Consider the following 72,089-nt stretch of genomic DNA (forward strand, 5'->3'; position numbering starts at 1 on the left):
TGTCGGCCGGACACGACCCCGTGTAGACAATCTGCAATGGTGAAAAACAGGTTTCTGGCTTCGGTTTTCTTGTCCCGGCTTTAGTAGTACTAATATTTAGTACTCTAAGCCTCATATGTACCTGTTTTTATCAATAAACACCACACCAAACCATAGCAAACATCCTAGATTACCAAGTTCAACATCCAAACCACAAAGTTAAAAATAAAAACAAAAGCAGAAAATAAAAAGAGTTAAAGGGAAAGTAAATTGTTTAACACTCGGCACGCAGGCCGGAAATTGTTCGATAGAAAAAGGGGGTTAACCTGTGGGATCTTCTACCAGCTGCTCCTGCTCCTACTCCACCCGCCTAGTCCATGTCCTCATCCTTATCATCACCTCCTCCTCCGTGCCCCGCCATGTACTTCCGGATGCTTCCGATGTCATCTTGAATATCGAAGATGTTTTTCTCAATGGCTCCGACCCGGTTGTATGTGTTGCTGGCCAAGTTATAGGTGTTCCTGGTGCACATGAGGTTCTCCTTGAGTTGAACACAAATGTGCTATAGAATTCCAAAGTGTATTCGGGAACCGAACGAAGGCGAGTAGTGAGGGCGACTCTCAGCGGCCCGGTGACTAGATTGTTGAAGCGGTCCCATTGGTTTACTAATCCCAAAAGATCCGAACACACTTGTCTTGCGTATTCTTCCGGTCTTGTTCGAAGTGAATCATATCTTGCCTTGGCATCGAGCTCACTTGCGTTGAACCTTGTGAATTTCTTCGACATCTGAAAGAATACACCAAAAAGTTAGCATGAAACGGTGAAATTTTCGGAGAAAACTGAAAACAGTAGGCTGGACACGGCCCCGTGCTCAGCGGGCACGACCCCGTGTCCAGGCGTCTGTTACTCAAAATTTTCATTTTTCGACCCGGTCCCGAAAAGTTGAAAATTTTTGGTCAAGTAGGTGCGGTTTCCCCCGAAAATGAAACCCCAAGTGCCGTTTTTCTCAAAACAAACCGTTTACCCTTTCAATTTTATCTTTTTCGGTTCAAAAACAAGGGTTTGGGGTTTTTGTGAGTAATCGGGCAAATCTATGAACAATATAAGTGGGTTTACTTCCCATAACCCTAATCTAAACTATTGCTAACAGATTTATGCAAAAATTTGAGGTTCGATCCGGATGAACTTTAAGAAACCCTAGATTTTTCCCCAAATTTTTGATGTTTTAACTACATGCAAGTAACTAATCTAACTACTAATGGTGATAGAATCATACCTTGATGTTGTTAGAGTGAGAGGAGACATCGAATTTATTCGGAAAATCGCTTGAACCAGAGCGTTTTGTGGGGAAATGAGGCGTGTTGAAATGAAGAAACTGTTTTGAAAAGGGGTTTTATCCTGACAGTTGCGTGGACACGGCCCCGTGCCGAGCAAAGTTTTTTTTAGTGCTCGTGTGAGTGCCCTGTTTTCCCAAAACTTGGTTAGAAGACTTACCGGTTTCGATGTTTATCCGCTTGTTCTTAACTTACCAGGTATGATGTTGATGCTTTTACTCTTCGACCGTTTGAAGCGAGATTTATTCTTCCTCATCCTCAATGAATCCTTGGTAGAGTTTCAGCCGTTGGCCATTGACTTTGAATGGAATTCCATTTCGAGATTTAATTTCTACTGCACCGTGTGGGAAAATATGGGTGATAGAAAAAGGTCCTGACCACCTAGACTTTAATTTTCCAGGAAATAATCGAAGTCGTGAATTAAACAAAAGAACTTGATCCCCTACTCGAAATTCATTAGGTTTAATATGTTTATCATGCAAATTTTTCATTCTTTCCTTATAAATTTCAGAGTTAGAGTATGCAAAATTCCTTAATTCGTCTAATTCATTTAATTGACAAAATCGATTTTTACCTGCGAATTCTAAATCTAAGTTTACATTTTTAATTGCCCAGTAGGCTTTGTGAGCTATTTCTACCGGCAAGTGACAACTTTTTCCATAGACAAGCTTATATGGGGTTGTACCTATTGTTGTTTTATAAGAGGTTCGAAAAGCCCATAAAGCGTCATCTAATTTATCAGCCAATTCCTTTTTATTTAACCCTGCGGTTTTTCAAGTATTCGTTTTAAACCTCTATTAGTCACTTCGGCTTGTCCATTTGTTTGAGGGTGATATGCTGTTGAGACCCGGTGATAGACCCCATATCTTGTTAAGATTTTTTCAAGTTGATGATTACAACAATGGGTACCTCTATCACTTATTAATGCTTTAGGTGTTCCAAAACGAGAGAAAATTTTTTCAGAAATCTTACCATAACTCTTCCATCATTTGTTGGAAGTGCCTCAGCCTCGGCCCATTTAGACAAGTAATCGACCGCCACAAGTATATATTTGTTTCCTTTCGACGGTGGGAAAGGTCCCATGAAGTCGAGTCCCCACACATCAAAAATTTCACAAACAAGAATGCCATTTTGTGGCATTTCGTTTTTGGAAGAAATATTACCTGATCTTTGGCAGGCGTCACATGTCTTGACAAGACTTTGGGCGTCTTTGTAAATGGAAGGCCACTAGAATCCTGAATTAAATACCTTTCGTGCGGTACTAGCGGCACCATGATGTCCTCCGTATGGACCTTCATGACAATGGCGGAGAATTCTTCTTGCTTCACTACCATGTAAGCACCGTCGGATGAGTTGGTCGGCACACATCTTGAAAAGATAAGGATCTTCCCAAAAGTAATGCTTTGCATCAGCAAAGAATTTTTTTCTTTGGTGATGTGGCCATCCTTTGGCGACTATACCGCTAGCTAAGTAGTTAGCATAGTCGGCATACCATGGTTCTTGTCTATATTCCACCATTTCCAGGGACTCCGTTGGAAATTTTTCGTTGATTTGCTCGTCCTTGGTTGCCTCCAAAGCTGGGTCCTCTAGGCGTGAAAGATGATCTGCTGCGGTGTTTTCTGCTCCTCTTTTGTCTTTGATTTCAATATCAAATTCTTGGAGGAGTAGAATCCACCGAACCAAACGGGGTTTAGCATCCTGTTTCTTGAAAAGGTATCGAATGGCTGCATGATCTGTATAGACTATTGTTTTAGAAAGAACAAGATAAGAACGAAATTTATCAAAAGCAAATACCACAGCTAGTAACTCTTTTTCAGTTGTGTAATTTTCTTGTGCATCATTAAGTGTTTTACTAGCATAATAAATTGGGTGAAAATGCTTTTCTTTTCTTTGTCCCAAGACTGCTCCAACTGCAAAGTCACTTGCATCACACATGATTTCGAAAGGTAGTATCTAATCAGGCGCTATCATGATAGGTGCATTGACTAGCATTTCCTTGAGGGTCAGAAATGCTTGATTGCAATCCTTGTCAAAGATGAAAGGAGCATCTTTTTCAAGTAATTTTGTTAGAGGTCTTGAAATTTTTGCAAAGTCCTTGATAAACCGTCTATAGAATCCGGCATGCCCTAAGAAATTTCTGATTGCTCTAACGGAGGATGGTGGAGGAATCGAGAAATAGTGTCTATTTTGGCTCGATCAACTTCCATTCCTTCGCTTGAGATCCTGTGACCGAGTACTATTCCCTCCGTTACCATGAAATGGCATTTTTCCCAATTAAGGGCGAGGTTAGTTTCCTCACATCGGGATAGCATTCGTTCGAGGTTATCGAGGCATTGGTCGTATGAATCTCCAAAGATAGAAAAGTCGTCCATGAAGACTTCCATTGTCTTTTCTATCATGTCATGGAAGATGGCCACCATGCAACGTTGGAATGTTGCGGGGGCATTACATAGACCGAATGGCATGCATCGATAAGCAAAAGTTCCATAGGGACATGTGAATGTTGTCTTTTCTTGGTCTTCGGGTGCTATCGGGATTTGAAAGTAATCTGAAAAACCATCCAAGAAACAATATAATTTATGACCGGATAATCTTTCTAACATTTGGTCAATAAAGGGAAAAGGAAAGTGATCTTTCCTTGTTGCTTCATTTAACCGTCTATAGTCTATACATACTCTCCATCCTGTGACGGTTCTCGTTGGTATTAATTCATTTTTTTCATTAGCTATTACCGTCATACCTCCTTTCTTTGGAACTAGTTGAACGGGACTTACCCAAGGACTATCAGAGATAGGATAAATAAGTCCGGCGTCAAGTAATTTGGTGTCTTCCTTTTTAACCACTTCTTGGACATTTGGATTTACTCTTCGTTGTGGTTGAATTACCGATTTGTAGTCATCATTCATTAAAATTTTGTGCGTGCACATGGAAGGATGATGTGCGTGAAGTGTGTTATATTTTTGATGTATATTTAAGCCCCTTTTACACTTTTATCCAAGTTTTAAATTTATAAAACACGATATTTACTAACACTAAACACACATATGGGCAAGTGCACCCATCGTGGACGTAGTATAGTGTTGGTAAGATACCGAGGTCGTCCAAGGACACAAGAGCTTTTAATACCGGTTTATCCTCAACGTCTAATCATATCAAAAAAATGAGAAAAATGTTTTTAACTAAGAAAATAAAAACTAACTAAATGCTGAAAAATAAAATAAAAACAGATAGACAAGATGAATCACTTGGATCCGACACGTGTATTAGTATAACCTTTGATTATGTTCGCACTTTTGCACTTGCTTAAGAGATTATCTTAGTTATTGTAGTAGGCCCCTCTTTTGAGGGCGACGTTACCCTCAACCCAGTAGTTTGAGTCAGCAAGGATACAATCCTAAAGGGTCGGATTATTGAAAGATAATGAATTAAGTTATTAATGCAAATTGTGGTAGGCCCCGCTTTCGGCGGTGACATTACGCTCGGCTAAGTAGTCTGAGTCAGCAGGGATACAGTCCTAAATAGCCGGGTTATAGTATTAATAGTAGTTAACTTATGAGGGGGTCAAAGAGTTTGGATCCCCGCCATCCAATACCTATGGGCATTGAAGGAGATCCTACTAAATTTGACCCAGGTCCCAAGCAGGACCTCTAAACGCTGAACAAGGGCAAGACCTTTACCAAACCGTTCCCTTAACCCCCGACCAGGTAGCCAACATACCTCCATATAGACCGTGGAGATATGAATGGTGAAAATCTTTTATTTTATATAGACAGTAAAATAATGCCAAGACACCACGGACAAACGATAAGGAAAGATCACCTTCAACATAAGCAACTAGTTATTAAAGTCATTAATACAAAACCAAATAAAAAGTGCAAAAGATTAAAAATAAAAAGTATTATACTAAACACTTGTCTTCACCAAGTGATGTAAGAGACTTAGGCAAACATGGCCTTGATTGTCAAGAACTCTTACGATCAATCTTGGATCCCGAGACGACTCACACACTCTACGATGGACAATGGATGATGGTGGTGGATGATGGTGTTATGGTGGTGGTGGGTGGTGGATGAAGTGTGAGAGAGGTGGTGTGCCAAGGGATGAGATGGAATGAAACCAACCACTCCTATTTATAGGCTGAACAGAAGGCTGGGCACGGCCCCGTGTCCGCTGGACACGCCCCCGTGCCCGTCTGACACTCTCTCTCCTCATTAATTGTAATTCGCAATTACAATTAATGCGCCTGCTGTACTTTCGCCACGCCCCCGTGCCCGCTGGACACGGCCCCGTGGTGGGCGATGGAAGCTTCTATAAGTTTGTCTTTTATGCTGCTTCTTGGGCACGGCCCCGTGCTGGCTGAGCACGGGGCGTGTTCAGACTTCTTCTTTCTCTTCTTTGCCTTGGAGGATGCCGTTGAGGGTCCGGGCAGTCTACTTTTATTCCTTTTCTTGTATTTATGCTAGAATTAGTTGTCTTTTTGCTTCTTTTGTGAATTTGAGCTCATTTCATCCTGAAAATACAAAAGAAAGACAAAAACACTCTTTTTCCAACATTAGTACTTAAAAAGGGTTAGTTTTATGCCTTAATTGATGTGATTTATATGTTGTATTTTACACACATCAAATACCCCTACACTTGAACTTTTGCTTGTCCTCAAGCAAAACTCTTTAAATGTGGCTTACACTCCGAAATGGAATAGGTAGAAGAGAAAGTTTTTTTGGCTTGTCATAGAGTGTCGGGAATCCAAGATCTTTGTAAGTTTTATTTTTATTTATTTACAATCCTATTCGTTATGATTTATTTAGAACGTTTCACAAGATAAATTACTTATTCGGGCATAGCATGCCTTATTAAAATTCCATTTATATACAAGTTCACATACCTCACGGGAGATCACTCAACACTCGGCCGAAGGTGTAATTTTTTTAGTGAATCACTCGAGAGCGGCATGGAACTTACGCCTTCCATAGGCTTGCCAAGCAATCAATCCTCCTCTTTTTTAACTTTTTACCTTTGTAAATATCAAGAGGACTTTTTGGGTGAAGGGTTAGGCTTGGGTTAAAGGTGGGTGGTTGGGTTAGTGGTTAGTAAAAGGGCGAAAATCGTAAAAAGCGTCGGTTTTCGTGACACACCTTGTTTTTAGTGACTTTTTATTTTGAAGTATTTCTCCAAACAAGCTTTTTATATAGCTTTTGTTTGTTCTTGACTTCATCATATATATATATATATATATATATATATATATATTTTAAGTCACATAAAATAGCGAGCTTACGAAAAAACCGAGCTTGTTACTAAAATAAAGGGTGAAAAATAAAAAAGGGTTTTTTTTTTGTGGGTAAAAAGGGTTTTAGGGTAATGAAATGAAAGGTTTAGGCTCAAAGGGGCTAACTAGGGGGATTTTGGGTAGGTGGTAAAAAAATGAAAAATAATGGTGTAGAAAGAAAAATATGGTTAGTCCTAATGCCTCCATCACTTACTTACTTGGGTTTAAGTTGGTAAGGACCGGGAATGTATCGTCGTGGCAAGTTCTAGAGTTGTAAGAACCAAGCGGCTATTCACACAAGAAACGAAAAATGAGCATTTAGTCTAAAGATGTATATTTGTATGCTCAATAAAGGCTCAAAACTCACTTTTGTGGGAATGGGTTTTTAATGCGATCAAGTATATATAATCGAATTTTTAACTAGACTTGTTATGTCGTTTCGTAATTTTCTTATGTTGGTTCTTTGTTATCACGACGCTATCGGTTGTAAATTTGTAAAAATATAACCTTTTTAGAACTTGTTATTCCCAAATTAAACCAAGACAAATAAAAAAAACGAAAAGTTTTTGAAAAAAAAAATGGGGTGTTTAGCGGTTCCAATAGAGTTTTGTGTAAGGCTTGTAATTAGGATTTGCAAAATTCAAGGTTTTAGCATCCCCCCCACACTTAAATTACACATTGTCCTCAATGTATCCCAAAAATAAGATTTTCGGTTGATTAGAATGTGTAAAAGTGGGTTAAAAAGCAAAGATTTATGTTACTGGCATCCTGGACACGGCCCCGTGGTGACCGGGCACGGCCCCGTGGTCAGGTGCCAGTAACAGAAATTAAAGAAATAAGACAGAAGCCTGGACACGGGGGTGTGTCCGCTGAACACGGCCCGTGTCCAGTTACCTGAACTGGGCGTTTTTCTGCAGGTGGCTCAGCACGGGGCCGTGTTGGTTGGGCACGGCCCGTGTTGAGCCTTCTGTGATGGAGATTTGTGTCGGGTTGCTCTGTTCTTTGTGCATGGGGCCATTTTTCTCGTTTCCTTTTTCATCCATTACCACCATGAGCGTGTTTTATTTATTAATAACCATCAATCTTAGAAACCATCATATCATTGCAAACATAGAGAGACATTACGTAAAACTAAAGATGAAAATACATAAATATTAAACCATGGAGTTCTAGCCCTATGTTTTATTTTAATTAGCAAAATTTCCAAGAAGCTACTAATCTTGGTTAGATAAGGCTTTTAGAAACTCCTTCTTCCGGGCGTGGTCCTCCTCATATGTCGGCGAGCCACTCCTCCACCTCCCTTGGAAGGAGAAAAGAGGGCTCATTTGCATTAGTTTGAGGAGTTTCGATTTCCGCTGGAATTTCTTGTGGGTGTTCCATGGGAGGTTCCGCGGGAAAGTCTTCCCACCCGGTAGGGTTGTTAACCCCGAGTGCCAAGTTCCAGTCATGTTGTGGAAGGACTGGTTCCATTGGATGTGCTACAAGAATGTTTAACCTTTGGTGCAAAAGGTTAATCTCTTGGAAGCTACTTTCGAGTCCCACCGTAAGATCGTTAATACGGTCAATTAGGACCTCCTCTACTGACGTCATTTCGTCGAGAGCTTCCCTCAATGCTATCACATAGTGCACAAGCGTAGCTTCAACGGAGGGCCTTCTTCCCCTTCGGCTGTTTGAGGAATGAACGGATGATGTTTCGCTGTTTTCACTCGCCATTCTACGAAAAATAAACCAAAAAACGGTTTATGTGATGAAACAGTTTCTGGACATGGCCCCGTGCTCATTGAGCACGGCCCCGTGTTCATCTTTCTGCAGAATTTTGAAGCAAGGAATCTTGGGCTTTTAAGTTATTTTCTGAATTTATGTAGGCTTTTTGGTCATAAATAACTTTAAACAATGTTACACAACATGTTTTTACCAAGATTCCATGAACAAAACTCATTGTTTCCTACCACAAAGGTTGAAGAATTCAAACTTTTGATGGTAGTTCTTGGAGAAAGATGAAAAAAAAGAAGGAAATGTCTAGAAGAGGAAAGGACAAGATGGGTTGTTGGAACCTTCTTTTAGACTTACCTAGGATTGTTTGAGAGAAGATTCCTTCAAATCTCTATCCCAAGTTGGTCCAAATGTGCAGAATTCTTGGCTGCATTTATAGAAAACGACAGCCTTCTGGACACGGCCCCGTGTTTGCTGGACACGGCCCCGTGTGCAGATGAAATTCTGACACAGTTTGTCCGTATTCTGACGTTCTGATCAGAAGGGAATCTTTTGGTGAACACGGGGGCGTGTTGGCCGGGCACGGCCCCGCGTCGAGTGGACTTTATTTTTTTATGAAGTTGTCTAGTCTCTTTTATGGGACTTATCTGTTATCGGGTGGCTCTTGATTTGTTGGAACAACCCCAAAGTGCCTAAGATACCTTAATTGTCCTATACTAAGGCGAGAACGCAAGAGGTTATCGGTGAGGGTAATTCCTATTTTCACTCTAGGTGGACAAGTCCAACCCTTTTCCGGGCTCTCGTTAAAGAAGGTGTATGCCGAATCGCTCAGGTCTATGTATGCATCGAACGAAGTCGATGGGGAGTCCTTCACGGCACAATCGGCACAGGGACGACTATCGTCCAAGTCTTTTCTAGGTATGAAGGTATTTTCGGGAGCAACGAGGTTGTCGGAATGCGGTTCCAACATTTCCTCATGGTCATCATCTTGGGGCGGATCAATAAAATCCTTCCTAAGTTCTTTTGACCAATTGAGAATTAGTTCTTCTAGTTGAAATAACTCGTCAAGTAGCATTACCCCTAGAATATCTGGCTGGGCGCATTCGAGGGAGAGATAGTGCTTATTTTTACTTTCGCCCCTCTTAAGGTTATAAGGAATCGGTGGGTCTATATAGTGGGGCCTATAATTTAGAAAATAACATTTTAATTCTTCATGTTCGCCTCCACATAATCGACACCACATACCATAAGAGTGCCGAAAGTAAAAAGAATTACTATCACCCATGTTTGTGTCAGAAATTACCAACCGCCGGGATCTAACGGTTCTGTTTTCAGTAAGAGAATCTTGGGCACGGGGGCGTGTTGAGTGGACACGGCCCCGTGTTCAGCTTACTGTCTGACTTAAAACAGGATTGCCAGTTCCAATGATTGAGCACGGGGGCGTGTTCAGCAGGCACGGCCCCGTGCTGAGCTCTGCAGAAGCTGAAAAACTAAGAAAAATCCTAAAAATTAAAAAGAAAAATAAAAATATGATTAGGCCGTTGATTCCTAACTTTCTTAAAATCCTTGTGTCCCCGGCAGCGGCGCCAAAAACTTGATGTGCGTGAAGTGTGTTATATTTTTGATGTATATTTAAGCCCATTTTACAGTTTTAGCCAAGTTTTAAATTTATAAAACACGATATTTACTAACACTAAACACACATATGGGCAAGTGCACCCATCGTGGACGTAGTATAGTGTTGGTAAGATACCGAGGTCGTCCAAGGACACAAGAGCTTTTAATACCGGTTAACGTCTAATCAAATCAAAAAAATGAGAAAAATGTTTTTAACTAAGAAAATAAAAACTAACTAAATGCTGAAAAATAAAATAAAAACAGATAGACAAGATAAATCACTTGGATCCGACACGTGTATTAGTATAACCTTTGATTATGTTCGCACTTTTGCACTTGTTTAAGAGATTATCTTAGTTATTGTAGTAGGCCCCTCTTTTGAAGGCGACGTTACCCTCAACCCAGTAGTTTGAGTCAGCAAGGATACAATCCTAAAGGGTCGGATTATTGAAAGATAATGAATTAAGTTATTAATGCAAATTGTGGTAGGCCCCGCTTTCGGCGGTGACGTTACCCTCGGCTAAGTAGTCTGAGTCAGCAGGGATACAGTCCTAAATAGCCGGGTTATAGTATTAATAGTAGTTAACTTATGAGGGGGTCAAAGAGTTTGGATCCCCGCCATCCAATACCTATGGGCATTGAAGGAGATCCTACTAAATTTGACCCAGGTCCCAAGCAGGACCTCTAAACGCTGAACAAGGGCAAGACCTTTACCAAACCGTTCCCTTAACCCCCGACCAGGTAGCCAACATACCTCCATATAGACCGTGGAGATATGAATGGTGAAAATCTTTTATTTTATATAGACAGTAAAATAATGCCAAGACACCACGGACAAACGATAAGGAAAGATCACCTTCAACATAAGCAACTAGTTATTAAAGTCATTAATACAAAACCAAATAAAAAGTGCAAAAGATTAAAAATAAAAAGTATTATACTAAACACTTGTCTTCACCAAGTGATGTAAGAGACTTAGGCAAACAAGGCCTTGATTGTCAAGAACTCTAACGATCAATCTTGGATCCCGAGACGACTCACACACTCTACGATGGACAATGGATGATGGTGGTGGATGATGGTGTTATGGTGGTGGTGGGTGGTGGATGAAGTGTGAGAGAGGTGGTGTGCCAAGGGATGAGATGGAATGAAACCAACCACTCCTATTTATAGGCTGAACAGAAGGCTGGGCACGGCCCCGTGTCCGCTGGACACGCCCCCGTGCCCGTCTGACACTCTCTCTCCTCATTAATTGTAATTCGCAATTACAATTAGTACGCCTGCTGTACTTTCACCACGCCCCCGTGCCCGCTGGACACGGCCCCGTGGTGGGCAATGGAAGCTTCTATAAGTTTGTCTTTTATGCTGCTTCTTGGGCACGGCCCCGTGCTGGCTGAGCACGGGGCGTGTTCAGACTTCTGCTTTCTCTTCTTTGCCTTGGAGGATGCCGTTGAGGGTCCGGGCAGTCTACTTTTATTCCTTTTCTTGTATTTATGCTAGAATTAGTTGTCTTTTTGCTTCTTTTGTGAATTTGAGCTCATTTCATCCTGAAAATACAAAAGAAAGACAAAAACACTCTTTTTCCAACATTAGTACTTAAAAAGGGTTAGTTTTATGCCTTAATTGATGTGATTTATATGTTGTATTTTACACACATCAAAGGACTTATTCCTTTAATATCTTCAAGCTTCCAAGCGATCGTATTTTTGTGTTTTTTCAAAAGTTTAATCAATTTTTCTTTTTCTATACTACTTAAGTTAGACGAAATAATTACAGGTGATTTACCATCATTGTCTAGAAAAGCATATTCCAAACCTTTCGGAAGTTCTTTGAGCTCAAGAGGTGGGTCTTTAGGAGACTCCTTATTTGGTTGCTCATTTTGATCAAGAACTTTAAAAGTTTGTTCTATGGCGACCTCTTCTTCAACAAAGTGGTCCATCTTTTCACTTGTATCGGGTGGTTCATCTTCATCTTCAATTAGGGGGTCATTATTGCCAAAAGGATATTTCATTGAGCTCTCAAGATCTATGCTCATTTTGAATGCCCCTAATAGGTAGGTTGTTGTACTTCAGGTTTTTCAAAGCTTCATGAGTTTTTAAAAAAGGTCGTCCCAATACTAGAGGAGCGTCATCAAGGATGACAAAATCGGTTGGGATTACCTATTGATTTGTTTGAACCAAGACATCCTCAACTATACCGATTGATTTTATTATTTTCCGATTGAATAGAAAAATGGGTATTTGAAGTGGAGAAAAATCACTAATACTTAATTTTTCAAAAATATAGTTAGGCATTATGTTAACACAAAGATCTTTATCAATTGTGACATTACTAATAAATGAATTTTGAAAAAAACATGGAACCGGTGTAATGTTGATTTCAAAAGGGTCTTCTTTTATTAGTGAAGTTTGATCATTAGTTAACTTAATACTTACCATTTCGTCAATTTTGGTGCTAGTGCTTAACTCTTTTAAAAACTTAGCATGAGTGGGTACTAAACAATGATTTTCAAAAGAAGGTGACAAGAGATTAATTTCTTTAAAATTAGACTCTTCTTGGATGTTAACGTTGACGGACTCACCTTTTTCGTTGTTTAACTCATGTGTCGGTTTCTCACTTATTTGTTCTTCCATTTTTACCTCTTCAACTATTTCTTCGTTATTATTACAAGTTAATTCTTCTCTTGCGCGGGACTCCTCTTCCCTTGCGCGAGACTCTTTTATGTAACGTTCAATAGTTTTAAGGTGTCCTAGTATCTTTTCGGTTACTTCGGTGATAGATAAAGGATCGGGATCCTCAAAGCTTGAATCCGGTTGTTCGATCCTTGGTTCCTCATAGTACTCATATGAAGTAGATGGTTCGCACCATTGTTCTTCATTGTAAGTATATGATGGATAAGGGTCATAATTTTGTTCTTCATAGTACTCATATGAGGTGGTTTGTTCACGCCATGGTTCCTCATAATAAGAGTATGAAGGTGGTGGCTCATATCTTGGTTCCTCAAAGTATGAGTACGAAGGCTCATACCTTGGTTCATCAAAATATGAATATGATGGAGAAGGTTCATGCCTTTGGTCTTCATAGGATGTGTATGAAGTCAATGGCTCGTACCTGGACTCCTCATAATAGGTGTACGAAGTGGATGGTTGAGATGAGTTGTAATATTGAACCGAGTGCGGGTTACCACAATTAGTGCAATAGTCTCTCCTATAATCATCCTCCTCATAGGTGTAGTTGTAGCCTCCTGAGTATTGATCCATAAGAATCCCTCAGCAGACCACAACAGAGTTTCAGGACCAGAAAACAAAAATAAAAACGGAAACAGAGGCTGGACACGGCCCCGTGTTCAGGATCTGTATCTGGGCGTTTGAATAAAAGTTACTGGTCTTGTTGAGCACGGGGGCGTGTTCAGTGAGCACGACCCCGTGTTCAGACTCTGTATCTGGGTGTTTTAAGAAAAATATGTAGCACGGCCCCGTGTTCAGTGAACACGGCCCCGTGTTCAGGCTACTGTAAATGTAAACTAAACTAAAATGCAGAAAAATGTGCGAGCGTTTTGAAAAAGTTTTGAAAAACTGATTAGGCCGTCGATTTTAAGCTTTCTTAAAATCCTTTTGCCCCCGGCGACGGCGCAAAAAACTTGATGTGCGTAGGTGTAATATAATTTAGGTGTATATTTTAAGCCCTATTACACTTTTTAGCCAACTTTTAAATTTATAAAACATGATATTTACTAACACTAAACACAAATATGGGCAAGTGCACCCATCGTGGACGTAGTATAGTGTTGGTAAGATACCGAGGTTGTCCAAGGACACAAGAGCTTTTAGTACCGGTTATTCTCAACGTCTAATCAAATCAAAAAGTTAGAAAAAGGTTTTTAAACTAGAAAAATAAAACTAACTAAAATGCTGAAAAATAAAATAAAAATAAAACAGATAGACAAGATGAATCACTTGGATCCGACTCGTGTGTTAGTGTAACCTTTGATTATTACCGCACTTTTGCACATTTTAAGAGATTATCTTAGTTATTGTAGTAGGCCCCTCTTTTGAAGGTGACGTTACCCTCAACCCAGTAGTTTGAGTCAGCAAGGATACAATCCTAAAGGGTCGGATTATTGAAAGATAATTAATTAAGTTATTAATGCATAATGTGGTAGGCTCCTCTTTTGAAGGTGACGTTACCCTCGGCTAAGTAGTCTGAGTCAGCAGGGATACAGTCCTAAGTAGCCGGGTTAAAGTTTTAATAGTAGTTTAACTTATGAGGGGATCAGAGAGTTTGGACCCCCGCCATCCAATACCGGTGGGTATTGAAGGAGGTCCTAGTAAATTTGACCCAGGTTCTTTGCAGGATCTATACACTGAACAATGGCAAGACTCTTACTAAACCGTTCCCTTAACCCCCGACCAGGTAGCCAACATATCTCCATATAGACCGTGGAGATATGAATGGTGAAAATCTTTTATTTTATGTGGACAGTAAAATAATGCCAAGACACCACAGACAAACGATAAGGAAGAATCACCTTCAACATAGAAAACTAGTTATTAAAGTCATTAATACATAACCAAATAAAAAGTGCGAAAAGATTAGAAATAAAAAGTATTACACTAAAAACTTGTCTTCACCAAGTGATGTAAGAGACTTAGGCAAACATGGCCTTTGATTGTCAAGAACTCTTATGATCAATCTTGGATCCCGAGACGACTCACACACTCTATGATGGACAATGGATGATGGTGGTGGATGATAGTTTTGTGATGGTGGTGGGTGGTGGGTGAAGTGTGAGAGAGGTGGTGTGCCAAGGGATGAGTTGCAAGTGATCCAAGCACTCCTATTTATAGGCTGAATAGAAGCTCGGGCACGGCCCCGTGTCCATTGGGCACGGCCCCGTGTCCATCCTTCTCTCTTTCTTCATTAATTGCAGTTTGTCTGCATTTGTTGACCACGCCCCCGTGTCCGCTGAGCACGACCCCGTGTGCAGAAGAGTATCTGTACTATCAAGATTTGCCTAGATTCTGCGAATCTTACAGTTGACCACGGCCCCGTGTCCGCTGAGCACGGCCCCATGGTGGGCGATAGAAGCTTCTACAACTTTGTCTTTTCTGCTGACACTTGGGCACGCCCTCGTGCTCACTGAGCACGGGGCGTGTTCAGCCTTCTGTTTTCTTTGTTTTGCTTAGGAAGATGTTGTCGGGGGGTCGGGCTTGCCACGTTTGTTCCTTTTCTTGTATTGATGTTAGATTTAGCTGCCTTTTTGCTTCTTTTGTTTATTTGAGCTCATTTAATCCTGAAAATACAAAAGGAAGACAAAAACACACCTTTTCCAACATTAGTACTAAAAAGGGTTAGTTTTATGCCACAATTGATGTAATTTATATGTTGCATTTTGTGCACATCAGTTATGCATTGTGGATTTGCTTGTTGTTAGCAAACTAGTTTTTTGAAATTTGAAAGGGATTATATTTGCTATAGAATTGATCCTGGATGCCCAACCATTTGTGTTTTTGATATTGCGGGTTTGAGAATTGATCTTGTTTTCCGTTGTTTTATGTAAATTGTCGTTAGTTGGAAGAAAAGGTTCTGTAAACTTTTTAACTTAAAACGTGAAACGTAAAGTTTTTAACGTAAAACGTAAAAAGTTTAACGTAAAGCGTAAAACGTAAAAAGTTTAACGTAAAACGAAAAAACGTAAAAAGTTTAACGTAAAACGTGAAAAGTAAAACGTAAAAAGTTTAACGTAAAATGTAAAAAGTTTTACGTAAAACATAAAAATTTGAACGTAAAACGTAAAAAGTTTAATTTTTTTAAAAAAAAAATCTGCATTTAAAAATGCTTTTAATAAAAAAAATTATGTTTAAAAAATAAAAACTAATATAATAATACAAAAAAGTTTAACGTAAAACGTAAAACGTAAAGTTTTTCACGTAAAATGTAAAACGTAAACTTTTTCACGTAAAACGTAAACTTTTTAACGTAAAACGTAAACTTTTATGTAAAAACTTTTTAATGTAAAACGTAAAACTTTTTCTACGTAAATTGTAAAACGTATAAAACCGTGTGATAAAACCGTGCCTAAACACGGGACGTGAATACTCGGCAAAAAACGCCGCCAAAAAAGGGTCATAAAAAACGGCACGTTAAAAAAACGACGTTTGAAAAAGCCGAGTGTAAAAAACGGTGTGCAAAAACGACGCGTTAAAAAACGATGCGTGAAAAAGCCGGGCGTAAAAACGGCACGCAAAAACCGGCGTGCAAAAAAAATTGTTTTGTTAAAAATGTCTGAATTTAAAAATGCTTTTAATAAAAAATTTTGTTTAAAAAATAAAAACTAATTTAATAATACAAAAAAGTAATAAAAAAATAATAAAGACAAAAAGACAAAAAAAAATTGTTTTTGATTAAAATATTTAAGACATAATAAGACAAAATGTATTTAATATTAATTTTAGTTATTTTTAATTTCATCCATCCATCTTGTTGATCTAATGGCTAGAAAGTGGTTTTCTCTGTTCTTACAACTGGAGGTGGTTTTTATTTTAGCGTTCCCATATATATATATATATATATATATATATATATATATATATATATATATATAGAGTTAGGATCCTGTAAAAAAGACTAAAACTGTGAGAAGGGTAAGAAAGAATCTACACCATTAGATCTTTGATCTAATGGTTGAGATTAATAGGGACCAAATTGTAAAATTTGGTTTATTTTTTAGACTGAATTGTAAATTCTAGGGGCAATAAAGTCTTTATACACATTCAAAAATAGAAACTGTCAATCAAAATCCCTACAATATCTCTCTCTCTCCACAAATTCCACTTTTCGTTTTCATCATGGAGATTGCCGCTGCACTAGCCTGTCAGAATCGTTGACGCTGTGCAAGGAAGGAACCGGCGAGCAAGGAAGGAACCGGCGAGCAAGGAAGGAATCGGCGAGCATCTCGTTTTTGACGCTGTGCTCGTTGACGCTGTCAGAATCGTTGACGCTGTGCTCGTTGACGCTGTCAGAATCGCTGTGCAAGTAAGGAACCGGCGAGCAAGGAAACAATCGTCACTAACTATCAGAATCGTTGATGCTGTGCAAGGAAGGAACCGGCGAGCATCTCGTTTTTGATCGGTTTGTTTCGGATCAGAGAGATATAGGTGAGTTGTTAATGCGTTTTATGTCCCGGCGATTCAACGTAGGATGGGTTGTCTTTCGATTTCCACGACGACACGATGTATGGGTTCCATTACAACATATGTTTACCGTGTGTATGTGAATGGTGTTTTTTTGTACCGAATGGTGTTATTTTTGTATCGAATTGTGTTATTTTGTACTGAATGGTGTTATACTGAATGGTGTTATTCTTGTACTGAATGGTGTTATTTTTTACTGAATGGTGTTATATTCTTGTACTGAATGGTGTTATTTTTTACTAAATGGTGTTATTTTTGTACTGAATTGTGTTATTTTTGTACTGAATAGTGTTTTTTTTATTTTACTGCTGAATGGTGTTATATTCTTGTACTGAATGGTGTTTTTTTATTTACTGCTGAATGGTGTTATTTTTGTGCTGAATGGTGTTATTTTTGTGCTGAATGGTGTTATATTTTCTGAATGGTGTTATATTTTAAAACACCATGTATGAACATACTCTGAATGGTGTTATTTTTATGGACGGTTATAAGTCCTTAAATCCAGGATTTTCTCTCTCCAAATCCTTAAATCAAGGATTACCATATTTAAATTTGTTAATGCATTTACAATCCTACCCTTTTCAATTAATTTTAATCTAATGGTTGAGATTCTTTCTTACCTTTCTCACACTTTTGGTCTTTTTTACAATAACTCCACCCTATATATATATATATATACTAGCCATTTACCCGCGCGATGCGGCGGGAGTTGTAATTTGCAATAGGATACTCGTTTACAAAGCCTTGAACAACAAATTATCTTGTACTTTCATCGTTGGTGGGGTGCTTGCGTGATGTGGAGGGAAGCACAACATTTAAGTATTTAGGGATGTGCACAGATCGGTTTCGTTGTGAGCCATAATCAAAACCATGACCGGACATTTGGTTAGCCTTTTTGTATTACCATTTGGTTTCAGTTAACCATAAGTTTGGTTTTCATTTTTTTTTCAAAGGTCGGTTTCGTTTTTGGTTAAAAAGCGAAAATAAAATTAGACTAAAAATTCATTTGAAATTTTCGGTTTGTATAGGTTTAATTGGTTTTGGACTAATTGATGTGGGATTGAAAACTTCATTTGAATTTTCCCTACACTATCAGTATAAAAGCTATATAATTACAATAATAATAGATCTAGGGATGGGTCTGCGACTCGAGGTCAGTCGCAAAATGGGCTTAAGTAGGCTCGTTAATGAGGTTGTAAACAATATAAGGATTAAATTCTACACCAAGAGCGTGAGGCTTCAAATCGGGTTGTTTTTTATATTGTAGACATGTTGTAATTTGCCTTTCAGTATTTGTTTTCGATCTACTTAACTTTAAAAAACCAACCCATTTGACTCATTAGAGAATAAACATTGCCCAAGTTGACCCATTCACCATAAACCAGTCAAAGTTTACCCAAAAGGTACGAAAATAGAGTTAAAAATGTGAAAAATATTTTTTTTTCAAATAAATCACCTAAAAAGTAAAAACATTAAGAACATCAGGTAACCCATTTAGTGCCTTAGTGGCAATGCAAGATACCATATCAACCAAGAAACAACATGAAGCCACCTACTGTGCAACTCAAGGGGCAACTGGTTGGCCAACTATTGCTCGATATAGTTGAACGAATTAACATCGATATTGATATTAACGATCAATGCAATGCTTTTGCCAAGTATAAATCAACATTTTGGAACTGATGGTGATAGGCATGCTGCCATCTTACTCGATTTGTTATATATTTAAAATCAAAACATGTTTAAATATTCAATTCTGTTGTAATATGTGTTCCTCTTTTTCTTGATCATGTCGGTGTTTGGATTCCTCGGTCATTATCCGGGGACCAAATAAAAGAAGACATTTTGATAATCTGGAAGTGAGGACCAACCAAAATTCTATATTACAGTCCAGAACCTGCATATCAGTAATAAATAATGATTATCATAAAAACTAAAACAAAAATATGTGTACTTAAGCAAATATTATTCGGAAAAACTTATAAATCAACATTAAGAAGAGGCTTGATTGTTTTTTTAATCAAAAAACTTTACTATGTTTGGGAATTTTGATATTTCTAGTTGTGTGGTTCTGTGTTGCAATATCAGACTTTTGTTTTTACAACTATGCAGGATTAATCCCCTTGATTCATAGAAACTAACACCTAAACCATTTAGGTCCAATTATGACACCATATTTTCTTATGTCTAAATCTTTCATGACCACATTTGTAACACCATCTTCTAGCGCCTTCTTTCCAGCAGATAGCAAGTAAAGTATAAACTTATCTACCCGAACACGACCCGTTCAACTCGAATACATATGAACCCAAACACGACCCGATATTCACGGGTTGACACGAACACGGCCCGTTCAACTCGATTTTTTTTACTTTCTAAATTTTTTTCCGCAAATTAATATATTAAAATTTACTAAAAAACACAAATGTATATAATAAAATTACATTTAAATTAAGAAATCTTATTTTAATATCTCATTTTACAAATGGGTTAAACGGGTCAACCCACCAACCCGACCGAGTTGACCCAAACCTGACCCATTTAGCTAAACGGGTTCGTGGGTTCAACTCAAAACTGACCCGACCCCCTTTAGACTAAACCCAAACCCGCAAATTCCGTATTAGCCCCAATTAACGTTTGCATTTTTCATCACTTTACACCCTTCTGTCAGTTGACCGATTGTTTGACCTGTATGTTGTTAACACCCATGAGGGTATTATTGGACGGAAGCGTGTACAGTGACGAACTATGCAAACGTTAATGGGGTGGGTGCAAATTGACATTTACTCAAAAAGAAACTTCATAATATAAAGCGTCACCTGTAAATAATAAACACTTGTTGTTGCTGGCCCGTTTGAAGCATTTGTTGAGCGAGATCATGCAACAACAGGACAACTTTAGCCGGTACAAGAGTTGGTGGACGATAAACAACGGGCCCCTAATTCAGGCCACTGTGTGCTTTTGGCTTTCGGTTATATAAGAAACTATTGAAAAATAAGTAAACTGTTGCAAGAAAGTAATACCACGCGTGTCTCGGGAGTTTCATGCGATATGTGCAGTTGTAGATTAGAGAAACCAAACCGAAATCCACCATATTCAGCAATCGTATCACCCAAGTCAGCAAACAAACACTAATTGAACATGCAGAGGAAATTGCAGGCATACGCCATTGGCTTCACATCGGGATGTGGCTGAACATAGGAATAAGATAGTTAAAAAGAGTTCAAATAATATTAATAGAGATAGAAAATGCAAAAAAAGGACTTACCACTGCTGAAAATGTGAAAATTTTGGGCTCCATTGTGGGGGCCTCAAATCGGATGAAAGCACCCTTGTTGCCCATCTGCAACAACCATAATTTTTTATATAAATAATGTGAAATCAAACCCTAAAAGTTATAAGGGGTGCAAACGAGCCGAGCCCGAGCTTCACCAGGCTGATTAACTTATGAGAGCTCAAGCTTGAGCTCTGGCTCGTTTACTAAACAAGCTTATTTTTAGGTTCGGGCTAGGCGAGCTTTTTCTCGGACTCATTTCGAGCTTTTTCTCAAGCAGCTAGCGAACTGCTTGGCTCGTGTGCACCCCACTTATAACAGAACTCCACAAAACATAAAAACCAACATCAAATTACCTGGTCATAGTAGTTTGGAGCAGAGAATATGGTGATGAGTTTACCATCACGTTTGATTTCATAGCCTTCATCTTTGACCTCACGAGATCGCACAACTAAATCTGAAAAAACAAATCACAGATAACAATGAGAACGTGTGAGGTATATGAATTCATATCATCAAAGCACCTAGCTTATTCATTAAACCGTTTTGTTACATCTCCACTAAAAGAGAGCCCTACACCATGCTTGTCCCTCTTCTGTTGCAGTATAGCGAAACAGGGCCTCTGCGAATTCTGCACTATTACCCTGAGCAATAGCTCGCCGTCCAACAACGGCTCCAACTGATCCATGTGGTTCAGATGTTTGATTATTTGATGATGCATCATTTCCGCACCATCAAGCCTGTTTTTCAAACCATAGGCCATGAACTGAACCGTACAATCTGAAACCGGCTAACCCAGTTGATTTGTTTCGGTTTGGGCAGGCCCCTATTTAAACTAATAAGCTCCTACAACCTATATTAACACTAAAAAACATGAAAATGAAACCATAACAGTAAATATGGAAATGCAAATTTCCAACTTACATAATTTCGATAAAGGTAGACATCTGAAGTCGAAACAAATGCTAACTTGGGAGCAACTGCCATGACTTTTTCAACCAAACATTGTAAATATCATCCGCAAAAGCACAAAATGAACCTGAAAAAAAAAGCATAACCACATAGTCCAGAACCTCTTGACTGTTAACTAATATGATAAACGATGATCATAAATACCTCTTTAATGGCATTGCAATGCTCTTTGATTGTGGATATGGCCACGGTTGCAGCTTCTTCATACGGGTATCTGAAATGGTTGTGAAATGCATAACTAATAAAACTGATATCCAACAAAAAATTTAAGATGTGCATTGTGGGTTATTATACATCAACAGCTAATCACTAATTTGGTGCAACTTAATGGACTCACCCAAAAACACCACAAGATATGACAGTAAATGAAATATATTGAATATTGTTCTCTATTGCAACACGCAAGTTGTTCGTGAAAAAAATCAGTAGAGGGTTAGGTAAGACTCTAATGGTGGGTCGGCTAATGGGTCGTTATAAAATTTTGTCCGAGTAAAAATGGGTTCTAACCAAAACAGGCATGGGTTGAAATGGCTCGTTTTTGGAAACCAAATGCATAAATATGGGTCCGCCTGCTACATTGATTTTTATGGTGGCTAGTTGGGTGGCGGACGTGTCGTTGGTGTCGACCAGGGTGCCAACAAAAGTGGTCATGTGTGATGCTATTTGGACACATTTTAAGTTAACAAGATTGCTCATTTTCACTTACTGTATAATTTGAGTATACCCAAATAAACACATAAGCAAACATATCAACCCAAATCAGCCCATTTGTTGAAGAATGGGTCATGATGGTCAGACTATGACTCTCATACTGTTACTAATTTAAATATAACAGGAATGGGAATTTTATGATAAAAAAGATACCTGTCAGTTTTGAAGGAGTAATGGTTTACCTCCTTTACCATATGAGGTTTTAACTTGTATGTATCAAGTCTTTTAACAGCAATGATTAGTCCATTATCAGACGTTGAAGGGGAAACAGTCTTCTTATCAAGCCAACCTCTATATACCTCTCCATAATGTCCGCGACCCAACAACATGTGACTGCTGAAATTTCTAGTGGCATGTTCCATATCTCTGTATGAAAACATTCTAAACGAATGCTCGATACGCCCTTTATGGGTGGATGACAGTGTGTCAGGGTCCCCTACCATAGGAAAAACAACAAAATATATCATATTCAACATGATGTAACAACCAAAAAAAGGTGAGACTATAGTACTCTTAAATCTTGAGTTGACTTCAATGTTGGATGAATGTTTATGCGTATCATTGTTACAATCAGTGCAAACTGCAACATTTAGTAGGAGACTTCTCAATCTCAATGATTGCAATTCTTTTAGTAATTGAAAAAAAAAACTTTTTGATCTTTGAACTGCCACTCACATAAATGATTGTTGGTCATCCATGTACTGACAGAAAAGGTTATTTTGTAAGATAAATGTGTCTTGCACTTCATGCTCATCTTCGTTAACTTCCTATGCTTCTTAAATGGACTATCATATACCACTACTCTACTAATGCAAAATAAGTATATTTATAAGATACCGGTTATGAAAGAGCACATGCAAATAATTAAACCCAACCAAATATATCACACAACACTTATGAAGGAATTTGGCTATACCAGAGTTATATCTAGGCCCGAAAAGTAGATACTGCATTTTAACGGTGAACCCCGTTGAACCTGCAGCATGCGCAGAACTGTCAAATTGCTCCTGCAATGCCAATGATTGCTGAAGAGTAACCACAACATCAACCATTGTGGGGCGCTTTTTTCTGGAGCTGTATAAACATCTGATTTCCTAGTTAAGTGCCCGGTCATGGAGTACTCTGGATCTAGATGCCCAAAAGTGCCTTTAAGATCACAGATAGTTGAAATCACTTAATAAATCGAAACAAAACACCTTAAAGAATACCCATAAAGATTAATACGAATAAAAAGTCCAAATCGGCATGATCAACGAGCACTGATTGTGACATGGTTAGGGCTTGGGAATCCATCTTCAACCATCTTAGGGAAAACCTGTACAAGAAACCCAAAGAAGATCTATGGTGAAAACCTGTTCAAATCAACAAATCTTTAAAATAGATAAAAAATAACCACCACCGTCTTCACCAGATGTGAAGGCTAGGGATACATCTTCAACCATCTGCACACAACACCTTCACAGGATGGGGTCATGGATTTGAAATCGAATGAAAGTAACACCCTAGATCTGGTGAAATCCTCACAGATCTGTTCATGAGTCGCTGAGAGAGAGAAGGTTGATGAAGTTTTGTGAGATGTGTGAGTTGTGAGAGAGAAGGGAATGGGCCAGATGTAAGATCCTTCTGAGTAGCAGGCTTGAATCGCCTTGGAGGAAAACCCTAATCCAGATCCAGATCTGGAATCGCGAGAGAGAGGAGCTTCAGCAGGGAATTGGGCGATTTTGAAATGTTTTAAAATGGTGAAACCCTAATGCATCCGGTGTTTTTTTAGTAGAAGGGTACAAGTGGAAAGTGAAGTTTTCTGGTGCTTAAAAGACTTGTACATCATGCTTTAGAGGTGTTTTAAGGAAATTTTAATGACCTTAAGAAATCCTTTGGATATGTATATTATATATAGTATAGATATAGATATATATATATATATATATATATATATATATTATATAGGGGGCTGCTAGAATGAAAACCACCCCGAGTTGTAAGAACCGCGAGAACTACACCCCACGGAGCGCCGTTCGCCATGATTTTTTTACAAGTAGATGTGTGTATTATAAACACAGCCGTAAAAAATCATGGCGAACGGCGCTCCGTGGGGTGTAGTTTTTTACACCACAAGTTTGGTGTTTTTTAATTTTTTTTCTTTTTTCTTTTTTTTTTCACCAAACTTGTGGTGTAAAAAACTACACCCCACGGAGCGCCGTTCGCAATGATTTTTTACGGCTGTATTTTTAATATACGCATCTACTTGTAAAAAAAAATCATGGCGAACGGCGCTCCGTGGGGTGTAGTTCTCGCGGTTCTTACAACTCGAGGTGGTTTTCATTCTAGCGGCTCCCTATATATATATATATATATATATATATATATATATATATATATAGGATTAGGTTCAAAATCCTAACATATTTAAATCATCATCAGTTACCAACATTTTCGACATCTACAAAACAATTACTTATTTTAAATATGTTAGGATAATCTTAACTTATTTTAATATTGTCATTGTTTTTGGTCATAGTAGCAAGATTCGAATTATAGTTTTAGTCTTTTTTTGGTTGAACTAGAGTTTTCAGTCATCTTTTTTATTATGTATAACTCTTAGCTCCGTAGTACACATGTGTACTACTGTGTTCTATACATTCCAACACGATAGTACACATGTGTATAATACATGGTATAGTACACATATGACCCGCAACGTTGTTGTCTTAGCTCCGTCGTACACATGTGTATAATACATGGTATATTTACAGGATTTACTCTCTTATTATTGGAAATAATTTTCTTTCCTAGTTTTAAATAAGCAAAATAATATAATTACACTTCTATCCTTTTAATTTTAATAAAACAATAAAATATAACCTACTAATTACAATCATGCCACCCCTTTAAATAATCAAGATCATATTAATCAGCGGTCAAGATTTGTTCACGCAGTTCACTCTTGGGAGTTTGTTCACGCAACCTTACGTGAACAAAATCCCAAGAGTGAACTGGGTGAACTGATCTGGGCCATTGATTTTTATGATCTTGAGATTAAATGAGTGGCATGATGGTAATTATTTGATTAATTTTTTCCATTTAATTAAATACAAAAAAGGTATATGTATAATTTCAATCTTAAATTGATTGCATAAATCTCTCACAAATCAAGTAATCAATTATCCTCTTAAATTGATTGCATAAATCTCTCACAAATCAAATCAAGGATTAGGAAAGATGTAACTTAATTCAATTATTAAAATAATTATTTGTTTAAATACGATGTACACATGTGTATTCTAATTTTGCCATCTTTTTAGTGCGATGTACACATGTGTATATCGTCTGTTTTTGTGATATCTCAGAATTTTTTTTGTATTGAATATTGATGTGCACCTGTGAATTACTGTACAAATATGTACGATGCTGAGTACACATGTGTACTGTTCTATTTATATCCAAGTAAACATGTGTATACCGTTGAAATATGAAGGTTACGTGGATCTTAAAAATCAAAATTTGAATTCTGGTGATGAAATCTGAAATAAAAATTAAAATTGAAATCTGGTGATTTGTTGTTTGTTTTGATAATTATCTTATTAATAAATAAACATAATGTGGATAATGAATTTAAATTAGGAAAGATGTAACTTAATTCAATTATTAAAATAGTGATTTAAATCTAATTTTTTATGTAATTACAATCCTACCCTTAACAACTAAAAAGGAAATCAAGGGTCCATATCTGTTCACGCAGTTCACTCTTGGGAGGTTGTTCACGCTGGAACCCTACCCTATATATATATGTATATATATATATAGAAAAAGTATATCGTACATTACGGCTTAACGTACTTCACGTACGAGAACGTGCGTGATTTGCTCTATAACATGCGTGATTAATGTTTTCAATATGCGTGATTATTTTGTTTCAACATGCGTAATTTTGGATTTTTGAGTTATAACGTGCGTGATTTTAAAATGAACGTGCGTAATTACCTGTCGTACGTGATGTACGTTAAGCCGTAATGTATGTTAACCTCCTCTCTCTCTCTCTATATATATATAAATGCGAGATTTTTTTTAGAGTTGAAGTCTTATATGAGAAGGGTCTTGCACTTTCCTCGGATGCAAACAATAAATCGAAGTATGTTCAATTATTCCACAATTGAAACACATCTTCTTATCAAACCATCGTAGTCTAATATTGTATCCTTCATAATGATTAAACTTATACACAGAAAGATTTTCATATTCGATAAACCATCATCTTCTATCATTGTATCCTTCATAATCATTAACTTGTACATCGAAGGATTTTAACATCTAACTATTTAATAATCATTCTCAAAAACATGTGAGTTACAATGATTTGATGCTTGTGTTGCTCATGATGACTTAATGTAATTAAAATTTTGTTTTTCATATTTTGATTATCTTTTACATTTTGATGTTGTTTTTCACAATGTTTTTGTTTTTTAGCTTTAGAAGTTTGGCCTTGAAAAAGATTATTTTGTAATTTCTTTTCAGAAACAATCTTTTCTTTTTGTTTTTCAAAAACTTTAAAAGTATCATCATCAACTTCACTAGCATCATTGCTTATACAACCAGAAAATTTTTCTTCACTAACAACAAGGTCTATCTAGTAGTCTCGTTTTTAGTGGCGGACCTAGGAATTTTTCTAAGGGGGTGCGGAACATTTTTAAAAATTTTAGGCCCCAAGGTATATAAGTAAAAACATCGTTCGTATCGGGTCGGGTCATGTAAAACAAAAGAACATCAAACTAAATTTATATAATCATCAAAACATGTCAAACATTGTTACAAATATAATTAAAACGTCGCATTACGGGTTTTCATTTTTTGAAATCTATCCAAAACTATCATCTAAGCCTACTTTCTTAAGCAACTATTTCTCTATATAACACAGCGGCGGAACTAGCCCAAAAATTTAGGGGTATTCCAATTTTTTATTTTTTAGACAAGGGGTATCCTTTGTATACTGAAAACGAAGTTGCGGGATATTTTTACACTACGGAAACGGAGTTAAGGGATATTTTTACACTACGGAAACGGAGTTAAGGGGTATTTTTACATTACCAGGTCTGATCGTTGTGGTGTATGCGGCTATAAAAAAAAGGAAAAATATCATCACTAAAAAAATATAAGTATATAACCCACCACAAAAAAAAATATCATCACTAACAAATCATCAAAACGAAGCACATGTCTCCTGTCATCAAAAAATCACTTTCGGTGGGCTACCGGTTCCATCCCACCAAAAATCAACCAAAAAATCATCAAAAAATCAACAAAAAATCATTAAAAAAATAACCAAAAATCATCAAAAATAACAAAGAAACTTACCCATGTTCGATCGGTGGTGGTATGGTGGCTGGCTGATTACGGTGGTATGCAGCTGCTGATTGTTCACTGTTGTTCTGATCGCTGGCGTGCGTGCAAGGACGATACAGAGAGCGGAAAGAATATGTAAGGGTTTTTGGCTTGTTTATTTTATTTTAGTTTGAAATATTGTTGATTTGTTGGGTTTGTTTATTGGACTAAGACTTAGTAGTGAGTTAGTTAAATGTATTGGGTATTTGAGTTTAGTTATTTAGGTATTAAAAGTTATATAATTTAGGTAGTATTTTTAAAAAATAAGAGTTTACTAAAAAAATTTAAAATATAAATTGATAACACTTTTTACATAAGGGGTGCGGACGAAAAATTCCAGGGGGTGCGCACGAAAAATTTTAAGGGGTGCAGACGAGATTTTCGACGGAACTTAGCACTAATTTTTTTTTCTAGGGGTGCGCCCGCCCACCTTAGGCCACCCTTATGTCCGCCCCTGCTCGTTTTCCTTAGGCACCGATGTGTATGTAGAGGTAATTTATTATACCATACACTTTTTGCCATTCTAATCAGATGATGGATCGTCACCTCAATCGACAAAATCAAGGGAGAAGGCACGAAAACGCATATATCAACACATTCTGAGGGTTCAAAATGGCACATCCAGAAGCACAAGACAACACTAAAGTGTTGAGATAACCATTTCCCTTACTACATGTCTCGCACACAATTTGGTCCAGGAAAATATGAAGATCGGTGGGCAAAAATCACTACATCTTTGTAGCTTTGATGGGTTCCATCGTTAGGATTTTCCCAACTAATGGTAGAAGAAAGAAATTGAACAAAAATAGTGGGAAGAGAATAAAGGAGAAGCCTCATGATTAAGGATATACATGAGAGACAAACCATTTATGCTTTTATTTGCTTTGCTTTATTTTGTTTATTTTATTATATGACGGGTGTTTCCAAGTCTTTTGTTTTAGGTTTCTGCTCCATGATTTTATTGCTTGTATGGATAGAGTCGGATAGCGTGCCTAATAATGGTGAGTGTTGGATTTTACAGAATGTATGCGAAAATCAGGCGAGTTTCAGTTTTCTATTCCCTACTTATTTTTGTGCTTATATGTTTCTATTTGTTTATTTCAAACATTAGGGACAATATTTGGTTTAAGCGAGGTATGAGGGACTTTGAAAAAAAAAAACTTAAAAAAGAAAAAAATAAAATAATTTTTTTAATATTTAGCCTTCTGTGAGTCCCAATCCTTTTTAATTTGAATTTTATAAAAGAATTCTTCTGTTTTCTGAATTCTAAAAAAAAAGAATAAAGAAAAAATACAAAATTTTTTATTGATTTTATTTTTAGTATATTTTCACTCAAATTTTGGTGGTGGGGAGTCTTCTTTTCCCCATCAACCTTTGCAAATAGAAAACACAAGCCTTTCTAATGCGTCTGTTAAAAGTGGGTCAATTGTCGAGTTTATGAGTCTTAGCATATGTTACTTTAAGTTGCGGGAAATTAGGCTTGGCCAAGTCGTTTTTCAGGAATAAAGTATTTTGGGATGCCTAGGAAAAGATTGAGCTAGAGAGTTAATTAATTGTGCATCTATTAGCATTTGTAGCCCATATTTCCACATGATAGTGAATTTAGCCTAGATGTTCTGGATTCCTAAAAGTGGTGGTTAACACCAGCAGTTTTAGGGAATCCGACTATCTTCTCTATATTACACTATAAACAGGAGTTCAATATTACAGTGTAACTATCCAGCAGTTTTACTAATTGTTGGCAGTTGCATCATTTAATGAGTTGTTAGGGGTCGCTTTCATGGTGACGGCACCAACAGTTCTTTCCTCCTATATATTGATATTTGTATTCAATGTAACAACAACACTAAGAGCCATAGAGCAGAAGAACTTAGTGAGAGAGAGTGCACCTGATGAGGGGGAGTACTTTGCCTTGTGATTGTAGCATTCGAATACAATGAAATCATTCTCAAATCCAGTAGTGTTGATGTTGATGTGTTTGTATAAACTGTTTTGGTTGAGTTTTTATATTTGTTTAATTGTTTAATAAAAACGTACACACACTACACACTCTCTTAGATCTAATAGTGTGAATATTAAGAAAAACGTTTGTACTTTCTAAAAGTGGAATCTTTTTTATCAAATTCAATTCTTGTGGATTTAACGTGAAATAAGAATACTAGAAAACGAGACATTTGATTATTTGGATTTTTTTAATGAACAACAATTGGGTAAGTGAATCTAGGGAAAAGATCAAATAAATAGGAAGTTAATTTTTGCTAGAAAGGATAGGAAGCCATAGAATTATGACATGTGGCAAATTTTAAAATAAAGAGAAAGGGTATTTTAGTCAATCAAACTCCTTCTTCTTCATTTTTCAAAACCCAGTAACTTCAAAACCCACTATTTTCAAAACTCACAATCTTCAACTATTTCTTCACTTTCTATCTCAATAATCACTACATTATAGTGCGATTTTCATCACCAATCAATGATTCAAAACCCGATCAACGTGTTCTTCAGTTTTTTTTTAAGAAAACCCAGTTTAATTTCATAAAAAAATCTCGTTTTTTTCCGGTGATTTTGGAGATAATCACTCGATTCGTTCGATTCGAGCGTTGATAAGTGTTTCTATCATTCAAATTTCGTCAATTGATGAAGAAATCGGCTTCGATCCATGTAAGAAATTCTTTAATTTCATTTTCACGATCTGGGTTTTTGATTTAGTCATTGCGTTTTACGATCTTTGCGGGGGTCCGGGGGCGGCAGCCCCTGGCGGGGTCCAAGGGGCAGAGCCCCTGGCTGGGGTTGAATTGTTGTACTAAAAATGCATCAGAAAAATTAATTTTCCAGAAATTGGCTCATTTCGAAGACAGTAATTCGTAGACAATTCAGACAGTTCACAGTGACAGACAGTTTTATGTGTCCATTGCGTTTTAGAAATAAGAGAGTTTTATGTGGTTTCTGGCTATTGCGTTTTAGAAAAAAAACACATTTTAAGTGTTTTTAGTCATTGCGTTTTAGGTAAAACACATTTTTTAGGTGTTTTCAGTCCATTGCGTTTTAGAATGAGTCATTTTTAAGTGTTTTCTGGCCACTGCGTTTTACAAATAAGACATTTGTTTGTGTTTTTGGTGCATTGCGTTTTAGGTAAAACATCTTTTTATGTGTTTTTGGTGCATTGCGTTTTAGGTAAAACACATTTTTATGTGTTTTCTGGCCATTGCGTTTTACAAATAAGACATTTCTTTGTGTTTTTGGTGCATTGCGTTTTAGGTAAAACATCTTTTTATGTGTTTTTGGTGCATTGCGTTTTAGGTAAAACACATTTTTATGTGTTTTCTGGCCATTGCGTTTTACAAATAAGTCATTTCTTTGTGTTTTTTGTGCATTGCGTTTTAGAAAAATGTCATTTTTTAGGTTTTTTTTTTCATTGTGTTTTACGTAACTGGTGGTTTTTCTATTCCGTTTTACGCAACTGGGTTTTAATTTTTTTTTAAAAATATAGCAATAGTATACTCGTTTTAAAGATAAAAAAACGCTCGTTTTTTTGTTGCAATTTTTATAAAAAATAATGTCGTATGAAAGAGTTATTAACGTTTAAAAAATGGGGGGGGGGAATTGGAGGAGAGAGAAACTATTGGCTTGGATTGACTAGAATGCACTTGAACAAACTCACGCGCCTCTTTTCTTCCTTTCAATTTCCCTGATTTAATCTTAGCCCTTGATTAACTTAATGGATGGTCAAGATCACTTCCTAGCCTTCCTAGCCAAATAAACTTCCTATTGTATATTCACCCAGTGAATCTATACATAATAAATAAGTAACTTAGTGTTCCATCTATCACGAAATAAGTAATTGACTGTGCCATCTATCACAACTTTGTAAGCCAAAGATTCTTTTTCCGGCATCTTTTACTTCAAATTCGTATTATATCTCTTATTTTTTTTTAAATATATGCTAACTCAAAATATTATTTTATAATCATTACTAACTATTAAATATTTCATTTATTAAGCATACGTCCTTAGTAATACATGAGTTTCTAACCAAGTATTCTAATACACGCATACACACATAAACGTATACACATATATTGCTTATAAACCACCAACATAGTAAAATTTCATAGGTTCTTCCATACAAATTATTTAGTATTGTTCCAACAGTAAAATTATTGGATTCTAACTTGAAGAAAAATCAGCAAAAAGCAAAAGCTCAGGATCCCTTTCAAGAATATCCATGTCTTGTTTTCGTAGACAAACAAGTGCTTCAATACCCTCCTCTTTGGATGCATCCATCAGAATAAAGCTATTCTTCCTTAGATTTCCAGGAAGTGTTGCTTTTATTGGCGCTCCCCACCCAAAATCAATCCCATATGCTGGATATCCGCATAGGCTTGAACAAATATAAGCATTGTCGAGTCTTCCTTGATTCTCTTCTTGCTTAGAATTGGAAGATGTGTTCAAAAGTGGAGCGATTGCAGCTTCGATATTTTTTATACCATGCATTTTCATCTTTTGGTTCCTTAGTTCACCGATTAACAACTCCGGCTTTAATTCCATTTCATTCGAAGTTTGAACCTCCAACCTACAAAGAAAATTTCCAATGGAAGTTTTGGGCAATGGCTCCATCATTTTGTCTCTTAAGTTGACCGCAAGACAAATGCTTGTTGGCTTAAAAGAACCCAAGTTATTTTTGGTAGCTGCTGCCACTGCACATTTATAAAGTAACCAAGTCACAACTTCTACGCGAGTAGGGTTGTTGATGTGTTGTCCAGATCCTCCTGCAGTCATGGCTTTGAGCTTAAGCTCGTTAATCTTTGTCTTGGGGAATATGAAACTCCTGGTAACACAATCATTTGATTGTTGTAGTGAAGTTTCAGAGAAATTTATCTTTGTGTTTTCAAAAGAAATAAAGTGTGGATCAAACTCAAAGGGAACTTCACATGTCTCCCTTTTGGAGCAGACTCGTGCCCAATGGCTTACAAAATGGATCAGACTATACGCATCTGCTATCTTGTGGGATAACGACACTGCGAGTGCTACTCCTCCACATTCAAAATGGTTTACTTTAATTGCAAGTGGGATCACAGTGTCGCTTTGAAGATCCTGATCACCATGGTTTGAGTGCCTCCAAGTTCTTTCATATGGAAATAACTGGTCAAGATCTTCATGCTGTGAGGTTCGAAGGAAATCTGAGAGGGTACTATCAATGGATGCTTCAAGGACCACAGCGCCTTGATCGTTGCAATCTACATAGGTTGGTTTAGTTTTGGCATGTCTACCAGCAAAAGGGTAATATTTTGTTAATGTGTAGGATAACGAAGTCTTGAGGTCATGCATTTGATCATGTGAACTTTGATAAACGCCTGTGTTCGGGTAGAATGTAATCAGCGGAGAAAATGAGCTTGGAATGGATTGATCAAAAACCGAAAGATTGTATTTTTTGAGGTGAGAAGGGGTAGGAAAAGAAGGTTTGATGATTTCTGTTGAGACAATTGTGTGAAGTTGTCTTCTACCGAATCTTAATAGACTACTTATCATCGTCATATATTTATTCACAACTAAATGAAAGAGCTTTTGGTAATATTTTCCGTTTAGTTGTTTGTGCTAAGATGATCATAAATGCATGCGTATGTTGAACATATATATATAGTTGTAGCCGTTCAAAAAAAAAAAAAAAAAAAAAAAAAAAAAAAAAAAAAAAAAAAAAAAATATATATAGTTGTAGTCTTATTCAAACCTTTTAAAATCGTCCTATAATTACTCTGTGAAGTTCTTAGTTTATTACACATGGTATCCGTGCATTGGTCATGTGTGATTTCTTTTGGTAAAAGTTAAAATATTATATGTGGTCTGTGGTAATGAACTTGATTATTTAAAACAAACTATTATACGTGTAAATTATAAAAAAAGAAGCCTCCCAGTATCAAACTAATACAATGAAAAAGAAGACAGACAACAAAATGCATCTCTTTTTTTTTAATAGCAAAATTAATTCTTTTAAAAACTACATACATAATCTTTAAGTTATAACATTACTACTATGTTTGACCCATTGAACTCGACTAAGTTGTCCCATAGCCTCATGAACAAAGAAACTAAAAGTATAAAATGCGAATGATATAAACACGAATTGGTTGTCGAGACACGTTTTCTCGTGTTTGGTCACTTTACATTAAGCATCTTTTAAAGTAGAATGACCCACCATTAAAACATTGGTCTCCAAACCCATAATAGAGGAGAACCCCTGTTAGATCAACACACGCGTTTTTCCTACCCATCTATCCAAGCACCAAAATGTGAGTTGGTTTGAGTGTTGACATTCCTTTGTACAGATCGGTCAAGAAGTTCACAGGTGTTTCTTTCATAACAGATATCTCGGCATGCCAAAATATTTTAAAAAGAATGTTTTAACTAAATCGTGTTGGTACTTGAACCCATATAATATATAAAAAAGAACGTCCCTTATAACAAAATCGTATCGGTAGATGCAATTCTTATTTTAAAAGGTTACATCATTAAAAGATAAATACAATTTTTATTTTAAAAGGTTACAATGTTAAAATTTAAATGCAAGTGTTATATTAAAAGGTTTACATTAGGAGAGGTATTTATAGACCCTACATTTACACGATACCACAAATTATATAACCTTACAAAAAGCAACTTGGGGTACGTCGAAAGGGCACAACCGTTTGGATAAAGTTATATAACCTTACAAAAAGCAACTTGGGGTACGTCGAAAGGACACAACCGTTTGGATAAAGAGGTAACGTGTTTTAGGGTATGTCGAAAGGACACAACTGTTTGGATAAAGGGGTAACATGTTTTATAAAAATCAACATTGCCTTTTCAATTCCCGTATGACGCCGGTTCGAGTCTCATCTACCTTTTCTATTTTCGGTTTTTTACCATCCATTTTCTTTTACAGTTCCCCTTTTCTTTTATATATCAAATTGAATGTTACGCACCGATTATGAATCGCCACTTCCATCCATATCTTCAACGCCCTTTCATAATCCTCTTCAATTCTCCATGCATCAATTCAAAGAAACCCATTAATGACAACCGCCATCCCAGGTACACTTTAAATTTTTTGTCAATTGATTAAGTTATATGATTTTTCCATTATTTGTGTATTTCTTTCGTGAATCCGATTGCCTTTTACCAGTGTGATTTCGTCGATTATTGAAACCGCTTGATTTTCTAGATGGAGAATCATATTAAATGGTTACGCTGACACCGTGTTATTTGCCGGAATTGGAATCTTGGAACGGAGTGGAGACACGGTTGTCAACGTGAGTCGGTTACGACAGTTTGTGACGGTGGATGTGCCTGATGCAAGCAGTTGGGTCACGGTTAGATGACACTAGCAATTTTTATGGTGTATATTAAGAAATAGAGTTTTTTTTTTTTTTTTTGGTCTTTGGAATATTTGATATTTTGATGGAGATGTAAATACAGTTATACCAATGGTTTCTTTGATTGTGATGGTTTATGGCATCAATCTGATGACCATTAATGTTTCTTTTGATTTCAGTTATGAAACTTGATTTTCATTGTGAATTTTAATATAATAGACATTGAATTATAGATTCGTCTTCTTTTTTAAAAAGTTAGCCATCGGGGTTTATTCTCCAAAGACTATGAATGTTGTGAGTTAATCAAGGACCTTTTGTAAATTGTTTATTTTGGCCTCTCTCCTAAGTGCGTCTCTATCCACCACCACCGTCGATATGAATACGTTCCTTGCTTTTTTATATGTTCTTTATCCTCTCTGCTTTCTGGTAATATGATCTATTTTCATAATTTGTTTTCGTAAGTAGTTTCGAAATGTATGTGTGTTTCTGTTAGTTGTTCAGTCCATATCGTATGTTCATGTATGAATTTCTTATCTAAATATTTTGGAATCTGCTGTATCTCAATATATAGGACAATTAGATGTTGAAAAAGTGGATTTGTATCTGTTTGTGATTGCTTATTGGATTTACTTGATGAAACAACAGTTATATTGATTATATTGTTGTTATTAGTAGATTTTAAGTAACTGGATGAATAGTGGAAGTATTCTGGTGTTCTGGTCTTAACTTCATTGTTTTAGTTTCAAAATGTATGTCTTTTGTGATTTTGATGTTCAAGTTTAGTAGGTATCATATGTCTGTGTTGAAACTCCTGATCTGATTATATAAGAATCTATTGTTCTTAATGTTTTGTGTAACTTTGTTCCCGCCGCAACGTGCGGGTCAACGTCCACTTGTAATATTTACATAATTAACCTCTAACTATTCATAATTACTTTGATGTCTAATAAACGTCATAACGTTATTACTTATTTGTCCACAATTAACTCTCACAGCCAATATGTTTTATGTTGATAAATTAAAAAATGACAAAAATTTTGGAAGTCTTGCTTTGTAAATACTATAGTGATATTTAATATTTAACTTTTTTTTTTTTAACACAAATTCGTTTATTAATATAACCAGAAAACTTGTTAAGTTACATCAAAATAGAAGGTAGACGGACAACAAGCTGCGCCGCCAACCCTTTCTGAATTGCAATCCCCAACCTCCCGAACACAAACCCATGCCCCCTTGGGGTCGAACAATTGCATCACATTATCGATAGAAAAAGGTTAGAGACTTGCTCAAATTGAAAACAAAACATGAAACAAGGTGTGTTATAACAAAGAAAGGGCTAGGAACATATCTGAAAGCTCTGTTGGAGGGGTACATAAAGTGGTTGTACCGGCATAAGGAGTTCGGGTTTTATTTGGATCAATTTTACTAATGAATTTGTGAAGGAAATGGAGCCTAGGTTTTTGAACGGACAATTTGGAATCCTGACCAAGGGAGAATAGTGGGGTAATATTGTCTTAGAAACCATAAATTGTCGCCTAGTTCGTTCTTGGGGTTGCAGATCGAGAATACAATTGAAGTTTTTTGTGTCTTTGAAGATATCATCGGTGATTATCAACTTGAGCTTTGATTTAGGACTGTTTATTATACAATTAGATATACATTATGATCTTAGTGATCAACTGCTTCATCCTTACAATCCAAAATGAGTCTAGGCTCTATGTATATACAGTTGTCTTACTTTGATTTCAGATTTCAAACAAAGTTGTTTTTAGTATTTTACTCCATTAATTCATGTAGGTTGTCATAAATTGACTACAATATATCAAACAAACTAACAAGTACCGTGCGCCCATTCATTTTTACATTAGGGTGTAAGGGGTGCTCACCTAAGAGGTGAGTCCCCTCTCTTACGCCCAACCAATCCTCGTGTGCCACGTCAACTCCCCTCTTAAACTCCCCTAACACCCTAAATTGATGGCGGCACTCCCCTCTTAGGTGAATTGGTTTTTTTTTTTTTTTTTTTTTTTAAAAAAAAAAAAAAGAAAAGCATTGATTGGTCAAGCTCTTCCTCTCTCCTCTCTCTCTCCTCCCCTCTCTTCGGTGAACCCCCACCCATTTCACTCCCCTCACCCACTCACCTAAGGGATGGCGGCGGTGTTCCCCTTAGATGAATGGGGTCACCGAATGCATTCCACTCTTACACCCCGTACACCCTTAGACCCCTTCAAGGCCTATTGGAAAAATCAAATCCATAGCGAACATCCCAAAATCATAATCCCCTAGGCAGTGGCGGACCCATGATTTTTTTTTTCAATGGGGTCTACTTTTTTCGGTGTTCAAATTTTTGACAAACAAAAGTTAAAATTTTCGGGTCGTCGTCGTTTGGGTCGGGTCGGGATGAGGAACATAATAAAATACAATACCATAACAAAATTATATAATCGTTACTCATTGGAAAACACACAATAAACATACGATGTCTTTCGAAACGAAAAAAAAGCATTACAAACTTCTAGAGTTGTTCCCGACGAGTTTTCACCTTTTGAAAACGATCTATTACATCGTCGACCGAAACATTTGCAAGAAGGTCTCTTTCGATATAACAAATGCGACAATCGTTCTTATAATCATCACCCATTCGATTACGGAAATCCGTCTTCACATGTTTCATTGACGAAAAACACCTCTCATCACTTGCCATTGCAACCAGTAGAATTAATGCTAACTTCAATAAACGATAGACCAACGTATACCTCAAATGTTTCTTTGTTTCCACCATCCTCTTTACAAGATTAGATATCATATTCATGTTAGCAAACATTCCATCTTTTCTCATAATAATAATAATAATAATAATAATAATAATAATAATAATAATAATAATAATGTAGTTGCCTAGCTCAATCATAAAAGATTCCCTTTCTTCATAACTAAAATCAAACGGATAAAACTCGGCCAACCTTAAAATCTTTTGAACATTAAATGCACTAAATTTATCATCCGGACTCAAACTACCAATACATGTAAGTAATTCGGTGGTTACCTCACTAAAACGGTTGTCAAGCTCTTGTAATTGCATATCTAACACCGTGTTGAAATTTTCAACCTCATAATAATGGCGATTGGTAATGATAGTCTTTTTTCTTTTATATTTTGGATTAATGTATTCATCTTCCATGTCACTTCTATCTCAGTTTTTCACAAAAAGATGCCACATCTTTCAAAAGTGAATCAAATCCTTCAAGTCTATATGTTTGAAGTTGTTGCTTCGTTGCATTAACCATTTGAATTGCATTCACTATATCTTGGTCCTTTCTTTGAAGAGATTGAGACAACAAATTAGTAATCCCCAAAATGTGCTTCATCAAATGTAAATAATATGCAAAATTATATGCTTTCATGTACGTCCAAATACCATTTGCTTGTCTTTGGTGAACATTATTGAAACCGGAATTCCGAATATATTGAGCACTTCAATAATTGTTGGATATAACTGAACCAAACGCACAAGTGTCTTATGATGAGAGCTCCCTAAACCCTAAATTCAAGTTACAGAAGAATTCTGTAGATATATACAAAGATTCATAGTAAAAAAGTCCTTAAACAACTAGATATATACCAAAATTCATGTTACAGAAGTAAAAAAATTTCTTACCAATGGAGGCGGATAGGGCGGCAGAGAAGGCAGAGGAAGGGGGAGCCGGCGGTGGGAGGCCGGAGGTAGAGCCGCGGAGGAGGAGGGAGGCCGGAGGAAGGAGGAAGGTGGAGGGTTTCTTGAATATTGATAGTGCGCGGGAGAAAGGAGAAAACATAGCGTCCTTTTGATATCGTTGTGCGATCTGGTTGTTTTGAAAGGCTATTAGAATACCCAATTTTAAAATCAAATTAAAAAAAACACAAAAAAAAAAAACGAAACAAACTGGTATCGAACCAGGAGCTTTTGTGTGTAAACAAGGGGTTTTACCAATGCACCAGACTCACTCTCATTGTTATGGGGTCCAACTAAATTATTTTATGTGGTCCGTAGAAAATTTATATACCGCTTTTACTACTTTTTAAAAAAAGAATGGAGTCCGGGGACCCCGTTCCGCTTAACGTGGGTCCGTCCCTGCCCCTAGGGCCCCACATCGCAAAACTTAAATTTATATCACAACTCACAAGCACTTGTTTTTATTGAGTTGTTCTACTAACAGCCTCTTGTTCATAAGTTTTGAAATCACAGATGTCGGTTGTCATAAATTGACTACAATATATCAAATATACTAATAAGTACCGTGCGCCCATTCATTTCTACATTAGACCCCTTCAAGGCCCATTAGAAAAATCAAATCCATAGCGAACATCGCAAAATCATAATCCCCTAGGGCCCCACATCGCAAAACTTAAATTTTTGTCACAACTCACAAGCACTTGTTTTTATTGACTTGTTCTACTAAAAGCCTTTTAATAGCCTCTTGTTCATAAGTTTTGAAATCATAGATGTAAACCCCCCCTTCTCTTTATGAGAATCATTAATATGTAAAAATGTTAATTATATTATAAAAACATCAGTAAAAGGTCAAACTAGCTCAATAACACACAATCGACAAGTACACCGGTTGTTATGTAGTCAAGTCTGTAAGACAGAGTATCAATCCATGGACACAATGGCGCGACTCTCGATACAAACTTTTGTCGAGTCCTAGTCTAATGAATTTGGATGGATTTTCAGATTTTATCAACTAAGAAAGTAAGTAAGAAGCACCAAAACGAAATCACGAGATTAAGTCGAAAACACCAAGTTAATGAAATCACCTAATCCTTGCTTTAATCAACACACAATCAATTTTCAACCAAGACAAGGTGGAATACATATAAACTTTCAGATATTAAACACGTATTTACATAAGAACCTTGATTAGAACATTTTACCCAAAAAACACATACAAACTCTCTCCCGTATACTATCTCTCTCTAATATCAAGCTATACGTTCCGGATTTTCACAAGAGGTTAGTAACACCCGTCATCTTTCTTGTGCTTCTTTTTGTTTTTTTAGTAATTTTGGTCGGTGGTGATGTTGATGGTGTTAGGGTTGGTCGGTGGTGAGTTTGATGGTGGTAGTGTTTGACGGTGATTGGGTTGACGGCGGTTAGGTGTTTGACAGTGGTGGGGTTTGACAGTGGTTAGGGTTTGACGGTGTTTGTGTTTGACGGTGGTTGTGTCGACGTTGGTTAGGTGTTTGACGGTGGTAGGGTTTGACGTTGGTTAGGGTTTGAAGGTGGTTAGTGTTTGACTATGGTGGGGTTTGACGGTGGTTAGGGTTTGACGGTGGGTGGTGGTGGTTATGGTGGGTGGTGGGTCGACTATGGTGATGGTGGTGGTGGGTCGGCTATGGTGAAGATGGATAAGGATTATTACAACTTCTCATATGTATTACAAGTTTGAAAAAACGTCTATACGCCGCTCATAGGGCAATGAGAGGCGTATAGATATACGAATTCTGCCACCTTTTTAGGTTATATGTTGCGTATAGGGTAATGAGGGTCGTATATACTTATTTTTCCTGAAAAGTTGGCAGAAAGTGTATTTCTATACGCCTATCATTGACCTATGAGCGGCATATAGAAGTTTGCTTGCCTTTTATAGCTACAAACACTTTACATATCCGGAAGTACATACGAAAAGGGGTTGGACCACACGAGAGGAACTCTGGACCACACGATGACGATCAGGAAGTGCAAAAACACACACGGATTCTTTGTCTCTCGTATAGTTCTCGCTCTCGTATCTCTCTATATGGTCGGAATATTCAAGGTTTGTAATCTTCAATCTTGCATGTTTTTTTGGCCGTTTGTGGTTGTGTTGGGATTGTGGTTGTTGTTTTCGATGGTGTTGGGGTTGTGGTTGTTGTTTGCGGTGGTGGGTTTTGATGGTTGACAGTGGTGAGGTGGTGGCTGTCGTGGTGTTGGGTTGTGGTTGGTGGCTTTCGTGGTGGTGGGTGGTGGTTATGGTGGTAGTGGGTAGTGGTTGTGGTGTTGGTGGGTCTGTTGGGGTGGTGGTGGTGGTGTTGGTGGGTCGGCTAGGGTAGTGGTTATGGTGTTGGTGGGTTGGTATTGGTGGAAGGGGGGGGGTTGGCTGAGGTGGTGGTGGTGGTGGGTCGGCTGTGGTGGTGGTATAACAACCCTCCTAAAAATATTTTTGGACACCCTAAATGTCCCTAAATATACCCCGTACAGGAAAACCGGACACAGAAGAGCCCAATACTTAGAAAAAATCAACAAAACCAAGTTTTTGGTGTCGCTCGCGGGCCGCAACGAAGACCACTTGGTCTGTCGCGGGGCGCGATGTCCTTGTTCTGATCCGGAAACGTGGCAAGCCACGTGGCAAGTGACTCAGCCAAGCTACCCCTTAACTCGACATAGCTACAACCGCCCTAGAGGCTCTCGCGGGCCGCGTAGGCCTAAGCCTCGGCTTTCGCGTGGCGCGACGGACCCCTCGAACAGCCTATATAGGGGGGGGGGTGTTAGGGTTCATTTGTTTCCGTTCAGTTTTCTTTTCTCTCTTAAATTCTCTGATAGTAAAAGTTCTGCTCGAGGTTAATACCCAATATATAACGAAGCTCTGCCTCATTGTAAGTACTATAACCCTGCTATTACCCTATACGATTGATTTAGGATTCCGTAATGCATGTCGGCTCTGCCCGACTCAGTCATTGGAATTCTGTCTCGCGTGTACACCCGATTGATTTAGAAATTCCGTAATGCATGTCGGCTCCGCCCGACTCAGTCATTGGAAGTTCTGTCTCGAGTGTACGGTTAATTTGAATTGGGTTATTTTACTAACACGTGTGCATTATTTGATTTATTAGATAATAATCAGGAAATACACAGGAAGCCTTAGAGTTATCTAAACTTGCAATGTGAGTAATCCTTCTATTATAAACTGTTTTTACAAAACCTCAAATATTTTAAAATTATATTTCATTGTGATTGAGTATTTGTATTTCTACAATTATCGTCGGTATGTTGGGGTTTTGAATACAAAATTTGTTAATACACTGTGAGTAGTAACATGACCACCAGTCATGGATTGACAGTACCGTGGGTGGTAATTAAGGTAGAATGGTAAGCAAATGTAGTTGCGAGATCTCCCTCAATGCTTTAAAATGATAAAACTTGTTTTGATTAAATTGGGATTCACTCACCAGTATTTCCCATTTCCCGCTGATAAAATGTTTTTAAAACGCGTTTCAGGTAACATAATATGAAAGCCCAATAGAAGCCATCTGGAGAGCACTACCGGCATGGGATAGTGGCTATTAAAGTTACCTAAAATAAACAAGACATTTTATTTTCAATTATTAGGGTTTATCCCTATCAAATGTATTGTCAAATGAACTTGGATTTATTCCCAAAAATTATTATTATAAAAGTTGGTGTTTTACTCTGATAAAAGTATTTCCTAACTACGGTCCTGATGTATTCCGCTGTCAAACTAATAAACACCGATACCACTCGCTCTGAGTAGCTCGCGGTCGCCCGCTCCTGGGCAGGGGTCGGGGGTTGCGACAGAAGGTGGTATTAGAGATACAGCCACTAATTCAAGCCAGAGAAGTGTTCCGCTGACACTGAAACTTCAAATTATGTGTTAGGAAATAAATTACGTGATTATATGTTATATGTTATTTGACTATTTGATAGTTTACAGTATGAGTGATCAAGAAACAGCAGACGCTTATCGTCGTTTAGATAGTCCATAGAAAAATGAGGGAACATCATCTAGCCTGATCCCTCAGGTTATTCAGCGGATACAGAAGAGGGAATATTTATTTTTAAGGCACACTCGGAGGAACCTTTTACTACTAAGAAAAGAGGTTGGTTTAGTAGAGGAGCCCATGAAAGGAGAAAAAGAATGAAAAAGTTACAACAACAGAGAGCGATAGCTAGGGCCAATAAAGAGGCAAATGCACAAATCTAGGAAATAACTAGTAGACCACCTTGGGAGGAAGAATTAGATAGACAGTTGGCCAATTTCCATTTGTTAGCCACTACAGTTGTAGACAATGACCAAAACCAAGTAGTTGAACCTCCAGACCAATCGTTGCTTGAATCCCACTCCGAAAACCAATTCCCGATACCTGCATTTAACCCAGACGTATCACCTAGAATCCCAACTCCACGTCCCCCAGATTATGATCTATGGTTTGATGACAATAGGTCATATTCGGCCTTATACCCTCCTAAAGAAGAACTAAAACCTTTAGAACCTGATCCGTGGAAGGATATAGCTAGGACATTTTTCGAAATGAATAGCGGAGACCCTTACGAGGAACCCATACCTCCGCCTAAACCCTTAGATCCACCAATGAGTAGACAACAGGTGCAGGAACTCCATCAGTATGGAGAAGATTTAGTGAATGAGGGAAATAGAATCCAATAGATAGGGGAACGATTAATTCAGAAATATGATGAGAATGAAATGCAGTATTGGATAAACGGAACTTAGAAAGTAACTAGATATACGTGTACTATACATATATAAGTAGTGATGCATAAGTATTTTTCCTTTCCAGTTGTAAATTGTAATAGATGCATATATATATATATATATATATATATATATATATATATATATATATATATATATATAGATAGTGGAGAGTTCAAATGAGAAGAAACTTTTTGTAAGAAGAAAAAAGAATAAATTTCTCAACCAATAAGAATGCTTCATTTTACTTCATTTAATATAAGTATTTAATGTTACTATAAGGGTAATATGGTAAACCTATAAAGATCATTAATTAGTAATATTCCTCTTTAATAGCTAACTACATTAAAATTTGTAACTTATCTTCAAAATATATATTTTTTCAAAAAATAAAATAAAATAATTTAGAGTGTAGGATAAATTACAATGTGTATATGATAAATTACGGGTTGTATAGGATAAATTTCAACATGTGTAGGGTAAATTTCGAAAGATGTAGGGTAACTTTTGATGTGTGTAGTCAAAAAACATTAGTGTGAAGGATGATAGTTTTTCTGACTAATTAATTAGTCAAAGATAATAATAAATGAGATCAGTGAAAAAGTATTTAATGTTTTACAATTATGCCCTTTGTTCTTTTTATTCTCAATTAAATTTTCTTCTCAAATGAACCTTCCCATATATATATATATGTGTATATATATATATATATATATATATATATATATATATATATGAAAAAGAGTAAAAAGTCGCAATGATCGACGTTTTTGACCAACCTGTTCATGTAATTATGTGTAGATAATTGTAATCAATTCTATTCTGTAATAATAATTAATATCTGGTAAATGTCTACGATCCAGATGAACAACGAAGTAAATCAAGAAAATCAGAATAATGAGAATAACGGAAACCAAATAGATAACAGTGCCATTCAACATATAGTGGCACAAGGAATTATAGATGCTATGCCTTATATTATCAAGACTGTTAGGGAAGCAGATAAATCTGCAAATGGCAGTAAACGTCAACACACTGAACCAAGTCACAGTGTGAATAATGACAATGGACCTATTATCCAAATTCCAATCCGTAAAAGAAGAAGAACCGCTCCACACGATTGTTCTTTTAAAGAATTCTTGGCTTGCAAACCAATAGAATTCTTAGGCAATGAAGGAGCCATTGCAACCCTACGTTGGATAAAAAAGATAGTAGCAGTTATAAAAATAAGTAAATGTGCAGACGAAGATAAGATTATGTTTGCTTATAATCTTTTCAAAAATGCAGCCTTAGAATGATGGAATACTATTCTCCAGTCTAGAGGAAGTGACAAAGTTTATAAACTGGAATGGATCAACTTTAAGGAAAAAGTTGAAAGAAAATTTTGTCCTCCTAATGAGAAGAAACAAATAGCCAATAAGTTCCTAAATCATAGAATGCTAGGAAAGTGCCATCCTTAGCCTCACCCGAACCAGTACTAATCTCCTGTTATATTTGGGGATTAATTGGTGAGATTAGACATATAGTTAAGGCAACTAGACCGCGAACCATAGAAGAGGCAGTAGAACTAGCTAATACCTTGACTGACAAACTGGTACGTACGCAAGAAGAAAACCAGAGGAAGAACCTAGCTCAAAATCTTACACAGGAATTCTGTTCTAGTAATTCCTACCGTGGAAAAGGGACAGGTTCTTCTGTACCCTAGTGTAAGAATTGCAAAAGAAAGCATTTTGGAAAATGCCCCACTTATTGCAACTTTTGCAAAATCTCAGGGCACAAGGAAGAAGATTGTAGGAAGAAACCCAGCAATGGGATATGCTACAATTGTGGTGAAAAAGGACACATTAGACCAAACTGTCCGAAACTAGCTCTAGCCATGCCCAACAATACTAAAACGGCAGAAGAACCCAAGAAGAATGCCAGGGCCTTTGTTCTAACAGCTGAGGAAGCCAAGATGATTCCGGATGTGATCGCCGGTACGTTTTTAGTTAATGACATTTTTGCAAAGGTATTGTTTGACTTTAGTGCAAACCAAAGTTTTATCAATACTTCTTTCTACCAATCTCTTGATCAACCCTTAGTGAAACTTTAACAAGAGTGTTTGGTGGAAACGGCTAATGGAGAATCTGTTAAGATAAGTGAAATCTTGCAGGGAGCAAGAATAGAAATCCTAAACCATCGTTTCTTTGCTAACCTTTACCCAATGAATTTGGCTGGTTTCGATGTTGTATTAGGAATGGATTGGTTGGTAGCCAATCGTGCCAATATTTTATGTGATCAAAAGTTAATACAAGTAAGTACACCAAGTGGTGAAAAGATCACAATTAAAGGAGATAAGCCAACTAGATCAAAGAAATTCATCTCTGTGATGAAAGCTGCAAGTTATGAAAGAAAAGTAGGAATAGTATTTATGATTTCTGCAATCATTAATACTAAAGGAAAAGAATTAAAAGATATTCCTGTAATATCTAAATTCGCAGACGTTTTTCCAGAAGAGTTACCTGGATTACCGCTTGATCGAGAGGTTGAATTTAGAATTCACAAATACCAGGGACGACACCAATTGCCAAAGCACCATATCGACTAGCACCAACGGAAATGCAGGAGCTGAAGAAGCAATTGGACGAACTTCTTAACAAAGGTTTTATACAACCAAGTTCATCCCCTTGGGGTGCACCGGTGTTGTTCGTTAAGAAGAAAGATGGATCGATGCGTATGTGCATTGACTATCGGGAATTGAACAAAGTCACGATTAAGAATCGGTACCCACTACTGAGAATCGATGATCTGTTCGATCAACTTCATGGAGCTCGATTCTTTTCTAAGATCGATTTACGCTCTGGATATCATCAACTGAAAGTACAGGAACAGGATATTCCTAAAACTGCTTTCAGAACGAGATACGGTCATTATGAATTTACTGTCATGCAATTTGGTTTAACCAATGCCCCAGCCGCATTTATGAACATGATGAACCGAATATGTAAACTGATGTGTGCGAGGTGTTATATATATTAGGTATATATTTTAAGCCCTTTTTACACTTTTTAGCCAAGTTTTAAATTTATAAAACACGATATTTACTAACACTAAACACACATATGGGCAAGTGCACCCATCGTGGACGTAGTATAGTGTTGGTAAGATACCGAGGTCGTCCAAGGACACAAGAGCTTTTAGTACCGGTTTATCCTCAACGTCTAACCAAATCAAAATGTTAGAGAAAAGGTTTTAAACTAAGAAAATAAAACTAACTAAAATGCTGAAAAATAAAATAAAAATAAAAACAGATAGACAAGATGAATCACTTGGTTCCGACTCGTGTGTTAGTGCAACCTTTGATTATTTTCGCATTGTTGCACTTGTTTAAGAGATTATCTTAGTTATTGTAGTAGGCCCCTCTTTTGAAGGCGACGTTACCCTCAACCCAGTAGTTTGAGTCAGCAAGGATACAATCCTAAAGGGTCGGATTATTGAAAGATAATTAATTAAGTTATTAACGCATAATGTGGTAGGCCCCTCTTTTGAAGGCAACGTTACCCTCAGCTAAGTAGTCTGAGTCAGCAGGGATACAGTCCTAAGTAGCTGGGTTAAAGTTTTAATAGTAGTTTAACTTATGAGGGGATCAAAGAGTTTGGACCCCCGCCATCCAATACCTTTGGATATTGAAGGAGGTCCTACTAAATTTGACCCAGGTCCTTTGCAGGATCTATACACTGAACAATGGCAAGACTCTTACCAAACCGTTCCCTTAACCCCCGACCAGGTAGCCAACATACCTCCATATAGACCGTGGAGATATGAATGGTGAAAATATTTTATTTTATATAGACAGTAAAATAATGCCAAGACACCACGTACAAAAGATAAGGAAGAATCACCTTCAACATAAGAAACTAGTAATTAAAGTACATAATACAAAACCAATTAAAAAGTGCAAAAGATTAAAAATAAAAAGTATTACACTAAACACTTGTCTTCACCAAGTGATGTAAGAGACTTAGGCAAACATGGCCTTTGATTGTCAAGAACTCTTACGATCAATCTTGGATCCCGAGACGACTCACACACTCTATGGTGGACAATGGATGATGGTGGTGGATGATGGTGTTATGGTGGTGGTGGGTGGTGGGTGAAGTGTGAGAGAGGTAGTGTGCCAAGGGATGAGTTGAAATGGCACGGCCCCGTGCCCATCTGACACTCTCTCTCCTCATTAATTGTAATTTGCAATTACAATAAATGCGCCTGCAGCAAGTTGACCACGCCCCCGTGTCCGCTGGGCACGGCCCCGTGCTCGCTGAGCATGGGGCGTGTTCAGTCTTCTGTTTTCTTAGTTTTGCTTGGGAAGATGCTGTCAAGGGGTCGAGCATTCCACCTTTGTTCCTTTTCTTGTATTTATGTTAGATTTTGCTGTCTTTTTGCTTCTTTTGTTAATTTGAGCTCATTTAATCCTGAAAATACAAAAGGAAGACAAAAGCACACTTTTTCCAACATTAGTACTAAAAAAGGGTTAGTTTTATGCCACAATTGATATAATTTATATGTTGCATTTTGCGGATATCATAAACCATATTTGAATAAATTCATAATTGTCTTTATAGATGATATTCTCATTTACTCTAAGAGTAAAGAAGACCATACAGCCCATCTGCATACTCTTCTCACATTATTGAGAAAAGAGAAGCTTTATGCTAAATTCTCAAAATGTGAATTTTGGTTACAAGAAGTGCAATTCCTTGGACATCTGGTTAATCATGAAGGAATTCATGTGGATCCCACAAAAATGGAGGCGATTACTAAGTGGAAAGTCCCTGAGTCACCAACGGAAGTACAAAGCTTTCTTGGACTGGCAGGATATTATAGGCGGTTTATCCGTGATTTCTCTAGAATAGCCATTCCATTAACTAAACTGACCTGTAAAAAGGATGATGGTGCTGGATGATGGTGTAATGGATGATGGTGTTATGGTGGTGGTGGGTGGTGGGTGAAGTGTGAGAGAGGTGGTGTGCCAAGGGATGAGTTGAAATGGCTCCAAGCACTCCTATTTATAGGCTGAACAGAAGCCTGGGCACGGCCCCGTGTCCATCTGACACTCTCTCTCCTCATTAATTGTAATTCGCAATTACAATAAATGCGCCTGCAGTAAGTTGACCACGCCCCCGTGTCCGCTGGGCACGGCCCCGTGGTGGGCAGTAGAAGCTTCTATAGGTTTGTCTTTTCTGCTGCTTCTTGGGCACGGCCCCGTGCTCGCTGAGCATGGGGCGTGTTTAGTCTTCTGTTTTCTTAGTTTTGCTTGGGAAGATGCTGTCGAGGGGTCGGACATTCCACCTTTGTTCCTTTTCTTGTATTTACGTTAGATTTTGCTGTCTTTTTGCTTCTTTTGTTAATATGGACTCATTTAATCCTGAAAATACAAAAGGAAGACAAAAGCACACTTTTTCCAACATTAGTACTAAAAAGGGTTAGTTTTATGCCACAATGGATATAATTTATATGTTGCATTTTGCGCATATCAAATACCCCAACACTTGAATCTTTGCTTGTCCTCAAGCAAAACTCTTTATAATGTGGCTTTATTCACTCCCAAATGGAATGGGTAGAAGAGAAGGTTTTTGGGTTTGTCATAGAGTGTCGGGATTTCCAAGATTCTTTATTGAGGTTTTATTTTTATTTATTTACAATCCTATTCGGCATGATTTATTAAGAACGTTTCTTAAGATAAATTACTTATTAGGGCATAACATACCTTTTTAAAATTCTATTTATATACAAGTTCACAAACCTCACGGGGGATCACTCAACATTCGGCCGAAGGTGTATTTTTAGTGAATCACTCGAGAGCGGCATGGAACTTACTCCTACCATAGCTTGCCAAGCAATCAATCCTCCTCCTTTTTAACTATATACCTTTGTAAATATCAAGAGGACTTTATGGGTGAAGGGTTAGGCTTGGGCTAAAGGTGGGTGGTTGGGTTAGTGGTTAGTAAGAAGGGCGAAAAGCGTAACAAACGTCGGTTTAAAAGACTTTTATTATATTTTTATTTTATTTTGATGAATTGTTCAAACAAAGTTATTTTTGATAAACTTTGTTTGTTTATTTGGTTTCATCAAAATATAGATTTTTTTTTTTGAAGAAGTCATAAGAGAACCGAACGTTGTTACTAAAAAAAGGGTTAAAAATAAAAAAAAGGTTTAGGTGGGTAAAAAAGGTTGTTTTGGGTTAAGAAATGAAAAGGTTTAGGATCAAAGGGGTTAACTAGGGGGATTTTGGGTAGGTGGTAAAAAAAATGGAAAATAATGGTGTAGAATAAAAAAAGGGTTAGTCCTAATGCCTCCATCATTTACTTACTTGAGTTTAAGTTGGTAAGGACCGGGAATGTATTGTTGTGGAAAGTTCTAGAGTCGTACGAACCAAGCGGCTATTCACACAAGAAACGAAAAATGAGCATTTAGTGTAAAGGTATATATTTATATGCTCGTTAAAGGCTCAAAACTCACTTTTGTGGGAAAAGGGTTTTTTATGTGATCAAGTATATATAATCAAATTTTAACTAAGTTCGTCATGCCTTTTCATAATTTTCTTATGTTGGTTCTTTTTATCACGACGCTATCGGTTGTAAACTTGTAAAAATATAACCTTGTTAAGACTTGAATTCCCAACTTAAACTTAGACAAGTAAAAAAATGAAAATTTTTGGAAAAAATTTGGGCTGATTAGCGGTTTCAATAGAGTTTTGTGTAAGGCTTGTTATTAGGACTTGCAAAATTCAAGGTTTTAGCATCCCCCCCCCACACACACACACTTAAATTACACATTGTCCTCAATGTGTCCCAAAAATAAGTTTTTAGGTTGATTGAATGTGTAAAAAGGTGTTAAAAGCAAAATTTTATGTTACTGGCAGTCTGGACACGGCCCGTGTTGGTTGGACACGGCCCCGTGTTCAGGTGCCAGTAATGAAAACTTACAGATGTTGAACACGGGGGCGTGTTGGCTGGGCACGACCCCGTGTTTGGTAAAAATCTGCAGAAAACTTAAACAAACAGCAGGTCTGGGAGGTGGGCACGGGGGCGTGTCGGCCGGACACGACCCCGTGTGGACATTCTACAAGGCTGAAAAACAGGTTTCTTACTCCGGTTTTCCTGTCCTGGCTTTAGTAGTACTAATGTTTAGCACTCTAAGCCTTGTTTGTACCTGTTTTATCAGTAAATACCACACCAAACAATACCAAACGTCCTAAATTACCAAATCAAACATCCAAACCATCAAGTTAAAAACAAAATCAGAAAATAAAAATAAGTTAGGAAAAGTAAATTGTTCAACACTTCGGCACGCAGGCCGGAAATTGTTTGATAGAAACGAAAATTAACCTGTGGGCTCACCAACCATCCACTCGTACTCCTCCTTCACCCTCCTAGTCCATGTCTTCATCACTGTCATCACCTCCTCCCCCATGACCCGCCATATACTCCCGGATGCTCCCGATGTCGTCTTGAATATCGGTGATGTTTCTTTCAATGGCTCCGACCCGGTGGTATGTGTTGTTGGCAAGGTTGTAGGTGTTCCTGGTGCACATAAGGTTTTCCTGCAAAAGATCATGTAAACTTTGAAGGTTAGGAAAACCACCTCCTTGTGAGGAGGACTGGCCCGGATCACCATGGGGTTGGTACTGGTATTGGGGAGGTGGAGCGTGAAGGACTAGCGCCTCTTGTGGGTTCCATGCATGGCCTTGCATCCTCTGAAAGCTCACTGATCCGTCTTCCGCCTCATAGATTAGGTTCATGGCACGACAAATGTGTACATCGACCCGTCCTGACCATGGGCTCCTTTCAAAAGACCTAGGAATGCGCGTGAAGTGCTTGAAGAGGCGGTACACCCATCCCCCGAAGAAAATAGGGGTTGATGCATGAGCAAGCCGGTTCAGATGCATGTTTCAGAGTAGGAGGAATGGAACATCGAGGGGTCTGCGGGTGTGAATGCAGTGGAAGACTACCAAATCCTTCAACCCAACAACGCCGCTGTTGTCATGTCTCTGACTAAGAGAATAAGTAAGGAGCCTGTGAATGTAGCGATAGAGCGGATCCCTTAGCTTAGTGCTCTTAGTACTGCTCGGATTGTAAAACCCATCACCAATTTGAGCCCATGCGGCTTGGCGTTCATTTTCATCCTATTCTCGCAATCCCCCGGTGTTTTCTTCATTTCCCGAATCTTCCTCCGTATACAGTCCCACTATTGCCCCGAATTGCGCCATAGAGATCGAGTATCTCGTCCCACCACATCGAATGCAACCCCCTCATTGTCAAACGGGTCACACCTTGAAGTGAAGGTGAAAGTACTGTAGAACTCCAAAGTGCATTGATGTACCGATCGAAGTCGAGTGGTTAGGGCAACCCTTAGTGGTCCGGTAACGAGGTTGTTGAACCGGTCAAGTTGGTTCACCATGGCTAAGAGTTCCGTGCATGCTTGCCTTGGGTATTCCTCGGGTCTTGTCTGAAGTATGTCATATCTAGCCCTAGCATCGAGCTCATTTGCGTTGAATCTTGTGAACTTCTGCGACATCTGAAAGAATACACCAAAAGTTAGCACGAAACAATGAGATTTTCGAAAGAAATTGCAAACAGTGAGCTGGACACGGCCCCGTGCTCGGTGGGCACGACCTCGTGTCCAGGCGTCTGTTACTCAGAAACTTCATTTTTCGACCCGGTCCCGAAAATCTGAAATTTTTTGGCCAAGTAGGTGCGGTTTCCCCCGAAAATGAAACCCCAAGTGCCGTTTTTCCCAAAACAAACCATTCACCCCTTCAATTTTATCTTGTTCGGTTCAAAAACAAGGGTTTGAGGTTTTTGTGAGAAATCGGGCAAATCTATCAACAATACAAGTGTATTTACTTCCCATTACACTAATCTAAACTAATGCTAACAAATTATAACAAAGATTTGAGGTTTGATCCGGATGAACTTCAAGAACCCTATATTTTTCCCCAAATTTTTGATGTTTTAACTACATGCAAGTAACTAATCTAACTACTAATGATGATAGAATCATACCTTGATGTTGTTAGAATGAGAGGAGACGTCGAAAATCTGCGGAAAATCGCCTGGACTAGAGCGTTTTTCGGGGAAACAGGGCGTGTGGAATGATGAAACTGTTGTGAAAAGAGGGTTTTGTCCCGACAGTTGCGCGGACACGGCCCCGTGCCGAGCAAAGTTTAAAAAAAAAATTTTTTTTAGTGCTCGTGTGAGTGCCCCGGTTTTCCCAAAAACATGGTTAGAAGACTTACCGGTTTCGATGTTTACCCACTTGTTCGTAACATACCAGGTATGATGTGGATGCCTTTTATTCGTCGACTGTTTGGAGCGAGATCTCTTCCTCTTCATCCTCAATGGACCCTCGATAGAGCTTTAGCCGTTGGCCAGTGACTTTGAATGGAATCCCATTTCGAGATTTAATTTCTACTGCACCCTGAGGAAAAATATGGGTGATGGAAAAAGGTCCTGACCACCTAGATTTTAGTTTACCCGGAAATAATCGAAGTCGTGAATTAAACAATAGAACTTGGTCTCCTACTCGAAATTCATTAGGTTTAATGTATTTGTCGTGTAAATTTTTCATTCTTTCCTTATAAATTTCTAAGTTAGAGTATGCATAATTCCTTAGCTCGTCTAATTCATTTATTTGACAAAATCGATTTTTACCTGCAGTATCTAAATCTAAGTTTACATTTTTTATTGCCCAGTAGGCTTTGTGGGCTATTTCTACTGGCAAATGACAACTTTTTCCATAGACGAGCTTATATGGGGTTGTACCTATAGTGGTCTTATGAGCAATATGAAAAGCCCATAAAGCATCATCTAATTTATCAGCCCATTCATTTTTATTTAAACCTACGGTTTTTTCAAGTATTCGTTTTAAACCTCTATTAGTCACTTCGGCTTGTCTGTTTGTTTAAGGGTGATACGTTGTTGAGACCCGATGATAGACCCCATATCTTGTTAAGATTTTTTCGAGTTGATGGCTACAAAAATGGGTACCTCTATCACTTATTAATGCTTTAGGTGTTCCAAAACGAGAGAATAATTTTTTTAGAAATCTTACCACTACTCTTCCATCGTTTGTTTGAAGTGCTTCGGCCTCGGCCCATTTAGACAAGTAATCGACTGCCACAAGTATATATTTGTTTCCTTTTGACGGTGGGAAAGGTCCCATGAAATCGAGTCCCCACACATCAAAAATTTCACAAACGAGAATGCCATTTTGTGTCATTTCATTTTTGGAAGAAATATTACCTGATCTTTGGCAAGCATCACATGTCTTGACAAGATTTTGCGCATCTTTGTAAATGGTCGGCCAATAAAATCCTGAATCAAATACCTTTCGTGCGGTACTAGCGGCACCATGATATCCTCCATATGGACCTTCATGACAATGGCGGAGAATTCTTCGTGCTTCGTTGCCATGTATGCACTTGCGGATGAGTTGGTCGGCACACATTTTGAAAAGATATGGGTCTTCCCAAAAGTAATGCTTTACATCAGCAAAGAACTTCTTTCTTTGGTGATGTGGCCATCCTTTGGTGATTATCCGCTAGCTAAGTAGTTAGCATAGTCGGCATACCATGGTTATTGTCTACATTCCAACATTTCCAGGGACTCTGTTGGAAATTTTTCGTTTTGCTCGTCCCTGGTTACCTCAAAAGCTGGGTCTTCTAGGCGCGAAAGATGATCTGCTACTGTGTTTTCTGCTCCTCTTTTGTCTTTGATTTCAATATCAAATTCTTGGAGGAGTAGAATCCACCTGATCAAACGGGGTTTGGCGTCTTGTTTCTTGAAGAGGTATCGGATAGCTGCATGATCTGTATAGACTATAGTTTTAGAAAGAACAAGGTAAGAACGAAATTTATTAAAAGCAAATACCACAGCTAGTAATTCTTTTTCAGTAGTTATGTAATTTTCTTGTGCATCATTAAGTGTTTTACTAGCATAATAAATTGGGTGGAAATGCTTTTCTTTTCTTTGTCCCAAGACAGCTCCAATGGCAAAGTCACTTACATCACCCATGATTTCGAAAGGTAGTTTCCAATCGGGCGCTATCATGATAAGTGCATTGACTAGCATTTCCTTGAGGGTTAGAAATGCTTGATTGCAATCCTTGTCAAAGATGAAGGGCGCATCTTTTTCAAGTAATTTTGTTAGAGGTCTTAAGATTTTTGAAAAATCTTTGATAAACCGTCTGTAAAATCCGGCATGCCCTAAGAAACTTCTGATTGTTCTAATGGAGGATGATGGAGGTAATCGAGAAATTGTGTCAATTTTTGCTCGATCAACTTCCATTCCTTCACTCGAGATCTTGTGACCGAGTACTATTCCCTCTGTTACCATGAAATGGCATTTTTCCCAGTTAAGGGCGAGGTTAGTTTCCTCACATCGGGATAGCATTCGTTAGAGGTTATCGAGGCATTGGTCGTATGAATCTCCAAAGATAGAAAAGTCGTCCATGAAGACTTCCATTATCTTTTCTATCATATCATGGAAAATGGCCACCATGCAACGTTGGAATGTAGCAGGGGCATTACATAGACCAAATGGCATGCGTCGATAAGCAAAAGTTCCGTAGGGGCATGTGAATGTTGTCTTTTATTGGTCTTCAGGTGCTATTGGAATTTGAAAGTAACCTGAAAATCCATCCAAGAAATAGTAAAATTTATGACCGGATAGTCGTTCTAACATTTGATCAATGAAGGGCAAAGGAAAGTGGTATTTCCTTGTTGCTTCATTTAATCGTCTATAGTCTATACAAACTCTCCATCCTGTGACGATTCTTGTTGGTATTAATTCATTCTTTTCATTAGTTATTACTGTCATACCTCCTTTCTTTGGGACTACTTGGACGCGGCTTACCCATGGACTATCGGAGATAGGATAAATAAGTCCGGCATCAAGTAGTTTGATGACCTCATTTTTAACCACTTCTTGCACATTTGGATTTACTCTCCTTTGTGGTTGTATCACTGATTTGTAGTCATCATTCATTAAAATTTTGTGCGTGCACATGGAAGGGTTTATTCCTTTTATATCTACAAGCTTCCAAGCGATCGCATTTTTGTGTTTTTTCAAAAGTCTAATTAATTTTTCTTTTTCTATACTATTTAATTTAGACGAAATAATTACAGGAGAGCCACAATCTTTGTCTAGAAAAGCATATTCCAAACCTTTTGGAAGTTCTTTGAGCTCAAGGGGTGGGTCTTTAGGAGACTCCTTATTTTGGGGCTCATCTAAATTAAGAACTTTAAAGGTTTGTTCTATGGCGACCTCTTCTTCAACAAAGTGGTCAGTTTTTTCTTTTATATCGGGTGGTTCATCTTCATCTTCAATTAGGGGGTCATTATTGCCAAAAGGATATTTCATTGAACGCTCAAGATCTATGCTCCTTTTGAATGCCCCTAATTGAAGAGGTAAATTATTAAACTTCCGGTTTTTCAAAGCTTCATGAGTTTTTACAAATGGTCTTCCCAACACTAGAGGAGCGTCATCGAGGATGACAAAGTCGGTTGGAATAACCATTTGATTTGTTTGAACTAAGACGTCCTCCACTACACCGATTGACTTAATTATTCTCCGATTGGATAGAAAAATGGGTATTCGAAAATGTAATTATGCATTATGTTAACACAAAGATCTTTATCAATGGTGACGTTACTAATAAATGAATTTTGAAAAAAAACATGGAACCGGTGTAATGTTAATTTCAAAAGGGTCTTCTTTTACTAGTAAAGTTTGATCATTAGTTAACTTAACACTGATTATTTCTTCAATTTTAGTGTTAGTGTTTAGCTCCTTTAAAAACTTAGCATGAGTTGACACTAAACAATGATTTTCAAAAGAATGTGACAAGAGATTAATTTCTTCAAAATTAGACTCTTCTTGAATTTTAACGTTATCGGCCTCACCTCTTTCGTTGTTTAACTCATGTGTCGGTTTTTCACTTATTTGTTCTTCCATTTTTGACTCTTCAACTATCGTTTCTTTATTTAATTCTTCTCTAGCGCGGGACTCCTCTTCCCTTGCGCGAGATTCTTTTATGTATCTTTCGATAGTTTTAAGTTTTTCTATTATCCTATCGGCTATGTCGGTGATAGAGTAAGGATCGGGATCCTCAAAGCTTGAATCCGGTTGTTCGATCCTTGGTTCCTCATAGTACCCATATGAAGTAGATGGTTCACACCATTGTCCTTCATCGTAAGCATATGATGGATAAGGGTCGAAATTTTGTTCTTCATAGTACCCATATGAGGTGGGTTGTTCACGCCATGGTTCCTCATAATAAGTATATGAAGGTGGTGGTTCATATATTGACTCCTCAAAGTATGAATATAAAGGTTCATACCTTGGTTCATCAAAATATGAGTATGAGGGGTAAGGTTCATACCTTTGGTCTTCATAGGATGTGTATGAAGTCGATGGCTCGTACCTGGGCTCCTCATAATAGTTGTATGAATTGGATGGTTGAAATAAGTTACAATATTGTACCGAGTGCGGGTCACCACAATTTGTGCAATAGTCTCTCATATAATCATCCTCCTCATAGGTGTAGTTGTAGCCTCCTGAGTATTGATCCATAGGAATCACTCAACAGACCACAACTGGGTCCCGGGACCAGAAAACAGAAACAAAGACGAAAACAGAAGCTGGGCACGACCCCGTGTTTGGTGAACACGGCCCCGTGTTCAGGGTCTGTATCTGGGCGTTTTAATTAAATTTACTGGTCTCGTTGAGCACGGGGGCGTGTTTAGTGAGCACGGCCCCGTGTTCAGACTCTGTATCTGGGTATCTAACTAAAAATATGCAGCACGGCCTCGTGTTCAGTGAACACGGCCCCGTGTTCAGGCTACTGTAAATGCAAACTAAACTAAAATGCAAAAAAATGTGCGCGCGTTTTAAAAAGGTTTTGAAAAACTGATTAGGCCGTCGATTTTAAGCTTTCTTAAAATCCTTGTGTCCCCCGCAATGGCGCCAAAAACTTGATGCGTGTCAGTGTATATATAATTTAGGTATATATTTTAAGCCCTTTTTTACACTTTCTTAGCCAAGTTTTAAATTTATAAAACACGATATTTACTAACACTAAACACACATATGGGAAAGTGCACCCATCCTGGACGTAGTATAGTGTTGGTAAGATACCGAGGTCGTCCAAGGACACAAGAGCTTTTAGTACCGGTTTATCCTCAACGTCTAACCAAATCAAAATGTTCGAAAAAAGGTTTTAAACTAAGAAAATAAACTAACTAAAATGCTGAAAAATAAAATAAAAATAAAAACAGATAGACAAGATGAATCACTTGGATCCGACTCGTGTGTTAGTGTAACCTTTGATTATTTTCGCACTTTTGCACTTGTTTAAGAGATTATCTTAGTTATTGTAGTAGGCCTCTCTTTTGAAGACGACGTTACCCTCAACCCAGTAGTTTGAGTCAGCAAGGATACAATCCTAAAGGGTCGGATTATTGAAAGATAATTAATTAAGTTATTAATGCATAATGTGGTAGGCTCCTCTTTTGAAGGCGACATTACCCTCAGCTAAGTAGTCTGAGTCAGCAGGGATACAGTCCTAAGTAGCTGGGTTAAAGTTTTAATAGTAGTTTAACTTATGAGGGGATCAAAGAGTTTGGACCCCCGCCATCCAATACCTTTGGGTATTGAAGGAGGTCCTACTAAATTTGACCCTGGTCCTTTGCAGGATCTATACACTGAACAATGGCAAGACTCTTACCAAACCGTTCCCTTAACCCCCGACCAGGTAGCCAACATACCTCCATATAGACCGTGGAGATATGAATGGTGAAAATCTTTTATTTTATATAGACAGTAAAATAATGCCAAGACACCACGGACAAACGATAAGGAAGAATCACCTTCAACATAAGAAACTTGTAATTAAAGTACATAATACAAAACCAATTAAAAAGTGCAAAAGATTAAAAATAAAAAGTATTACACTAAACACTTGTCTTCACCAAGTGATGTAAGAGACTTAGGCAAACATGGCCTTTGATTGTCAAGAACTCTTACGATCAATCTTGGATCCCGAGACGACTCACACACTCTATGATGGACAATGGATGATGGTGGTGGATGATGGTGTTATGGTGGTGGTGGGTGGTGGGTGAAGTGTGAGAGAGGTGGTGTGCCAAGGGATGAGTTGAAATGGCTCCAAGCACTCCTATTTATAGGGTGAACAGAAGCCCGGGCACGGCCCCGTGTCCATCTGACACTCTCTCTCCTCATTAATTGTAATTCGCAATTACAATAAATGCGCCTGCAGCAAGTTGACCACGCCCCCGTGTACGCTGGGCACGGCCCCGTGCTCGCTGAGCACGGGGCGTGTTTAGTCTTCTGTTTTCTTAGTTTTGCTTGGGAAGATGCTGTCAAGGGGTCGAGCATTCCACCTTTGTTCCTTTCTTGTATTTATGTTAGATTTTGCTGTCTTTTTGCTTCTTTTGTTAATTTGAGCTCATTTAATCCTGAAAATACAAAAGGAAGACAAAAGCACACTTTTTCCAACATTAGTACTAAAAAAGGGTTAGTTTTATGCCACAATTGATATAATTTATATGTTGCATTTTGCGGATATCATAAACCATATTTGGATAAATTCATAATTGTCTTTATAGATGATATTCTCATTTACTCTAAGAGTAAAGAAGACCATGCAGCCCATCTGCATACTCTTCTCACATTATTGAGAAAAGAGAAGCTTTATGCTAAATTCTCAAAATGTGAATTTTGGTTACAAGAAGTGCAATTCCTTGGACATCTGGTTAATCATGAAGGAATTCATGTGGATCCCACAAAAATGGAGGCGATTACTAAGTGGAAAGTCCCTGAGTCACCAACAGAAGTACGAAGCTTTCTTGGACTGGCAGGATATTATAGGCGGTTTATCTGTGATTTCTCTAGAATAGCCATTCCATTAACTAAACTGACCTGTAAATCAGTTAAGTTTGAATGGGGACCAAAACAGGAAGAAGCTTTTAAGATTCTTAAGCAAAAATTAACCAACGCACCCATACTTGCATTACCAGAAGGATATGTATGTGTGTTGATACAACGCCAAAAGGTTATAGCCTATGCCTCTAGACAACTTAAGAAACACGAAGAGAATTACACAACCCATGATTTAGAATTATGAGCCATAGTTTTTGCCCTTAATATTTGGAGACACTATTTATATGGAAATAAATTTGTTGTCTTCACTGATCATAAGAGTTTAAGATATATTTTCGGGCAAAAAGAAATAAATATGAGACAGAGACGTTGAATGGAAGTTCTAAGTGATTATGATTGTGATATCCAATATCACGCAGGAAAAGCCAATATAGTAGCTGATGCTTTAAGTCGAAAGTATCATGAAAAACCCAAGCGAGTACGTTCTCTTAGATTAAATCCACAAGTAGATTTAAATGAACAAATCAGAGAAGTACAGGAGTCAGTAATCAAGGACGATATTGAAAAATTGAAAGGAATGATTAAGGAATTAGAACAAGGAACAGATGGAATTTGGAAATTCCATAAGAAAAGAATATAGATACCTAAGCAAGGGAACCTACGTCATAGGATTCTAGAAGAAGCTCATAAATCTAAGTATACGATAGATCCTGGAAGTGATAAGATGTATCAAGACTTAAGAAAGAATTTCTGGTGGATAGGAATGAAAAAGGATATAGCAGCTTATGTTGCCAAATGTCTAACCTGTTCACAGGTTAAAGCCGAACACCAAAAACCCTCAGGTTTATTACAGCAGCTAGAAATGCCCATATGGAAATGGGAATTGATAACAATGGACTTTGTTACCAAATTACCCAAAACCAAAAAAGGAAATGATACAATCTGGGTGATTGTAGACAGATTGACTAAATCTGCTCATTTCTTACCTATGAAGGAAACTTTCAGTATGGAACAATTAGCCAAACTATATGTAAATGAAATAGTTTCATTACATGGAATTCCTTTATCTATCGTATCCGATAGAGATAGCCATTTTACTTCTCATTTTTGGACAAGTTTCCAAAAAGCAATGGGAACCAAGTTGAATCTAAGCACCGCTTACCATCCACAGACGGACAGACAAAGCGAAAGGACAATCCAGACTATGGAAGATATGCTTAGAGCTTGTGTAATTGATTTCGGAGGAAATTGGGACGACCATTTACCATTAATAAAATTTTCCTATAATAACAACTATTATACCAGCATAAATGCTGCACCATTTGAGGCACTTTATGGACGAAAGTGCAGAACTCCGGTCTGCTGGGTAGAGATTGGAGAAAAACAATTATCTGGACCAGAAATAGTGCAAGAAACGACAGATAAGATAATTCAAGTCAAGGGAAGACAAAAATCAGCACGAAATCGTCAAAAGAGTTATGCTGATAATAGACGAAAGCCATTAGAATTTCAAGTAGGAGATAAAGTGTTGTTAAAAGTTTCTCCAAGGAAAGGAGTAGTCAGATTCGTTAAGAGAGGGAAGCTAAGCCCTCGATATATTGGACCTTTTGAGATTATTAGTAGAATAGGACTTGTAGCTTATCAGCTACAACTGCCAGAGGAAATGGCCGGAATACATAATGTATTTCATGTAAGTAATCTCAAAAAGTGTTTAGCAGACGAATCTTTAGTAATGCCTCTTAAGGATATAGAGGTAAATGAAAAACTTAAGTTTGTCGAGAAACCCATTCAGATTGAAGATAGAAAGATCAAGAATCTCAAACATAAGAGATTCATTCTGGTCAAAGTGAAATGGGATTCTAAAAGAGAACCAGAATACACATGGGAACTCGAATCAGAGATGCAAAAGAAATACCCACACCTGTTCCAGCAGATCTCGAGGACGAGATCCAAAACAAGGTGGGGAGGATATAATAACCCTCCTAAAAATATTTTTGGACACCCTAAATGTCCCTAAATATAGCCCGTACACGAAAACCGAACACAAAACAGCCCTATACTTAGAAAAATCAACAAAAACAAGTTTTTGGTGTTACTCGCGGGCCGTGACGGAGACCACCTGGTCTGTCGCGGGGCGCGACGTCCTTGTTCTGATCCAGAAACGTGGCAAGCCACGTGGAAAGTGACTCAGCCAAGCTACCCCTTGACTTGACATAGCTACAACTGCCCTAGAGGCTCTCGCGGGCCGCGTAGGCCTAAGCCTCGGCTTTCGTGGGGCGCGATGGACCCCTCAAACAAACTATATAAAGGGGGTCAGGGTTCATTTGTTTCCGTTTAGTTTTCTTTTCTCTCTCAAATTCTCTGATAGTAAAAATTCTACTCGAGGTTAATACCCAATATATAGCGAAGCTCTGCCTCGTTGTATGTAATATAACCCTACTATTACCCTACACGATTGATTTAGGATTCCGTAATGCATGTCGGCTATACCCGACTCAGTCATTGGAATTCTGTCTCGTGTGTTGTAACACCTCGTAAAATCATGTCCAATGATGTATTGACATGAGTAATAAACCCTAATAAAGTCAAACGTTGAATTTAAGGGACTAATTTTTCGAAAAATCGAAAACTTTGAATCTGAAAGGACTAAAAGTGTCAACATGCTTAGTATAAGCCTCCGAATGACATTACACGGTGTTCCTATTCACATTTGAGCCACTTGTTGATCAAGAGTGGCCGTTTGCGTAATTAATTAAAAGTTTGCGCGATGAAGGGTTAAAGGCGTCAACATGTTAATTCTTACCTATGAGTGACCTTTTAACAAACCGGGAGCTTCATGATAGTTGATTATACTCTCGAGAATGCCAATTATTGGCCGTCTAAGGTTTTTATGCCTTTTAGTGACGTTACGCGCAACTTTGCAAGTTTAAGGGGTTAAAAGCGTCAATATGTTTAATTATACCTCTGAATGACCTCTCTATGAACCTAAAGCATCGTGATGTTTATTAATACTCTCAAGAATACCTAATATGGATTAGATAAGGGTTCGATGCTATTAAACGATGATATGCGCAAGTTTGCGCATTAGAGGGACTCTTTGCGTCAAACTGCAAAAGTATACCAATTCGTATGGTATCGAACCTTCCAGAATATGATCATAAGTTAAACATGCCCTAAATATCCAATATATAGCATAGAAATGGGCTTTGAGGTGTTTGGTGCGCAAAAATAAACTTATTTGATCAACAGGGACTACAAGCGTCAAAAAGTGCATAAGTTTGCATTTTCGCGCATATCTTACGTTCTAAATATATCCGGACATCCAAAAATTTCTGTAATCATTAAAATATTTTATTTTAGTGATTGGCATGATATTTTATTTGGATCATTTTTCGCGTCCATTCGTGTTTCGTCGTAATTACCCGAACAACGCAACCGTACGACCAAACAAACCGACATCCGACATATTTTTTAGCATGTTTTATGTTCCCTATGTTTAGGCATCATTGTAGAGCATTGAAAATGGCTTAATGGACTAAAACTATAACTTTTGAAAGTTTTTGCGGATTTGGTCAGTCTTGGCGGGCCGCGTAAGACTCTTCCTGAGTCTACGCGAGGCGCGTAAACCCATCAGACTTGCAAAAACCAGTTTTTCATTTGCAGCAGCTGGTTTCCGGTTTAGCACTTGGTTTTTCCAACTCTATGGGCTTGGTTTGGGCACCCATGGTATTGGAAATCAGTGGGTGATACTGTACGGACCAAATTGAAGCTCGTTTATCGAGGAACGATCTTAATGGTCTTGAGAAATCTATAAATACCCTTCCCCACTTTCATTGCAACTCACAATATCTTGCAAGTAGCTCTTGCTCTCAAATTTAGAGGATCCTGATCAACTTGGGAACCTCATTTAGTCCTTTGGACCCTTTGTAAGTGCCCTCTTATGGCTAGTTTGTTTTATTTGGCGATTAAAGCCGAAAAGTCAAGCGTTTGCGATAAACTCTTTGACTTTTAAACGGTCGAGCCATTGTTCGCAACAAACATGGCTACATGATCGTAATTAGGTAGGTATTAAACCCTCAAAAGGCACCTCCTAATTACCATGCTTGCATTGACTCGGTAATTTAAACTGATCATAACATAAGGTTCTTGCATTGACTCGGTAATTGACGGTTATGCCCTTTTTGTAACTAAATGAGTTTTACACATCCTTTACATATCAAACCTCTTTCTACTGATTTTATATATTAAATTAATTATTTTAAACAGTAAAGGTTGTTCAAAATCTCAGATTTACTTATTTAACCCGAATACCGTCAAATACCGACTTTTATGCGATTTAGGCGCATAGTATGATTTAAAACCATATTTGGCACCTAAAGCTTGTTACCTACTGATTTTATGAATAAATTTTTATACTTTAACAGTAAGTAAAAGTTTTGAACTCAGATTTCCAAATTTGACCTTTAACAGTTATGTGAAATGACCAAAATGCCCCTATGGTGCATAGTTTGGCCATAAATGATAAATTTCACTCATATATGATATCTTATTAATATAAACTACTAATATAAATATTTTTACTGATCATTTTAGACCAGAACCTCAGATTGTCATTTAACCTCTTTTATAATCCTTAAAATGACCAAAATACCCCTACGGGGCTTAAATTTATTTTAAATCCGTTTTGGGCATAATGGAAGGTATCCTACTGATATCACAACATATTTAAGGCATATTAACTTGTTAAACATGTTCATGACTCATTTGGTTACCCGTTATGCATTTTTCGCATTCGGTACGATTTATGTAACTAGTTTGCACAAATTAACCAAAACGGGTCAAACCTTATCATTTTTACTTCAAAATCCAGAATGTGTTTAGTTTACCCATATTATACAAGTCTTCATACTTGTCGGGTCTAAATCACAATCTAATCCGGTCATCGCTTAATCTTGCGTTTCGAACCGTAAACCTTTCCTTAAAACTAACCGGTCTAAGTTACAACTTAAATAAAACCCGTTAGGAATCTAATAGGTTAATAAAACCTTCGTTCCAGATTGAGAGCCCCAGTTGAGGTACTTGTGCTTGCTGATTTGAATATACGGATGAGAATAAAATTACATTTTAGCTCAGGTAAATACTTTTAACTTATTTTCCCTATACGGGCTTGGGATATGGTATTATAATAATACCGCTTGGTCGGGTATTGAATGTTTAATCGATTGGTGGTTAAATTATTGAGGTAACCCGTTTTAATCTGTCTTGTTTGAAACAAAGCCTTTGGGGGTTAATGACCATGTCCCGGATATCCTTGGCATCATTTTATTATAAAATGGCCACGTCTTAAGCACGGGGTGTAGGCATACACCTGACAGTTGCGTAGGAAAAACGGTATCTCACTCTCTTGTGGGCCTATACTTGTGGTGTGTCTGTTAATCTTGACTCGGTTTCTATATCGGGCCCTGAATATATAACGAACATATAAATCTGTATACAAGATTATTTTATATAATTGTCCCAAGTTATAAAAGGATATTTGTGCCTTGTGCATTTAAATCAATTTTCATAAATGTTTTCAAATGAGTCAGTTAATTGTATTTACCAGTGTAAATTGACGTATTCTCCAAAAAGATTAAGTGGCAGGTATTGTACGTAATTGGCTGGGAGCTCAGGGCATTAATAAGGAATCTTGCAAGTTCTAAACGTCTAAAGTCTGTTGAACAGTGTTTATATTTCTCTTTAAAATATCCGCCTGTGGATCCATATACAACCGTTGTGTAATATTTTATTATACTTTCGAATCGGTTTGTAATATATTTACTTTAGACTTCCACTGTGCATTGAACTGTGACTATTTGACTATGATGATATCAACTACGTCACGATACTCCCCACCGGGCCCACCGGTAATACGTGGAAATATCAGGGTGTGACAGGTTGGTATCAGAGCCAACATTGAGTGAATTAGACACTAGCCTTTTGTGTTTAATCTCAATGACACAGTAGCACATTCCTTGACTTCCGAGTCTAGACATGAACTAGGAATAATCTCATCCCTGCTTTATGTATACATTGTTTTCGATATTTAAGCATCTCAGCATCGTATCGCCGAGCAAAGTTGCCATTGGTGGAAACTCTCCAAATCTGAAGTTTAAGAATGTAAAGCTTCGTACTACAGCTCGAATTAGCATACGACCAGTATAGAGAAAGGACCTTTTGAACCCATTAACCATATTTCAAATTCTATACCCAAGACTTTTGAAACTTAAAATGAGAAGCCAACATCGAAGGAGTTCATACCAGTTGTCCCTGAAGCTCCCACTCCAAAGATAGTACCTAAGGACCCAAAGGACTCATATTTCTTACCTCCAAGTCTTCGAATCCCAAGCGTGGATTATACCTGTCCCGACCTTATTTATGATTCGTATTATTCATTAACCATAAAATCCTTGGGTTCCACTATTGCAAGGATTTCTAAAATAGAAGATTTCGACTACACACCAAAACCTTCTAGTATTCGTACCTCACACAGAGAACCAAGGAGAAAATTTCCAGAAATAAAGTGAAGAAGAAACTCTTTTTGTTGCATTTCCTTTCTTTATTAGTCCTTATAAGGACATATTTATCTTTTAGTTCCTATGTGGACAAATTTCTTGTTTAAAAGTCCCGTTTAGGGCATCTATGTACTTTTTCCATTTAATGGAATGTTATAATTTAAAGTTTCATTGTCCTTATATGTATGAATATAACATATAAAATAAATCAAAATATCATTCCTTTTGTAATTGATCTGCCTTTGAATACTGAAAGAAAATCTTGAAGGTATAACCTAGCCTATATGTCATTTAAACATAGCCTAGATGGTAAAACCTTTTAAGATTTAAACCCTTGTTAACATCTGAAAACATGTTAGCACTCCTGGAAAATGTGATTCGATAAAATCACACAAGTCATCCTTATATTGGATTCTTCCAATTTCTTATCTAGCCTAGTGATTTAGAAATCATGGCTCAAATCATCAGATAAGATGATCATATCATAAACATCCCTTAGTGATGAAATGCCTACGGGCTACATCTATTGTCTTAAAAGATAAAAGGCAGTTGTAGTCTTTGACTCTCTGTCAAGAAAGGTAATGAACTGTGTTCAAACCTTAATGCCTCGATCCTATAAGGTCATGGCTTATAAAATTCAAAACTGTTCTCGTGACAAGGCCTTTTGTGCCATTTCAATATCCTTAATAGTTTATAACTGGGATAAAATATAATAAAAATTTAAATAAATTAAATAAACCAATATGGCTTAAAATTTCCATGGTTAATGAATTGCCATAAATGACAATCCCATAATAGACTTCTGAATAAATCATTGGCAATATTTATGTAGCAATCAAGCTACATGGGTGGGTCAGATGAGGTTAACAGCCACCCGAGGGAGAATAATGATACTACCAGAGTTAATATAGCTGGAGCAGAACTACAGGCATTAATAGACAATGTGGTTACCCGAGCTCTTGACAGACAGTATAATGAATCAAGTGGTACACGCACCAAGACCCAGTCTGTACCTAATACAAAACCACCTTCCCAAAGGCATGTATCTCATAAGGACGATTCTCATCACTCATCGAATCAGAGGAGTGTTCCGTCTAGACAGGTGGTGCTTAATCAAGAGCCACGTGTTAAAACCTGTTCATATAAATATTTTGTCTCCTGCAAGCCCAGAGACTTCACATGAGAAAAGGGAGCCATCGATTGCATGACGTGGCTCGATGAGATGGACACCGTTGTTGATATTAGTGGATGTGCAGAGCAAGACATTGTGAAGTTTGTTTCACAATCTTTTAAAGGAGAAGCGCTAGCTTGGTGGAGGTCACTAATCCAAGCTACAGGGAAGATCCTGTTGTACAATTGACTTGGGATCAGTTTGTTGCTCTTATCAAAGAAAATTTCTGTCCTCAACATGAAGTTGAGAAAATTGAGACTGATTTCTTGACGTTGGTCATGAAGAACTTAGATTGTCAGGCATATCTTACAAGTTTCAATACCATGTCTCGATTGGTTCCTTAGTTGATCACACCGGAACCGAAGCGTATAGCTCGTTTTATTGGGGGTCTAGCCCCAGAAATCAAGGCAAGTGTGAAAGCATCGAGACCTACTACATTCAGGTCAGTGGCAGATCTGTCACTATCTCTCACACATGATGTGGTCAGAAACAAGGCTGCCAAAGCTTCTGATGATGGGAAGCGTAAAAGGGAGGATGAGAATTCTCATCGCTCCGATAAGAAGAAAAAGGGGAACTCTGATCATAAGAAGAGTTCCGGGTTTAAGAAGGACAACCAGCAGTCGGGTGAAAAGACCAGGTGCAAAACCTGTAGGAAATACCACCTCGGGAAATGCATATTTGAATCTCAGCCTCTACCTTGTGGGATCTGCAAGTCTAAGGAACACAAAACCTTGGATTGCAAGAAGTTGAAAGATGCAACCTGTTATGGTTGCAACGAGAAGGGGCATATCAAGACTAAGTGCCCTAAGAATCAAAAGAAGCCTGAAGAGGCCAAGAAAACAAACGCGTGAGTCTTCCAGATAAACACCCAGGAGGCAGTACAGAATAATAACATCATAGCAGGTACCTTTCCTTATCAATGATGCTAGGCGGGAATTTGTTTGATTCTGGCACAGATAAGTCTATTGTGGAAAATAAATGTTGTAAACTGTTGTATCCGCCTGTTAGGACTCTAGACATATAACACGAGGTAGAATTGGCCGATGATACTTTAGAGACTGCTTCAACAATTTTAGATGGATTCTTTATATCCATTAGGAATCACTCTTTTCCAATATCCTTATGACAAGCTTCCAAGCTATCCAAAATCATCAATATGTTAAAGACAGATGTGACATTTTGATCCCCTGTCAAAAAGATAATGGACTAGGTCCAAACCTTAAATGCCATTGATGGTCTTTTTAAGGCCTAGGCTAAATATAATGGATATATATTTTAATAACATTCATTAAGAATGTTCGTACTATATTAGCCTGTATGGTTTAATGATACCATGGTCAGTATATGTTAGGTCATCTGGATGATGAATAGTGGTTGTTGGATTGCAACTAAGTAATTGTTTCATTTGGTGTTAGGAACCAGGTCTCGAGTATGACAAACTCGGATAAGACAACCCTCGATCGCGCCATTAATAATGCGACACATGCTAATGATGCTACAATTGTGAACCTCAAAATTGACAAAAATGTTCTCCAAGCTATGATTGACGCAACTGTTGGAAAAGCTGTGAGAAAGGTCATGAAAAAGTTCAAGGAGCCCAATGCTACTTGCTCCAAATCCCATCTAAAACCACACTTCCTTACTCAGGAGAAGGATCTTGTTCATGCCTCGAATGTAAAGGATGAACTAAAAAGGAAAAGAAAGGAAGATAACTCGCAGAGTTCTAAGAAAAAGGGTAAGCAAGAGTCCAATAAGAAACTTGTATGCAAGACCTGCAAGAAGCGCCATCTAGGAAGGTGCAGGTTCAAATCAAAACCCCAATCGCAACCTAGGGCTTGTGGGATCTGAAATCAAGAGAGCATAGAACGTTGGATTGCAAGGACATAAAGAATGCAGTCTGTTTCGGCTGTGGTGTGAAAGGCCACATCAAGACCACATGCCCTACATCTATCAAGGGAGGTACGACTAAGGATAGAAAACCTAAGAATGAAAGCGTTTAAACTCTCCTGATGAATGCCAGAGGTAGTTCATATCAATAATGACATCAGGTACATTCTTTAACATTTATTAGTAATATAAATGCTAAGAATTCTATTTTGATTCGGATACCAATAAATCCTTCATAAATTGTAAGTATAGCAAACTTTCAAAATCTTCCATAAGAACCCCAGAGATTAAGTGTAAGGTAAAACTTACAGAAGAAAATCATAGAAACCATTTCTTCTGTTCCTGTCTGAAATCTTCAGTCATAAAATTCTAGAGTACCTTCTCTCCAAATGAAGTACGTCAGTATATGTAGTTTGATATCTCTTTGATTTCTATCAATTGCGAATACCAGACTGTATGACAAAAGCGCCATATGAGGATTGGTGTATCTTAATATGTTCCATAGATTGCTTCCATGCCAGATCAGTATGGAGGTTTAATGCATGGAACCACTAAGATATCCCAATGGTCATGTTGTACTGAAGTCAACTAATGGTATTCAAAGAAGATATCTAGAATGGAATTGTCCAAATAAGTGTCTCTGATTAAGGTATCCATGGATTCGTAAAGAAAATGTGTCATTTGTCTGGCACAGGCAATGATAGATGAACCGGAGCCTGAGATTTGGAAAATCTCAGTAATCTCCTTGTGTCTTGATTATCTTCTCCAAAGACTACCTTGTTTACCTTCTGAAAGGCAAGTAGAGTTAAGATATACATCCAATATAGGGCTGCATTATTGTGAACTCCATGACGATTAGTACCATCATTATTGGAAGAATCGAAAACTCTAATTAAGTGAGTTTTAAGATAGAGGTTTATAAAGCCTAATTCAATATTCTGAGAGTTCGGTATTGTTAATTAAGAAAGACGGTTCATTTTGCTTATGCATTGATTACCGCAACCCTATTTAGGCAACAATTAAGGATCACCATCAGCTGCCCAGGATCGTCGATTTGTTCGACTAACTGTAAGGATTAGCTATTCCTTAAGATTGGTTTTAAGCAGTAGTTTGAATAACCATCTCATCTTAAATAAGCTCTCCTGTAACTAATAGTTAGTATGTAAGCATCAAGGCTGCTCCTTTGAAGACCTTATACAGATGGAACGTCAGACGTCCGTTTGATGGGCAGGACTTTGGGTAAGTCAAATCTTCAGGATCTGAAAGTTGCCTTGGAAACAATGAATAAGATCATACGAATTCATAATCGTCTGAAAGTTGCCAGTAATCGGCGGGAAATCAAGGATTGATGAAAGTCGCAACCCTCTTAAGTCCTTAATAAGGAATAAGGTTCAATTGAAGGTATCGCCCTAAGAAAGGTGTGATAAAATTTTAATATAACGGGCTAGATATATAGGATCATTCGAGGGAATCGAATATATCAAAGATCAATAGCTTATAAGCTAAAACCTATTTAAGGAGCTTGGTGGAGCTCGCAATGTGTTCCACACTTGTGATTTAAAGATATGGCTAAACAATGGGTCAAGAGCATTGTCACATAATGATAGGCTGATTAATACTTATAGTTTGTGGTAAAATCAGCATCGATTGAGGATCGACAAGATTAGAAGCTCCAAAAGGATACATGCACCTATTATAAAGGACATCTTGGGTGCCTGGAAGGGCCCCAGATATGCTGTGGAAGATTAAGTCCATTATAAGACGGAAAGTACTTCCATCTTTTGAGCAAATCTCGAGGTCAAGATTTCTTTTAAGAGGGTGAGGATGTAACACCTCATAAAATCATGTCCAATGATGTATTGGTACGTGTAATAAACCCTAATAAAGTCAAACGTTGAATTTAAGGGACTGATTTTTCGAAAAAACGAAAACTTTGAATGCGAAAGGACTAAAAGTGTCAACATGCTTAGTATAAGCCTTCGAATGACGTTACACGGTGTTCCTATTCACATTTGAGCCACTTGTTGATCAAGAGCGGCCGTTTGCGTAATTAATTAAAAGTTTGCGCGATGAAGGGTTAAAGGCGTCAATATGTTAATTCTTACCTTTGAGTGACCTTTTAAAAAACCGGGAGCTTCATTATATTTTATTATACTCTCGGGAATGCCAATTATTGGCCGTCTAAGGTTTTTATGCGGCTTTGTAAGTTTAAGGGGTTAAAAGCATCAATATGTTTAATTATACCTCTGAATGAACTTTCTACGAACCTGAAGCATCGTGATGTTTATTAATACTCTCAAGAATGCCTAATATGGATTAGATAAGGCTTCGATGCTATTAAACGATGATATGCACAAGTTTGCGCATTAGAGGGACTCTTTGCGTCAAACTGCAAAAGTATACCGATTCGTATGGTATTGAACCTTTCGGAATATGATCATAAGTTAAACATGCCCTATATATCCTTTATATAGCTTAGAAATGGGCTTTGAGGTGTTTGGTGCGCAAAAATAAACTTATTTGATCAACAGGGACTAAAAGCGTCAAAAAGTGCATAAGTTTGCATTTTCGCGCATATCTTACGTTCTAAATATATCCGGACATCCAAAAATTTATGTAATCATTAAAATATTTTATTTTAGTGATTAGCATGATAAAATTCCATTCGTCGTGTAATTTGGATCATTTTTCGCGTCCATTCGTGTTTCGTCGTAATTAGCCAAACAACGCAACCGTACGACCAAACGAACCGACATCCGACATATTTTTGAGCATGTTTTATGTTCCCTATGTTTAGGCATCATTGTAGAGTCATGAAAATGGCTTAACGGGCCTTAAATGTGTCAAAAATGACATTTAACAAGTGCAGGGACTAAAACTGTAACTTTTGAAAGTTTTTGCTAATCTGGTCAGTCTTGGCGGGCCGGGTAAGACTCTTCCTGAGTCTACGCGGGGCGCGTAAGCCCACCAGACTTGCAAAAACCAATTTTTCATTTGCAGCAGCTGGTTTCTGGTTAGCACTTGGTTTTTCCAACTCTATGGGCTTGTTTTGGGCACCCATGGTATTGGAAATCAGTGGGTGATACTTGTACGAACCAGATTGAAGCTTGTTTATCGAGGAGCGATCTTAATGGTCTTGAGAAATCTATAAATACCCTTCCCCACTTTCATTGCAACTCACTAATATCTTGCAAGCTGCTCTTGCTCTCAAATTTAGAGGATCCTGATCAACTTGGGAACCTCATTCAGTCCTTTGGACCCTTTGTAAGTGCCCTCTTATGGCTAGT

The 72,089-nt window shown here is 37.6% G+C and overlaps 2 protein-coding genes and 1 long non-coding RNA gene across 12 annotated transcripts; 1 reads left to right on the forward strand and 2 right to left on the reverse strand.

The window, feature by feature from the left end:
- Window positions 1–18,705: 18,705 nt before the first annotated feature.
- On the reverse strand, window positions 18,706–23,771 carry LOC110935878. Of its 10 annotated transcripts, none has more exons than XR_004884933.1 (9): window positions 23,468–23,771; window positions 23,284–23,374; window positions 22,976–23,187; window positions 22,213–22,495; window positions 21,301–21,562; window positions 20,733–20,833; window positions 20,371–20,445; window positions 19,922–20,293; window positions 18,706–18,999 (listed from the first exon to the last, which is right to left on the reverse strand). XR_004884933.1 is itself a non-coding variant. In XM_035986081.1 (4 exons), the coding sequence occupies exons 1-4, from the start codon at window positions 23,109–23,111 to the stop codon at window positions 21,371–21,373; spliced, it is 534 nt and encodes a 177-aa protein (XP_035841974.1). In that variant the 5' UTR covers window positions 23,112–23,261; the 3' UTR covers window positions 20,888–21,370. The 10 variants fall into 10 exon arrangements, 1 of the variants encoding a protein (XP_035841974.1); XR_004884932.1 differs by having other exon boundaries at window positions 22,976–23,205; XR_004884931.1 differs by having other exon boundaries at window positions 23,268–23,374.
- Window positions 23,772–31,408: 7,637 nt separating this feature from the next.
- On the reverse strand, window positions 31,409–33,030 carry LOC110935877 (acylsugar acyltransferase 3). The gene has a single exon (XM_022178225.2). The coding sequence runs from the start codon at window positions 32,965–32,967 to the stop codon at window positions 31,600–31,602; it is 1,368 nt and encodes a 455-aa protein (XP_022033917.1). The 5' UTR covers window positions 32,968–33,030; the 3' UTR covers window positions 31,409–31,599.
- A 1,338-nt stretch (window positions 33,031–34,368) lies between these two features.
- On the forward strand, window positions 34,369–35,011 carry LOC110934416. The gene is made up of 2 exons (XR_002588317.2): window positions 34,369–34,500; window positions 34,631–35,011. It is a non-coding gene; the product is annotated as an uncharacterized LOC110934416 (long non-coding RNA).
- The last annotated feature ends 37,078 nt before the right edge of the window (window positions 35,012–72,089 follow it).

This window comes from Helianthus annuus, chromosome 16 (assembly GCF_002127325.2).
Source record: "Helianthus annuus cultivar XRQ/B chromosome 16, HanXRQr2.0-SUNRISE, whole genome shotgun sequence".
Classification (NCBI taxonomy): domain Eukaryota; kingdom Viridiplantae; phylum Streptophyta; class Magnoliopsida; order Asterales; family Asteraceae; genus Helianthus; species Helianthus annuus.

Excerpts from the sequence above, each read along its gene's own strand:
- LOC110935878 (XM_035986081.1), bottom strand. The coding sequence starts at position 23,111 with ATGGTTGATGTTGTGGTTACTCTTCAGCAATCATTGGCATTGCAGGAG. Across the intron at positions 22,496-22,975 it reads CGGGCCTAGATATAACTCTG|GGGACCCTGACACACTGTCA; the intron begins GTATAGCCAAAT and ends TTCCTATGGTAG. Across the intron at positions 21,416-21,492 it reads ATTGCAATGCCATTAAAGAG|GTTCATTTTGTGCTTTTGCG; the intron begins GTATTTATGATC and ends TTTTTTTTTCAG.
- LOC110935877 (XM_022178225.2), bottom strand. The coding sequence starts at position 32,967 with ATGACGATGATAAGTAGTCTATTAAGATTCGGTAGAAGACAACTTCAC.